Below are 72089 nucleotides of genomic sequence, written 5' to 3' on the forward strand. Positions count from 1 at the left end.
TGGCAGCTGCAATCAATCAATCAATACTGATCTGCGTTTAGGGCAGTCACCCAGGTGGCAGATTCCCTATCTGTTGATTTCCTAGCCTTTTCTCAAATGATTGCAAAGAAATTGAAAATTTATTGAACATCTCCCGTGGTAAGTTATTCCATTCCCTAACTCCCCTTCCTATAAACGAATATTTGCCCCAATTTGTTCTCTTGAATTCCAACTTTATCTTCATATTGTGGATGTTTCCTACTTTTAAAGACACCATCCAAACTTATTCATCTACTGATGTCCTCCCATGCCATCTCTCCACTGACAGCTCGGAACATACCACTTAGTCGAGCAGCTCGTCTCCTTTCTCCCAAGTCTTCCCAGCCCAAACTTTGCAACATTTTTGTAATGCTACTCTTTTGTCGGAAATCGCCCAGAACAAATCGAGCTGCTTTTCTTTGGATTTTTTCCAGTTCCTGAATCAAGTAATCCTGGTAACGGTCCCATACACTGGAACCATACTCAAGTTGAGGTCTCACCAGAGACAAATATGTTCTCTCCTTTACATCCTTACTACAACCCCTAAATACTCTCATAACCGTGTGCAGAGATCTGTACCCTTTATTTACAATCATATTTATGTGATTACCCCAATGAAGATCTTTCCTTATATTTATACCTAGGTATGATCCCCAAAGGGAACTTTCACTCCATCAACGCAGTAATTAAAACTGAGAGGATTTTCCTATTTGTGAAACTCACAACCTGACTTTCATCCCCGTTTATCATCATACCATTGCCTACTGTCCATCTCACAACATTATCGAGGTCATTTTGCAGTTCGTCACAATCTTGTAACTTATTTATTACTCTGTACAGAATAACATCATCTTCGAAAAGCCTTATCTCTGATTTCACTTCTTTACACATATCATTGATATATATAAGAAAACATAAAGGTCCAATAATACTGCCTTGAGGAATTCCCCTCTTAATTTTTACAGGGACAGATAAAGCTTCACCTACTGTAATTCTCTGTTTGTTTTCTAGAAACAGAGCCACCCATTCAGTCACTCTTTTGTTAAGTCCAATTGCACTCATTTTTGCCAGTAGTCTCCCATGATCTACCCTATCAAATGCCTTAGATAAGTCAATCACAATACAGTCCATTTGACCTCCTAAATCCAGAATATCTGCTATATCTTGCTGGAATCCTACAAGTTGGGCTTCAGTGGAATAACCTTTCCTAAACCCAAACTGCCTTCTGTCAAACCATTTATTAATTTTGCAAACATGTCATATAATCAGAAAGAATGCTTTCCCAAAGCTTACATACAATGCATGTCGAACTGACTGGCCTGTAATTTTCAGCTTACCGAGCTCGATAGCTGCAGTCGCTTAAGTGCGGCCAGTGTCCAGTATTCGGGAGATAGTAGGTTCGAACCCCACTGTCGGCAGCTCTGAAAATGGTTTTCCGTGGTTTCCCATTTTCACACCAGGCAAATGGTGGGGCTGTACCTTAATTAAGGCCACGGCTGCTTCCTTCCCACTCCTAGGCCTTTCCTATCCCATCGTCGCCGTAAGACCTACCTATGTCGGTGCGACGTAAAACAACTAGCAAAAAATTTTCAGCTTTATACCTATCACCCTTTCTTTTATATACAGGGGCTACTATAGTAACTCTCCATTCATTTGTTAAAGTTCCTTCATGCAAACAAAAATCAAACAAGTACTTCAGATATGGTACCATATCCCAATCCATTGTCTTTTAGTATATCCCCTGAAACCTTATCAATTCCAGCTGCTTTTCTAGTTTTCAACTTTTGTATCTTACTGTAAATGTCATTGCTGTCATAGGTAAATTTTAATACTTCTTTAGTATTAGTCACCTCCTCTATCTGGACATTATCCTTGTAACCAACAATCTTTACATACTGCTGACTGAATACTTCTGCCTTTTGAAGATCCTCGCATACACACTCCCCTTGTTCATTAATTATTCCTGGAATGTCCTTCTTGGAACCTGTTTCTGCCTTAAAGTACCTATACATACTCTTCCATTTTTCACTAAAATTAGTGTGGCCACCAATTATGCTTCCCATCATGTTATCCTTAGCTGACTTCTTTGCCAGATTCAATTTCCTAGTAAGTTCCTTCAATTTCTCCTTACTTCCACAGCCATTTCTAACTCTATTTCTTTCCAACCTGCACCTCCTTCTTAGTCTCTTTACTTCCCTGTTATAATATAGTGGATCTTTACCATTCCTTACCACCGTTAAAGGTACAAACATTCCTCAACAATTGCTTTAAACCCATCCCAGAGTCTGTTTACATTTTTATTTACCGTTTTCCACTGATCATAGTTGCTTATTAAAAACTTCCCCATGCCTGTTTTATCAGCCATATGGTACTGCCTAACAGTCCTAATTTTTATATCTTCCTTTCTTTCACATTTATTTTTAATTACCACAAAAACAGCTTCGACCGGGCGAGTTGGCCGTGCGTGTAGAGGCGCGCGGCTGTGAGCTTGCATCCGGGAGATAGTAGGTTCGAATCCCACTATCGGCAGCCCTGAAAATGGTTTTCCGTGGTTTCCCATTTTCACACCAGGCAAATGCTGGGGCTGTCCCTTAATTAAGGCCACGGACGCTTCCTTCCAACTCCTAGGCCTTTCCTATCCCATCGTCGCCATAAGACCTATCTGTGTCGGTGCGACGTAAAGCCCCTAGCAAAAAAAAAAAAAAAAAAAAAAAACAGCTTCGTGATCACTAATACCATCTATTACTTCGGTTTCTCTATAGAGCTCATCTGGTTTTACCAGCACCACATCCAGAATATTCTTCCCTCTAGTTAGTTCCATCACTTTCTGAATCAGGTGCCCTTCCCATATTAACTTATTTGCCATTTGTTGGTCATGCTTCCTGTCGTTCGCATTACCTTCCCAATTGACATTTGGTAAATTGAGATCACCCGCTACAATCACGTTCCTTTCCTTATCATTTCCCACATAGCTGATTATCTTATAAAATAATTCTGAGTCAGCATCTGCGCTACCCTTTCCTGGTCTGTACACTCCAAAGATATTTATTTGCCTATTATCTTTAGAAATGAGCCTTACCCCTAGAATTTCGTGCTTGTCATCTTTAACTTTTTTGTAGATTATAAATTCTTCTTTCACGAGAATGAATACTCCCCCTCCTACCTTTCCTATCCTATCTCTACAATACACCCTCCAGTTCCGTGAGAAAATTTCTGCATCCATTATATCATTTCTCAGCCATGATTCAACTCCTATTACAACATCTGGTAAGTATATATCTATTAAATTACTTAATTCTATTCCTTTCTTTACAATACTTCTACAATTGAGCACTAACAGTTTTATGTCATCCCTCCTTGATTTTCAGTTCCCTGTTCCCTTAACACCGCTGCGTAGCGCACCCTGTTTCCCGGAATGTACCTCCCTATAACCCTTCTAAACAAATTTCCTCACTTATATGTAGCACTGCGGTTAAAGTGAAGGCCATCTGAGCGCAGATCCCTATCTCCTACCCACTCATTAGGATCTAGAAATTTCACTCCCAGTTTCCCACATACCCACTCCATAGTCTCATTTAAATCCCCAATCACCTTCCAGTCAGTATCCCTCCTACACAGTATTCCACTGATAACAATCTCTGCTTCCTTAAACGTCATCCGTGCTGCATTTACCAGATCCCATACATCCCCAACTATGTTGGTCCTTATACCTGCTTGTCTTACATTGTTAGTACCAACGTCAAACACTACCACCTTCTCCTTTTCTTCCTCCTTCTCTTCTACTTTCTTCAACATCTGCCTTAACCTAATTCCTGGATAACACTCTACCCTGGTACCCTTTCCTCCACACACTTTCCCGACATGTCTAACGATGGAATCCCCCATGATCATAGCCTCAACCCTACCCACCTCATTTGATCCCCTCCCCTCCTGGTCAGTCCTATCTTTCCTGACAGCTGCAGAAGCTACTTCCTTCTCCCTTTTCTCCATCCCATGACCCTGTTCCACCTGTCTTTTCCTATCCACTACTCCAATTTCCCTTTCCTACCTCTCCCTTTCTTAAATATAGAGACAATAATTCCCTTTTCCCTATCTTCTGGGGTTTTCTTCCTGTCCATGCTGCTTTTAAGACCCTACTTAACCAATATATTCCCAAATTAACAGCAGCTCAAATTATTTCTGTACTTATTTCATCCACTCCTGGTGATTTCTCATCTTCTTTAGTGCTTCTACTGTCAGAGTTACATCATTCTTCATTTGATTTGTGTGGGTACCTGTTACACTTACTGTCGTTTCATAGGGCAGTTGCTTATTGTTTAGGAGTCCATACTGTTTCTTCTTGCCCTGATATGACTCCTCTTCCAAGTCCCCTGTAAGCTTTGCTTGGCAATTCAAAGTCAGGTGGCTTGGTGCATATGCATGGCATCTTAAGTTGTTCTGTCATAGCAGTGAACCATGTTGCTGTTTTATCTACCTTACAAACAGTTTGTCAATGCTTTGATTATATTGCGGAAGTTGATTTTTGCTACCTGGGGAGAGTGGTTACCTCGGATTGAGTAGAGGTACTTCAGTCACCTTGTCTAGTTAATGCTTATGTAACTAACTGCTTTGTCAGTACACACTGAGAATTTATTGATATAAATGTGATATAACGACGGGGAGCTTCAGGAAGTAGCAACCACCTAAATTTTTTCTGTTGTCTATTAAAAGAAAATAGATCTTCAATTTTACTGTATGTTCTTAAGATTAAGCTCAGTACATCACGTCTTCTAGGAGGTTCCTACTGAGTTGACTCCATGCGAAACACACAGGTGACAAAAAGTTAAGCCATTTCAAAGAATCGACTTTGTAAAGAAGAGTTCTATTCGGAAACAGTAGATAGAAAATCAAGTTATACAAGGTCAAAAAGAAAAAGAAATGGGCCAGGAACGAGTTCCTGTCACGAGTGGTCGCTGGGGACGAGACATGGTGTCGTCACTTCAAACCCAAGTCAAAACAAAGTCTCCAGTGGAAGCATGCAGGGTCGCCGTCTGCACAAGTGCGGAAAGGTTATTATGCTCAGCTTCTTTGACCAAAAGGGCCCTCCATCTTATGGACTTCCTGCAGCATGGGACAATGGTGAATGGGCAGCAGTAATCACAAACCTTGACCACCCTTTGCAAAGCAATGAAATCAAAACGACCAGGACAGCTCATGTGCGATATCATTCTGGTCCACGACAATGCAAGGCCCCATACAGCAAATGCAGTCAAGTAGCTCTTGCAAACATTCAAATGGGAGGTCTTCAGTCACCCTCCATACATTCCGGACCTGTCTCCCCGATTATACCATTTTTGTTCAGCTAAAGAAGGCTCTGAGAGGTAAACGAGTCACCTCAAACAGCGGTGTCAATCAGTACATTTGGAACTGGTTCACAACACAGCCCCAGGAATTTCCCTAGACAGCCATTCAGCATCTTGTGTTACAGTGGGATAAGTGCATCAACAGTGCTGGGCAGTACTTTTGAAATAATGGTACAGGTTTTCATTTTATAGCCTCCAGCTCATTTCTTTTTGAATGGCCCTCATACTAAATCAGATCACCATTTAAAACTTACACATGCAGTAAAATTCAATGTATTTAATGGAACTAGCCAAATTACATATGATAGAATTTTCTTAAATCTTCAACAGGAGGTATTAGTAACAAAGGAACAAAAAGAAGTGTACAAGTTTTCAATACACACTAACAATTTGGGAATAAAACTGTGATTTCATAAAGCCAAAGAGACTTGAGAAGTAGTGACCACCTAAATTTGTTCTGTAGAGCTTGCCTGCGGGGAGATAGTGGGTTTGAACCGCACTGTCGGCAGCCCTGAATATGGTTTTCTGTAGTTTTCCATTTTCACACCAGGCAAATGCTGGGGCTGTATCTTAATTAAGGCCATGGCTGTTTCCTTCCCACTCCTAGCCCTTTCCTATCATTGCCATAAGACTATCTGTGTCAGTACGACATAAAAGCAAATTGTAAAAAATATATATACACACATTAAAAGTCATCTTCAGTTTTACCGTATGCTCTTAAGCATAATGCATCACTTCTTCTAGGAGGTTCTTGCTAATTTATGTGGATAACCAAGTGAGTTGGCTATATCACGTAATTGTGAGCTTGCATTTGTGGATGGTGGGTTCAAAACCCTGAAGATGGTTTTCTGTAGTTTCCCATTTTATGAGAATGTATTGCAGCCAAAGGGCCATAATGGTACATATTATGACATATTCCATTTAGGAATTTAACCTATATAATAATAACATATATTCATACATAGTATTTAGGCGCCATTTATATATCACTTCTTGCTATATTCCATTATTGACAGAGCAGTTGAAGAAGTGTTGGAACAATATTAAATTTAGATCCAGACAATGCAAAATGGAGCAAAGAAAGGAAAGTACTGCAACTGGTGGAGGGCCTAGTACAAAAGATGACAAGGATGACTGTTTTCTTGCAATGGTGGAAAGTGTGGTACTTCACCTTAATCTGAAGATTCTTAGTGAGGTTGACACCGATGGTGGTTGTAAATAAAAGAATTTTATAAGTCTACGTCTCGTTCATGAATATGACCCTAAGACATCTGAAAACCCTAAAATATAAAAACTCATCAAAAAATTGAGTTTCATTTATCCCAGAAATGCTTTGTAAACCACCTTCGTGGTATTGCCTTTTGGAGCTAAGATGACCATTGCGATGTAGAACTGTACATGTAAGAAACAGTCTCCTCTCAAGAAGAAAAGGTTTCTTTTAAAAAAAAAAAAAAAAAAGATTTCAAATACATGTTTCCACATCTGTGACATCTTCAGTTTTTGAGATATAAGTCTCCCCATAAAAAGAATTCAACCCCTTTATCAGACTTTCCCCCACCCTCCACCTAAGTGGATTTTCTGCAAACAAAAAAAATTCATGTTTCTTTATTCTTTCTTTTTAAAGGAGATTCCAAGTACCAATTTTCATGTCTTTAACATATTAGGTTCTTGACATACAGGGTGGCCCACTTAAACGTTTCACCGCAGATATATCTGGAACAACAAGATATATTTAAAAATGACTTTCACAGGCATGAAGGCAGGGAAGGGGCTAATTAAAGTAAATACTATGAGCCAGTCTAAAACGTAGGAAAATAATATTTTCAACACCGACTTACGTTTTTTTAAATGGACACCCTGTATTATTTTGTAAACAATCGTTAACATGAAAAATCACATAAGTAACGGCATTTGTTTCATCACAATAGGTCAATTACATCCCGAGATATTGCAACATGAAGTTGACGCTTGAGATAAACGAAGTGGGCCACCCTGAATACTGTAGATATAGTGGTACTCATTTTAAAAATTCACCCGCTTTTTCATTTCTTCCAGAACCAAAAAGAACATACTTCTTTATTTTAAAGGAGATTCCAGAAAACCTTTTTCACATCTGTAACATCTTCAGTTTTTTAGATATAAATATCCTCATAAAAAGAATTCAACTTCTTCTACACTTCTTTCCACCCCTCTCTCCCTCAAGTGGACTTTCCAAAAACAATAAATACGTGGTTCTTTACTTTGAAAGAAGATTCCAAATACAAATGTTTACGCCTGTAACGTCTTCAGTTTTTGAGATATAAGTATCCTCATGAAAGGTATTCAACCCCGTTTTTCACCTTTTTTCACCCTCCTGAAAGGGATTTACTAAAAACAAAAAGAAAAAAAAAATATGTGTTCCTTTTGAATTTAAATACCAATTTTTATGTATATAAACTTTTAAGTTTTTGAGGTATAGATATGCCTCAAACAATTCACCCTCCCCCCTTTCATCCCTTAGTGAAGAAATATCCAAAAATTGTCCTCCTTTAATGAGCACCTACACTCTAATACAAATGTATCCCCAAAATTTCATTTCTTTATGTCCAGTAGTTTTTGCTTGGCGATGATGAATCAGTTAGTCAGGACATGTTATTTTATATAAATATACTGTAGATGTCTGAACTGTGTTATAATAGATGGCAAAAAATCAAGAAGGTTTTAGGACAGACAGAGGAGTCTGCCAAGGAAGTAAACTTTCATCGGTGCTCTTTAATGTAGTGATGGACAACATTATGAAGAAAGTTCGCGAAGGGTCAACAGCACATGATATGAAAGTCATAGCATATGCAGATAATGTGATGATATGAGAAGAAAATGAACAAAAATTGGAAGAACAACTAAATAGCTGGCAGAGGGCAATTGAAGAAACAGGCATGGAAATAAGTTTAACAAATATGAGGTAATAAAGATCAGTAGAGAAAACAGAAAAATGAAAGATGTTAGATGTAATGGAGAAATTCTTAAAGAAGTAGATGTTTTTAAATATCTAGGAAGTAAGGTAATTGGGAAAGGAAACATCAAGGATGAAATTTCAGAGAGGATAGGAAACTGCTCAAAATTTTATTATTGTGTATCAGACATAATTAGGAAGGAGATTGATTACCTACCAAAGCAAAAATCATGATATATAAATCATATTATTTGCCAATATTGACCTATGGATCAGAATGTGGACTCGGACAAAAGAAGAGCTGAATAGATTACAAGCAACAGAGATGCGAGGGATCTTGGGTAAAACAAGATAAGAAATGGAACAATACGAACACACTACAGATCAACCCCCTAAAAGAAGCTATGGGGAGAGAAACAGGCTGAAATGGTTTGGCCTCTTCAAAAGAATGGGGCAAGAAAGATTACCAAGAAGAGCTCTGGAATGAAAATATCTGGAAGAAAACCAATTGGAAGACTACAAACAAGATGGAGGGTGACATAAATCGTAGAGCTCTATGATGAGAGACAGTGATGAACAATAGACTGTGGGGAAAAAAAGAGAAGATCGGAAGAGGCTCTGTGAATGACCTGCATAAGCAGAAATGTATCGAGAAGAAGAAGAAGATTCAGGGGATATTCTTCAGGACACTAGAGACATCCAACATTCATTTTATTTTATTTTTATACAAAGTTGTGTGCAACTATTAAGTCCACAAAAGGCTATAAATGAAATGTTCAAGGAAGGTTTTTGTCCATCAGAAAATTATTTTATTTTGCATCCATCTTTTAATTTTTATTTCCATATTTGTGATTCACTGTATGAACCAATATGCAAGATGGAAAGGTATGGTACACATTTAAAATACCTGAAGATGGTATTCTGAGCATAGAAAATATTCGACTGAGCTATGTGCCTTCATGGTAAGTGTTAAAAAATTCTACATAATTTATCATCCAGAAATAAATGCCAATAAAATTTATTTACTATGATAATGGACTAGAAAAGGATACAGTACTTCAGATAAATAATTTAAATTACTTTGGAAAAACCTCATTAAATGGTACTTTTAAGAAAAATCTGTTGGCAAGATTCTTGAATAACTGTCCAAGTGCTGATTCAAGTCCAGGTTTTAGCTCCTTCAGAACATCTCTCCAATTCTCATTGAGGAATTTGTTCATGTTGTTACCTGCAAAATATTTTGTCTCTTTAGTTGGTATCAAAGGTGTGTGAAATTACAATAAATTACAATAAACAGTTTCAACATGTGAGCCCTGAAAGAAATACAAATACTAAAATTCGGACTAGTATTTTGAACCTATTTGGCGTAATATGTACAAGGCTTGGGACATAAGTCATGGCAACTATTCTTTTTTCCACATGAATGTGGGATCTACTAGACAAGTGGAAACATACAGAGAGCAAGGTGCTGTAGAGTGAAAGTTTACCAGGTGTTGGATATAAAGCGAGGAATGTTTATTCTCAGAGAGTACGGTAAACCCTCAGAGTACCGGTAGCTCCCTAGATTGCCCATAACACATTATGAACAATGCAGGAGATGTTGGATACTGGTCGCCTCACCGTGTATGAAACAGGCAGTCTCATATTTCACAACATTGGCAATGTCCTCTCGTGGCCGTGTGGTTTGGGTCACTTAGCTATCAACTTGCATTCCGAAGACTGTAGGTTCAAACCCCACTGTCGGCAACCCTGAAGATGGTTTTCTGTTGGGGCTGTACCTTAACTAAGGCCACGGTTGCTTCCTTCCCACTCCTAGCCCCCTTTTTTTTTTTTTTTTGCTAGGGGCTTTACGTCGCGCCGACACAGATAGGTCTTATGGTGACGATGGGATAGGAAAGGCCTAGGAGTTGGAAGGAAGCGGCCGTGGCCTTAATTAAGGTACAGCCCCAGCATTTGCCTGGTGTGAAAATGGGAAACCACGGAAAACCATTTTCAAGGCTGCCGATAGTGGGATTCGAGCCTACTATCTCCCGGATGCAAGCTCACAGCCGCGCGCCTCTACGCGCACGGCCAACTTGCCCGGTACTCCTAGCCCTTTCCTATCCCATTGTCACAATAACAGCTATCTTTGTCACTGCATCATCATCATCATCATCATTTCCCTTTATCCAGCTGTAGCCGGGTAGGGGCAAATATGGTTCCTCTCCACTTTCTTCGGTCTTTCCACCACTCCTCCTCCAACACTGTGTCCCAGTCCAGGTTTCTTTCTATAATGCTGCGTTGGATAGTATCCTTCCATCTCAATCGTGGTCGTCCACGGCCTCTTCTTCCTTGGATTTGCATTTCCATCACCTTTTTTGGCATTCTTTCGTCGCTCATTTGCTTTATGTGCCCAAACCATCTTAGTCGGCTCTTCTCTATTCTATCATTCATTTTTTCCACTCCAATTTCTTCCCGGATTTTCTCATTCCTTATTTTGTCTCTTCTACTCTTCTGTATCATACTCCTCAAGAACTTCATTTCGGCTGCCTGTATTCGACTCTCATCCTTCTTTGTCATTGTCCAAGTTTCTGCTCCGTAAGTTGTTATGGGTAAGTAATACATCTTGTACATAGTATCCTTTGCTTCCGTTGGCACATCTTTGTCCCATAACATGTTTCTCATGATGTCATCCATTACTATTGTAAACAGGATTGGTGATAGAACACTTCCCTGTCTCAGCCCACTAGTTATTTTGAACCAACTTGTCCTGCCAACTTGTGTTTGCACGCAACTACAACATTCCTTATACAATGCCATGATCATTTTTATTAATCCCTGTCCAATTCCTTTTTGCACCAGACTGCAATGTAAAGCAAATTGTAAAAAAGATAATATGTAATTTTGTGTGGTTATTTTCAGCCGAGTGCAGCCCTTGTAAAGCAGACTCTGGGTGGGCGGCATCTGCTACGCGTAGGTGAGTGCGTGTTACTGTTGAGGAGAATAGTGTTATGTTTGGTATGTGAGTTGCAGGGATGTTGGGGACAGCACAAATACCCAGCCCCCGAGCCATTGGAATTAACCAACGAAGGTTAAAATCCTCGACCCGGCCAGGAATCAAACCCGTGACCCTCTGAAGCGAAGGCCAGTATGCTGATCATTCAGCCAATGAGTCGGACTAAAAAGATAAAAACCTCTCCTGTCTCAAACTGCACAGAGACAGGTCTGGTAAGTGTGGGAGGAGTTTCAGTACTTCCGACCTCCAGCCTCTGCTGCATGCGCTCTGGCATTGTCATGGAGAAGATGTGGGCGTCTGTCCCTAATGGCACAACGTAACTGTCTCTGCAGGAAGGTTCTGTAGTGCATTGCTGCTACCATTGCGCCATGTGAAACAAAGTGATGTCATAAGCCACAATGACCATCAGCTTCGTGGGTGAAGAGTTTTGCCAGAAATTCTGTCTTCGAGTGATCCTGCATGTTGCCATTCTGCAGACTAGCGTTTGAGCTCTGGTTCATTCACCTCACTATTCTCTCCAGCATTCACTCACCTTCCTGCTGGTAGCATTACAGTAAATTAAAATTTTTAATTTTTAATTTACTGTAATCCCACTTCAATACAGAACCCAATGAAATTCATAACTATAAGTAACTGCTGGTAGCATACCGAGTGGTCAAAGCATATGTGTCTACTTTTGCACATCAGCGAGTGCACATTGCACCAAATGTGATGCAATTTTATGCAGATGAAGATCTTCCTGTAAAATTCTGTGGATGGTTCATTTTTCAATGCACATTTCAGCTTATAACTAAAGTTAGCATCCATCCTCTACCCACGTCCATGCACTGGGTAATTACCGCATGTGACACCTCAGTCTGGACACTTAACTGGCCTTCTAGAACCGTTGGATGCCACTGCATACTTCATGTCCATGCTGAAGCGCTGCTGCCCTTCTCACAACAGTTCAGTGCGGAAGGGTATTATTTTCCATAGCTTCTACAAGCTCTCTAAGATATTCTTTGGTACTGTGACCCTGGGAACAGCCAGTTTGATATATGCACACTGTTCAATTCTGCACAGAGCCTGACTCACTATTGCAGTTCCATCACCCTGTGCATGATACCTATCAAACGCACTGCCACCTTGTGCTGTGTCCACATACTGTGAGTGTCATGTGACCATAGTATGGTAGCACTGGGCAAATGTGAGGGGAGCAAAAGTTCCCATGGCTTATGCCACAATCCTCGTATAATGTAACATTTAGTCTCTCTTTAAAATAATCCCTCTGGTTAACACTGAGCCTTGAACTTATTATTCTGGAAAAGCAAATCATCAAGATTACATAAGCAATCATTCAATCAATCAATCAATCAATCAATCACCACTGATCTGCATTTAGGGCAGTTGCCCAGGTGGCAGATTCCCTATCTGTTATTTATTAAACATCTCCCTTAGTAAATTATTCCAATCCATAATCCTCTTCCTATAAATGAATATTTGCCCCAATTTGTCCCCTTGAATTCCAATTTTATCTTCATATTGTGATCTTTCCTACTTTTTAAAAACACTGCTCAAACTCGTTTGTCTACTAATATCACTCCACACCATTTCTCCACCGACAGCTCGGAACATACCACTTATGATACAGATGTCCATTCCCATAGGGAACTTGTACTATTTGTCCCGAGTCAAGCAGCTCTTCTCCTTTCTCCCAAATCTTCCCAGACCAAACTTTGCAACATTTTTGTAACACTACTATTGTGGCAGAAATCACCCAGAACAAATCAAGCTGCTATTTTATTTTTTATTTTTTTGGATCTTTTCCAATTCTTGAATCAAGTAATCCTGGTGAGAGGGTCCCCATACACTGGAACCATACTCTAGTTGGGGTTACCAGAGACTTATATGCCCTCTCCTTACTACAACCCTTGAATATCCTCGTGACCATGTGCAGAGATCTATATCCCTTATTTACAATCCCATTTATGTGATTACCCCAATGAAGATCTTTCCTTATATTAACACCTAGGTACTTACAATGATCCCCAAAAGGAACTTTCACCCCACCAAAACAGTAATTAAAATTGAGAGGAATTTTCTTATTTGTGAAACTCATAAACTGACTTTTAATGCCATTTATCATCATACCATTGCCTGCTGTCCATCTGCTGTCCACATTTAATACCAGTAACAATGCTGGGTTTTTGTTGTTATTGTTGTTGTGGTGGTAGTAGTAGCGGTAGTAAAGCTTTCCACCTGAATATTATTCTCTGTACACAGATGGATATACCGATACAAAATTTATAAAAATATATATTGAATAGGATATAGTTCAAAGAAACTGAAAATATGTTTTCCAACCATTACTACTTTCCAGGTATATCGTAGGCTCTGTCACTGGTAGTCTCTAGAAAGTGACTGATTTGTATACAATATATTCTAAAGGGCAGAAAGTTTCCACTTAGAAAGTAATTTAAGATGTACTGGTGTCATGGTCTTGGCTGTCGATTACAATGTCTTTCTCCCTACAAGATCACAACAATGTACTCAATGCTATGGTTATCACTCCTAGTAGCTAAACCAAGAAATCTATGTAGATAGTTTAGAAAAACAGGAGATAGAAAATTTTGCAAGGTTGACAATGTGTTCATTAGGTCAAAGTGATCATGGTGGACTATGGATTTTCCCATCTTGAAGAATTTGCCAGTCTTGGCCGAGATTAAGTCCATAGCATTCAACACAAGAATCAAGCTCACAAACAACACAGGACACTAGAGTTGGCTTAAAAAAATAAATACTGTAAAAATAAATAAGTTGTGACATTATTATGGACACAGTTTCTTACCAAGTGCAACATCACCATTGAAGAGGTTATTAAACTGCACTTCCATTGCTGCGGGTTCCATCTTGACATCAAAGTCAACCTCGTTCATGTAAACGTTTCCATTCTTTTCCAAACGTTCTCCTTGCTGAGTTAGGTGGGTCTGCAGATCCACTGTTAAACATGAGAAGTTAATATTAGTACTCTCACTTCCAGACCTGTTATTTTTTCTGAAAATTGGTTTCCTTTTATTTATAATCCAATCATTGATGAGAAAAGTACAAAATGAATGTAATGGAGCTGAATTACAGTTACCTGAGAAAAATTTTACTCAGTTACTAATTGAATCATTTGGTTCTAAAAGGGGTTCAGTCCAAAAAATCGAAAAATGAGATTAAGGCTTTTTAGAGGTCCTGAGGTAAAGTTACAGCTTTTCTCGGTAAAACAGCATCAGTTCAATGATCAGAGTCTGTGATACAGGCAGTGGTTTTACTGTAAGTAGCTCTGTTCTGTGCTGGACTGAGCCCTTTTAAGCATCAACCTATCCTGCTACTCTTCAGAAGCTTACTTATGCTGCCAAAGAGGAGTAGGACTATTTACCACAAGAGTAATTCGTTGGCTTGATTCAGAGACTGATACCCATGCCCAAGCGTAAAAATCACATCCAAAATGAAGCTTTCATTCCCCAGGACATAAATGCAGTGGAAGAGTTGTTTTCTTTTGTGTCTTTAGTCAAGATAGTAGTTTAATTTCAAAGTTGATTATGTTTATTTTGTTCAGTTCTGCTGTACAAACATGAACAAGTAGGTAAGATGGTAATAATCCCCAGTCTCAGCCTGTTTCCAGCCAGTGACCGGGTCAAGAATGGAATGAATGAAGCCCCCATCTAGCTGTAAGGATAAGAACTGTGCCGGCTGCTGATGCCTGTCCCAATCCTCTGAGACTGATTAATGATGGACAGATGAAATGAAATGATAGTGGAGTGTTGCTGGAATGAAAGATGACAGGGATAACTGGAGCATCTGGACAAAAACCTGTTCCGCTTCCAGCACAAATCTCACATGGAGTGACTGAGATCTGAACTACGGAACCCAGCAGTGAGAGGCCAGCGTGCTGCCGCCTGAGCCACAAAGGCTTACAAGATAATAACCATATAAGGTAATCAAACACAAAATATTTCAGACATTAGCAAGGCGCTGTATGTGCAGTATAATAATATAGTCTGTTTATTGATATTGGCCTTCTGTTAATAATGTAAATTATCTGAATATGAAAACTTACTGAGTGTGATTACACTTTTTCCCTTTCCTCTAATTGGCAGCAGCAACACACGACCATCCATTTCATAGTTTGCCTCCATTTTTAGTCGTGGTGTCAGTGATTCTGCATACAGATGATAGTCTGACAGGTTAGATCTGTTCAACAAAAAAAAGACTGGACTGTAGTTATAACCATCAAAATGTTTCACTGGTTAAGATAATTTAGTGGACATATTTGTAAAGATCCCTTAAAAAATTTTCCCGTCTGTTTTCTGATAACTTCATCCAAGTACAGTAAGGATAGAAGAGTACTTAAAATACCGTACAGTATTTGAGCACTAGCTCAGGCTGACCAGATTACCTACCATTTATTTTCTAACCTAGATACTATGGTACTAGTAATAAACTGAAATGCGGCAGCTGAAAACCTATGCTTCATTGGAAAAGAAAATTCATATAAAATACCCAGAAATTAATTCAGGAATGATGTAATACATTTTAATACATTTGATCTAATATAACTAATGTACTGCTAAATAAAGTTAATCTGTTCTAATACATTTAGGCAACCTTGTTTTGTATTGAATAAGTGGAACCTCTAAAAACTTTCTAATGAACTTTAAAGCTGTCAAAAAACTAATTATAACACATATAACACTATGACATACCTTTAAAAAATACACACTATTAAGCAAAGAATGACATGTTTCATTCAACAAGAACATCTTTCAGATTCTAACAAATCACTTTAAATTATGTGCATTAGGTACAATATTGTTGTTACATTGCAAGAGGATAAATTGAGGAAAATATTCATTTAAGGAAAGGCTATCTGCTACCTAGGCAACTGCCTTAAATGCAGTTCAGTAGTGACTGGAAAAAAACTTTTCGACGATTGTGAATTGGTGATGTTATGGACAAGTGAGACAAATTATGATTGTAATAGTCCTCCACTACCATCTGTCCATTCCACACTCCATGCCGTATGATGTCAGTATGTAAAAGATCTCTGGAACACATTTGGTGTTTACCCAACAAAATTAATTAAATCTCAGCCATAGATGCCCAAGAGAGATCTGGTTTATTCGGTCTGCCATCTAGTGGGCCTAGAGTAAAATGGAACGTCAAAATTGACGAGCAGACAGCTAAATGGTATCAAACTGAAATATCTGCACACAGTAGCTGAGGCCATACGATTATTATTATTATTATTATTATTATTATTATTATTATTATTGTTAATGCCTGCTTATTGTTTTAAGGGGCCTAACATCAAAGAAAGTTTTCTGTACTTATCTAAGCAGCTACTCATCACATGTTACATCCAGCAACTGCGTTTAGACTGAAGCCAGTTCACTTGCTCTGGTCATGGTTGCTATGTAGTGGGGTGAGGGGAATTCTGTAGACAAAATCTTTGTTCAGTGGTGAGAAAAGGCAAATTGCTGTTTTGTCACCTTATAATGTATTTTTGTTTATTAGGGAGTAAATATTAGTTAATGATTTTGATGTAATAAAAGTATGGAATTGAATTAGAGATTGTAAGACATTTTTAGTGATAAGATAATAACCTACTAAAACCCATCTCAAGTGCAGAGAATTTTCTACAGATAAGAATAATTTGCAAGTTGATTATGATTATTTTGTTCAGTGCTGGTGATACATACACGAACAAACATGAACATCAAAGGACGAAATATGTCCTGCTTGACATATAATTGTATATTCCTTTAATAAGTGAATACATTGTTTAGTATCTCTCAGAAATGTTGATATAAATGTAGGTGTCAGTTCGAAAGATCTGCACGAGGCCTCTCCAGTGGCCATATAACATCACAACCACCATCATCATCATCATCATCACTACACAACACATAATATCCAGTCAAGACACTGGACACAAAAACACCCACACTTTCTTAATAATCTTTGTCTCTGGGGCAATGACCAAAGATGCTGTACACAAATAAAAGAAGATCCCAATCCATTCATCACTCCATCCGTAGATTTGCATCCAAGAGCCTGGGCATTAAAACACAACACACACGTGTTCATAATACACAAATCTGTGTCTGACGTGATCAAACTTTTCTTCTTACAAAGCCTTTTCTGGCTTGGGCTAGTCTACATTTTATGTCGTCTGTATTTCTGCCTTCACTGATTAGTGTACTACCTAGGTAACAACATTCATCTGCTTGCTTTAAGACTTTACTTCCTAATATGATTTTTTTGCACACCTGATTTAATTTAATTGCACTTGTTTTAGGTTTATTGTTATATTCATCTTGGAGTCCTTATCTAAGACTGTGTCCACACCATTCAGCAATCTGCTGAATTTAAATTCTGCAGCATTTATCAAAAATAATTAGTGTTTGACCAACTTACTTTTGTACCTTGATTATGGACTCAGATATTCCATGCATTGTAACATTGTCAAATCGTAGTCCAATATTTACAGGCCCTGTGCTTTTTCCAAGATCTAGAGTAGTTATTTTCAGTGGATCCAGAGGAAGAAGTCCCAGGGTTGGATTGCCTAGAAAAAAAAAAGGAAAGAAAGACACTTCTAGTGACAAAATACTTCCATTGTACTCAGTGACATATTTAGGTAGAGGTCATATAGGCCCAGGCCTCCAGCAACAAATAGTGATGGCCCATTCCTTTAAAACATCCTTTATGTTGCTTACGCTCATAAAAGAAAGATATATTTATTTATTCATTGGAAGGAAAATGATGTTGGTGAAATTATGCTTGAGGAAGTGAAAAGGATGGTAAATAAACTCCATTGTCATAAGGCAGCAGGAATAGATTAAATTAGACCTGAAATGGTGAAGTATAGTGGGAAGGCAGGGATGAAATGGCTTCATAGAGTAGTAAAATTAGCCTGGAGTGTTGGTAAGGTACCTTCAGATTGGACAAAAGCAGTGATTGCACCTATCTATAAGCAAGGGAACAGGAAGGATTGCAACAACTATCGAGGTATCTCATTGATTAGTATACCAGGCAAAGTATTCACTGGTATCTTGGAAGGGAGGGTGCGATCAGTCGTTGAGAGGAAGCTGGATGAAAACCAGTGTGGTTTCAGACCACAGAGAGGCTGTCAGGATCAGATTTTCAGTATGCGCCAGGTAATTGAAAAATGCTACGAGAGGAATAGGCAGTTGTGTTTATGTTTTGTAGATCTAGAGAAAGCTTACGACAGGGTACCGAGGAAAAAGATGTTCGCTATACTGCGGGACTATGGAATTAAAGGCAAATTATTAAAAGCAATCGAAGGCATTTATGTTGACAATTGGGCTTCAGTGAGAATTGATGGTAGAATGAGTTCTTGGTTCAGGTACTTACAGGGGTTAGACAAGGCTGTAATCTTTCACCTTTGCTGTTCATAGTTTACATGGATCATCTGCTGTAAGGTATAAAATGGCAGGGAGGGATTCAATTAGGTGGAAATGTAGTAAGCAGTCTGGCCTATGCTGACGATTTGGTCCTAATGGCAGATTGTGCTGAAAGCCTACAGTCTAATATCTGGGAACTAGAAAATAGGTGCAATGAGTATGGTATGAAAATTAGCCTCTCGAAGACTGAATTGATGTCAGTAGGTAAGAAATTCAACAGAATTGAATGTCAGATGGGTGATACAAAGCTAGAACAGGTCGATAATTTCAAGTATTTAGGTTGTGTGTTCTCCCAGGACGGTAATATAGTAAGTGAGACTGAATCAAGGTGTCGTAAAGCTAATGCAGTGAGCTCGCAGCTGCGATCAACAGTATTCTGTAAGAAGGAAGTGAGCTCCCAGACGAAACTATCTTTACATCAGTCTGTTTTCAGACCAACTTTGCTTTACAGGAGCGAAAGCTGGGTGGACTCAGGATATCTTATTCATAAGTTAGAAGTAACGGACATGAAAGTAGCAAGAATGATTGCTGGTACAAACAGGTGGGAACAATGGCAGGAGGGTACTCTGAATGAATATGTAAAGGCTAATTTAGGAATGAACTCGATGGATGAAGCTGTACACATAAACCGGCTTCGGTGGTGGGGTCATGTGAGGCGAATGGAGGAGGATAGGTTACCTAGGAGAATAATGGACTCTGCTATGGAGGGTAAGAGAAGTAGAGGTAGACCAAGACAACGATGGTTAGACTCAGTTTCTAACGATTTAAAGATAAGAGGTATAGAACTAAATGAGGCCACAACACTAGTTGCAAATCGAGGATTGTGGCGACGTTTAGTAAATTCACAGAGGCTTGCAGACTGAACGCTGAAAGGCATAACAGTCTATAATAATAATGTATGTATGTATGGAAGTTTAAATTGCCATGTGATTAAATTCTCCATAATAAGCACACTGACACACATGCATGGAAAGTTATTTCATTGTCGTCACTAATTTGACAAGGGGGGGGGAATTTCAAGTTAGGAGAGAAGGATGGTAATTAATTTTATGTTGGTATTATTCTTACTGTCATTTAACATCAACAATAAAAATGGTTGTAGAAGCAATATTTTAAGGTTTATATATTGTGTAACTGGAATGGCACTGAACTACAAGGATGTGATAAGTATCTTTGCCATGTAAGGACATATTTCGTGAATCATAAATACTGTAAATATTACAAATTTGTGAAATTAACAGTTTATTCACGTAAATTAGCATACTCATTGTATAAGAGGGGTGGCATTTACTGTGAGCTTAGGGGGTGGGAAACATTCAAATATGCCACCGACTGTACTAGGGCATATTCCCATATTTTACCTTTACTGTTTTTTTTTTTTTTTAATAACAGGAAAATGTATCCTCATATATAACTTATTGGTGTGTATATACAGTGTGATTCAGCAGCTCCTTCCAATATCATTTGCTGTAGCCCAACTAACCTGCACATGGTTATAGGGGTGCTATTCCCCTGCAGGCGTACTGTATGATCCCAATGTTCAGTAAGCACATTTCGCACATGATTCTGAACCCTAGCGAACTGTTGCATCATCTGTTCGCAAAATCATGTAGCAACATCCTTTTACCACGTAACTATGTTAATGCGTCGTGCCTCATGACCAGGTGTAATGAAGATGGGAATCCGTGCATAAAACTAGGTAACAATGCACTAATTAACATCTTAAACATCGAACTGGATGAGCGTAGGAGTGTAGCGTAGCAGATGTGGTTACTTTACAATGGCGAAAAATGATAGTATCATCCTATTCAATACATCATATATTCCGTCATTCCGTCTAATAACGTCAATACGGAATGATTCTAATATCTTGTAATGGAGATGTGGTTAGGTGTTCACCTAGTAATCGAAGGAATGTGCCAGCGGTAGTTCAAATCCTGCATCGTTCAAATATTTTTGCAGCGGTATGATGTTTGAACGCGTAAACACAGGCCCATGTTTGCCGCATTCAAACAGTAGAATGACGCTGTTATTCATCTTGTGCCCTGCGCATACTCCGCTGGTTAGGGCCTGAATGTACTGTAATCTCTGCTTTCATTCGGCATGTTTTCCAGAGAGGAATACGTTGACATGCTCCTCATTTATGGGGAAGCAAGAAAAAACACGTGCGAGGCACTACGTCTGTACCAGGAACAGTATCCCGACAGGCGACTCCTGGCTGCTAAGATATTCCGCCGTGTTCAAAGACGCCTCAGGACAACAGGCATGATATCCAACCAGCCACCAGTCTGCCATGGGCCCGTTACATCGGGTGAAACAGAAGAGACCATTCTGGAGGCAGCTCGTAATAATCCACACGTCAGTACAAGGGCGATTGCATGACAGGTGAACACCAGCCAGCCGTCCGTCTGGCGAATACTGCATGAACATAAATTTCACCCATACCATCTTGAGCTACACCAAGAATTCCATGGGCAGGATCTCGAAGCTCGAATGGAGTTCTGTCGGTGGCTATTAGGCAGGCTGGACAATGATGCAGTATTCCTACCGCATATCTTGTTCTCGGACGAATCGCTCTTCCACAATAATGGGAATGTCGTTCGCCACAATATGCACTGTTGGAGTCCGGACAATCCTCACTGGGTGCGACAGATGGCCTGTGAAGTACAATGAGGTGTGAATGTATGTTGTGGAATCCTGGGGGATTGCCTGATTGGACCTTATTTCTTTGAGGACCATTGGACAGGCCCACACTACCTGCATTTTCTGCATCAGGAACTCCTTCTGCTGCTGGAGGATGTGCCCTTGCACGATCGTTTAACGCGATGTGGTTGCAACAGGATGGAGCTCCACCACATTCGACTTTGCCCATTCATAACCAACTGAAGGAGGAACTGCCAGGGAAATGGATAGGACAAGGAGGCCCAGTTTCTTGGCCTGCCAGATCACTAGATTTAACGCTGTTAGACTTCTTCTTGTGGAGACATTTGAAGAACATCATTTACACTCAAGCGCCGGAAATCCCCGACCAGCTCCGGCAACTCATCACGGATGCCTCCCGAGCAATTACACCTGGAATGCTTCAGCACGCAAGACGATCTATTGGACACCGGGCTCAAATGTGCATAAACCAAAACGGTCATCACATCGAGTATTTGCTACGATAAAACATTGTCAGGGCAGTTGTTTTCCTGTTATTTCCGATCTGTATATGTCCGGCCTACTAACTAATAGACCCTTCTTAGGGCGACAAATACCTTCATTCACATACAATTTGCATAAAAGCGGGTATTGAACTTACATTACGTGCGGTACGTATTAAATAAATATTTCAAAAATTTGTAATCTTCACCCCAGACTCGAACTTCCCACCTGACATGCAAGCCTGCTTCGCCACGCCTTTACCAACTACATTATGGCTCTGTACGACACACTGGGCAGCTTATAGCAAGGATTAGGTTTACTGCAGTCACAATATCAATTTAGTGATTCGCTGGTATGTCAGGTTCATATGATCTAGTAGGCACACGCATGTCTTCCAGTGTTTAATTCGAGTGTAACATTACGGCGTCCTATCATGGTGAGGCAGTAAATACCATGATATCCGGTTGTGCTGTTTGAGCATACCAGTAGGGCAGATGTTTTCAGGATGGAATGAATATTGTGGGTTGCATAAAACTACATTGGAAGCGGTGGCTGAATCATGCTGTATAGGTACGGTACAGTAAAATTTGCTCAAAGTGGAATCGCAAGGGACTAAAAACTTCTCCAAATTAGCCAAGTTTCTGCATTACATAAAACATTTTTTTTTCTTCTTTTTTTTGTTTGGCCTTAAAGCATCAACCACCACAATTACTACATACACAAAACATGATGCAGTATTCAGTATTTTCTTAATATTATTTAGAGCTTACCTGTGTCTGCCTATGCATAACGCTCATCTATCCCAATTGGTGTATGTTATACTGTAGTACACTGAGTTGCTAATTATTATAATTATTGTACATATATTATGATACACAGCATCACTATTGCAACACTGGATATACTGTATACTCCTTAAACTTGTTTCCATCACAACACTAAGCTGTCTTCCACAGATCAAACAAAGAAACTTGTTTCCTCTTCTTTCTAATCATGTCTTTCTGAATGTGTTCCTGAGCTGAGTACATTAATTCAAGAAGTGTGGAAGAGTTACATGTAATGGAAAATTGCTTTACATCACAAATGCACTGTAGGGCCTGTTCATGGGGTTGAATCATATTTTGATCCTCATCTTCTTGCACGTCTACTTCTTTCTCTGCCTCCTCCTCCTCTCTCTCATCCTTTCTCACTGTTAGAAGGCAGTAGCTGATTCAAAGTTGTTATGTATCATAAGTTCTTCATCAGTTCGAATAATTTTCTCTGCTTCATAGGGAACGTTTTGTGCTCGACACAAGTCAGATATTGCCAATACATTTTCAAGCACTTCATTCGTTCCATCGTCTGTGTTATCACCCTCTCCAAACCCCACGTTGATGAAACACTTTGTCACAGTTTATGGCTTAATTTACTTTACAGCCTGTTCAATCCAGTTCACTGCATCTAGAACTGACACAGATCATCCCACGGTTGAAGTGCTGTCGGTTGTTTCCTTATGCAAAATCAAAGATTTGCATCAAAAACCGCCTACAGTATGAATTGAATGTGAAACTGACACCCATATTCATTGGCTATAAGACACTTGTTGTATTAGGCGGGAACCAGAACAGTATCACGTTTGATAATGTTATGTTTTGGTGGCAGGTGTCATTGTTGAGGAAAAGAATAACCTTTTGTTTTTCATTTTTGCGTTTAATCCATTGAACCACTCTTTCATTAAAGTAGCCATAATCCAGGCAATGTTTTTGCTTCGCCAAACCACAGGAAGGCTATCGATTTTCAGATTCTTTAAACATCTCTTGGTTTTTCCGCCTTTCCAGTCATGAGAGGTTTTTCCAGTTGTCCCTCCATATTCCTACCAGTAAAATTTGTAAGTCTTTCCTTCGACAATTTACCCCCAACACACTTTTGTCCCTTAACGATAAAACAACTTTGTGCGTAATAACCGAAAGAAAAATTTTGCTTCCTCCACATTGAAAATGTTTCTTTGTTCATATTCTGAAATCAAACCTAGCCATTTTGATTTCCAGTCATCCACAACACTTTCATTCATGTCCTTAGATTCCCCACAAACTTGAGTCCAGACAATATTGTGCCTCTTCTAGAAACTGTCGAACTATCCCGTAGACACTCTGAACTCATAATTTCCAAGAGATCGAGCTACAGCAATTTCTTCACTTTGGAGCATCAGACCAGAAATGAGCATGTTTTTTGACCAGGCAGAGATGAACCACTCCCACAGTGATCTTCCCCTTCCTTTCCATTTGACCACTCCCTTGAATCCACTCATTCATTATTTTTTCTTTATTTTTAATCATGTCATAAATTTGCCTTCTTCCACATTTGAACTGGAATATTATTTGCCGTACCAAGAGTTTGTCCTTTTCCTTAGGTTCAATTATTTTAACTTTTTTGTTTAGCGACAATATCACATGAGATTTAGCTGTGATGATCAGTTTGTCTTCACTTTTACAAATACAGTAACCAACTGTTTGAAAGCATGCCTCCTTCCTTATCTTCATTAACGATCTATTCTGAAAATCTCATTAAAAGTCTTGGTCAACTTCCCTGTTCAGCTACTGTACTTGTTTATCATAGAAGACAGATACTAGCCTTTCCCTCACGGAAATTCCTGAAGTGGCCAGGTGAAGAAATAGAACAGCAGATGTACTGATGACAAGGATGTCCAAACACATGCCTCAGTTTGTCGAAACAATGATATTGATCATACCAACACCAGAAGAACACAAATATTGTACATAGGACTACATTAGTTCCTAATATTTTCTGCATTGTACAAGTAGATTTTAAAGAATTATTTCACTATCCATTTCCATTTCTGTGTTGAGGAGATTCCACATTATAACACAGCAAGCTTCATCGGGACCAATTCCGTGGTGGACAAGTTTTGTCTTTATTGAGGTTCCGCTTTGAGCAAGTTTTACTGTATAAACGTGCTTGCATGCATACATCTATACATTTTCATCACACCATAGCCCACCTGGTGGCCATGATTGTTAAAGCATCAAGTCTTTATGGTTTGACACTGTGTTTAGCCGGTTAGAGTTTCGTTGGTAGATTAATTTTGCCATCAGAATGTTCAGTTACAATAAACAATGTTTTATTATAAACCACCTATTCAATACATTAACATGTTATTACATTTAGAGTTTCACCATTAATACAAAGTTATAAGCAGAACATGTTTCACTCCCTTATAGAGCATCATCAGCCAATCTAGAATCTCAAAGGTTGGTTTATGTTTACAACTAATGACTTAAAAACTATTTGTACATTTTACAATCTTAAACTTATTTTACTAATATCACAGAAGGCAGAATCAATGGTAGCGTGCCTTATTAACTAGAGCTTAATAGTGGAAAAGTTGATTAAAATACATTCATTTAAAATTATGGTAGAATAAGTTTGCTCTCAAATATTTACAAACATTTTGTATGTCTAAAATCTTGAAGAATGACTTGTGATATCTCTCTGAAAAGTAACATGTTGTTGTGGAAGCACAAGCTTCTTCATAATATACCAAATACAGTTGAAGCCTTTTATTGCAGCATCGCTTTTAATGACGTGCTGGATATAACGGCAAAATCTAACGGTCCCACCTAAATCTTATACAAAAACTGTATTTAAAAAATCAGTTAGTACGACATAGCTTATTAACATGCCGTATAAAATGGCATATTTATCACATTTTCGGAGAACAACCTTTAATTGGTGGTTCCTTCAGAGTCATTATAATCAGTTTTGACTGTATTCCCTGACCAAAGACGTATAAAGACTAGCAAGTCTTGTGAAATGGAAGCTCCTTCTACCCAGTTAATTATTGAGCTATAAACCTTACTATTGTAATAAAAAAAACTTTTTGAGCTTATCCCAGACATTTCTGGGGTCGCTGGAGCCACCTAGTCTCATTTTGGTTTTGGCCGAGGTTTGAGACTGGATGCCTTTCCTGACGTCACTTGATTCTTGAGATGAAAATCTCAACCCAGAATTGACTGAGATTCGACCCTCAGCCTTCCGGGTGGGAAGCCAGCAGCTAAGCTAAACGCCCCCCTTGCTATTGTAATAAGCCTTTCTAAATATTAATTGTGGTTGTTATTTCTTTTAAATCATTATTATTGTTGTTGTTGTTGTTGTTGTCTTCATAAAGAAAATAGAAACAGAAAAGAAAGAAAAACAAGATCTTTTAGCAAATATTTTCAAAATTTAAAGCTTTTTCTGTGACAATTTGTCCAGCAGCCTAGACCCTGCTGCTTTTTCCCCTTCTACCACCCTAGTATCCCATAACAACTGCCAGATCTTAGGAACCTAAGCTGAAATGCCAATTAACTGAGTGACGTCATGGGTCAACCATGGCTAAATGGTTAGCGTGCTAGCCTTTGGCCACAGGGGTCCCGGGTTCAATTCCCGGCAGGGTCGGGAATTTGAACCATAATTGGTTAATTCCGCTGGCTCGGGGGCTGGGTGTATGTGTTGTCTTCATCACCATCATGATGCGCAGGTCGTCTTCGGGCGTCAAATCGAAAGACTTGCATCTGGCGAGCCAAATTTGTCCTCGGACACTCCTGGTACTAAAAGCCATACGCCATTTCATTTCATTTACCGTAAAGAACAGGTAAACAGACCCGAATCAATGTGGAAGTTATGGTGATTCTTGCCTATGATTGGGATGGTGTTATCACAAAGCATACCATTCTTCCAAGGCAGACTGTTAATACAGAGCACTATTTTTCATTTTTTCCAAAATGATCTGCGAGCAGTATTGAGAAGAGAATGATGATGCTTTATGTATAATCCACGCATCATTCTGTACGACAATACAAGGGCGCATGTATCAGAGTCGTGTCCGATTTGTTCAGTCACTGGGGCTGAGAAGCACTCTACCTACACCTCCACCCCTCCCCAACACACACACACATACACATTTTTCAGATTTAAGTCCCTATGACTTTGACCTAATCCTTCAATGAAGACTACTTTGCGGGATTTACTTCCGAGCAGTTGAAGACATTCTGCATACAATCGACCACTTTCCTCACGTCTACAAAGGGACTGAATGTATATGTTAGCTTTTCAGAACTGCCAGAGGATGTTTAGAACCATAAACAAATTTAAAAGATATTTATTAATTTACTTATTACTGTATTAATTGTTGTACCTGGCACTGCCTGGGCACTTGATTGAATCTTTATTTTTAGGCTTTTTATTACCTGTTAATTATGTGTGAAACAAATTTTTATAGATTTGAATATTGTGACATTGACTGATATTTTAGAAATTATTTTTTAGTTTAAAAGTTATTGTTATGGAGGCTGAACTTGGGCTTAAACGGCATGCAGAGTGCCACAATTCATCTCAGCATCCCTGAAAACTACTGATTCGACACTAATATTGGTCATTTTTTCATTTCAACCTCTCCCCTACAGATGCTAGGGATTTCTTACCACCACAGTGTTTTTCTTTTTCAGATAATAAGCGATATGTGTACCAAGTTTGGTGGAGAGCTATACTGGAACATCCACACATACATCCATAATCTTGGTCATTTTGTACATTTTCCTTTCAGCACCTTCTTACACTCCATGCGGATGGGGGCAGAACATAGACTTAGTAGACTTTTTTTTTTAAGTTTCTTTTATGTCGCTCTCACTCAGACAGGTCTTATGGTGACGATGGGACAGGAAAGGGCTAGGAGTGGAAAGGAAGCGGCCGTGGCCTTAATTAAAGTACAGCCCCGGCATTTGCCTGGTGTGAAAATGGGAAACCACAGAAAACCATTTTCAGGGCTGCCGACAGTGGGATTCGAACCCACTATCTCCCGAATACTGGATACTGACCACACTCGCAGCTATCGAGCTCAGTCAGTAGACTTAAACGGCAACCCGAGTGTTGCTATTCATCTCAGCAGTTCCAAAACCCATGGATTCAATGCTAATATTAGCCGTTTTTGATTAGTTTTATATGTTACCCCCACCCCAGCCCGTCACCAAGGATTGTTTTACATCCCACAAGATTTCTTCATGATAGTAAGTCATATGTTTACCAAGTTTTATTAAGAGCTATGCTGGAACATAGCACAAATACATCCATCATATCGGTCATTTTCTTTTTTACTTCTTCTCACCCCCATGCCAATGGGAGCTGAACTTGATCTTGAATGACATCCAGAAATTTACTATTCATTTCAGTGACCCAGAAAACTATGCATTTGACACTAATGTTGGTCGTTTTTAGTTATTTTTAAATTTCACCCCCACACTCTCAGGAGTAATAAAAACAAATCATGAAATTTTCAGCAAAATCAGTCCAGTAGTTTTTAAGTCTATAAAGTACAAACAAACAAACAAACATTCATTTGTATATACTTAGATATGTAATTAGATGTATATAATATGTAATTCAAGTGTTAAAAACTGATCAGAACTTTTAAACATGCTTTCTGGTACTTACCGTGCTTAAGTTTCTTCAGTGCATCTTGAACTGCAATTTTTAGGCACTCATCAAAATTTGCATCATTCTGATGACAAATCTTCAAGTTGGGAGCTATGAAATAAACAACAAATTATTTAATTAGGCTTTCTATTATTTTAGTGAAGAATTGATTTGCAGAATTATTCAGCCTTCAATGCCAGTTCCTTGTCAAAAAAGCCAAGCATAACAACTGAGAGGATTTATTGTGCTGACCACATGACACCTTGTAATCTGAAGGCCTTCAGGCAGAGCAGCGGTCGCTTGGTAGGCCATTGCCATTCGGCGCTGTGCGCCATGGGGTTTGGTTTCTACAACGCCAGCTAGAAAAACTAAAGGAAGATGAGGCACAGTAAACAAAAGGACAATAAGAACCAGGCTAATTTTTACTCAAGGGTGTGGGAAATTTTATTTTAATGGGGTACTGTGAAGCAGTGTTTCCTTCTATCCCAGACAATATGTTTACAAATTACCATTCTTGATATTCATTTTATTCAAAAATGTGTAAATTAAATGTGTGAAATTGCAGTACTTAGCATACCTAATGAAAATCCACAGCCTGTTTCCAGTTATATGACCGGGTCAGGAAATGGAATGAATGAAGCCCCCATCTAGCAGCGAGGATAGGAATTGCGCCAGCTGCCGAAGTCTACCACACTCCTCTGGGGCAATGATTAATCACTGGCAGATGAAATGAAATGATATTGGAGAGTGTTGCTGGAATGAATGAAGACAGGAAAAACTGGAGTACCCAGAGAAAACCCTGTCCCGTCTCCGCTTTGTCCAGCACAAATCTCACATGGAGTGACCAAGATTTGAACCACGGAACTCAGCGGTGAGAGGCCAGTGTGTTGCTGCTTGAGCCACGGAGACTTATAATTAGCATACCTATTAAAATTATTAATAAAATTTAAAAATACTAATACTTTTTTTTTTTTTTTAGAATGGTTCAGAATTGCAAATGAAAGACAGCAAGGACATCTGACAATACATATGTGAAGAAACTTGTGCAAGTAGTTAATGGATGGTACAGGATCATAATTTTATTTTCGCCTGATTGCAGGTGCACCATGGCTTGCCACCACCCTGTCACCTGTGTTACCTTTCCGAACAGTAGCAAGATGGGTAAGAGCCTTCAGAGAAGGATGTGAAAATGTGTCAATCATGCCACAGTCTGGCCATCCACCAGTAAGTGACAATGACGTGCAGACTGTGTCCGCGTTGGTGGAGATGGCCCAAAGGACACACATTCTCATGCGTCAATATAAAGCAGTAAATGGACGGGACTACCTTAGTAATGTTATTTAGCAATTTAGCGTCTTGACAAATTTTCAATAACTTGTTGCTACTGTTTTTCTTGTTTAAGATGTTGGATATTTGTTCCCTTACATGCGCACAAACAAATAGCACCTGAGGCTCACTGTTGAGCGACACAGACTAAGCACAGAGTGCATGGTGAGCCGAGAAGAGGCCCGCCAGAGGGACACAGTGTTGACGGGTGAGAGCTGCATGTGCTTGATGCCACAGTGCAATTACAAGTGGGCTTGAATAAAATGAGGATCCTGTACTCAATATGCAGCTAGATCATACCAAATTCCATATCCTACTTTACCATGGTATGTTGATTAAGACTTAAATAAATAAAGATTTGCTCCCACTTATGACAGGCACAGGTATTCTCCATTTCTCAAACTTTTGACCTTGTTAAATACCTGGAATACAGTACCTTGCTAGCACTCTATGCAAGAATTTCCCCATGTCAACTAGCAACCAAAAATGGTCTTCAAATGCCCAAACAAGAGAACATAAGAAGCAAAAATAAAATTAATTTTCCAGAACCTGGAGCATGCAGCTTGCTAAGAATGACCTCCTCTAACCATCCTAATGTTAATAAATTGTTTGACAATTTATAAAACTTCTGATGAGAGATTCAGAATTTGCAGATGGTACCAGGATGTTCAGTCTATATAAAACTAGCACAATGACTGTGCTGGATGATATAAGAAGAGTTATTGCTTCCAGAGGTTCAAATAGGGTGATCAACCGTCCCGCATTTTAAGGTATTTTCTAACTCTCCCAAGTGGGACGTCATTTGTCCTGCAATTGTTTTGTTTTCTATGTGAACAAATTTTTATGTTAGAAATAAAATTCAGGAAACTCAATCGTCAGAAGTTACCAGTGTTTCGCCCAGAGTGCGGCATGGGCTCATCAGTTGGATACCGCACCTTTTCCAAGACACTGGCCGGCTAGCACGCCGGTAGCGACACCACTGCAAGCCATACATGTGACAAGCACAATGCAGTGCCGACGTACTAGGGGAGAATTGCATCTCCACTTACTATATTGCCCTCCCGGGCTAGCATGACCAAAATATGGCTTCCGATTGAGATAGCTAGAAATAAAATTCAGGAAACTCAATCGTCAAAAGTTACCAGTGTTTCGCCCAGAGTGTGGCATTGGCTCATCAGTTGGATACCGCACCAAAGCCATATTTTGGTCAAATTTTTATGTTATTGTCATTAGTACGAATTTTCACAATATGCAACTGTCATGCCCTCTAGCTTCAACTAAACATAACATACCCAACCAACAGTATAATCTTTGAAAATACAAAGAATAATGTTATAGCATTTTTGGAGAAGTGTTCCAAATGTCCTTCCAACTTCTAAGTTACCATTAGTCAGTGGCCATTCTGTAGCATGAAGCACATCAACTTAGATGTGTTGTATTAACTGGTGTTTTTCTTTAACTTTTTGTGATTTTTGAAATGTATTCAGCATTGGATAGTGATGACTGTACTTACCAGGTGTATGCATAAGTTTTTGCCAGTTTTTGTGGTAAAGAAAATAAGTAATTTTCAAGGGAAATTAATTTTTTGTTTATTCAAAATATTGGCCATCGGCTTCTACACATTTCTCCCATCCTTCCGGTAAGTTATGAATACCATGCCGGAAAAGCTGCTTGTCTTTTACGGCAAACCATTCATCGAGCCATTTTCCAACTTCCTTGAAATTGCGGACGTGCTGCTCTGCGAGCGCGTGCCCCATTGATGCAAAGAAGTGATAGTCAGATGGCGCCAAGTCAAGGGAGTACGGGGGATGCAGAAGGATGTTCCATCCAAGCGATTTCAAGGTGTCTTTCACTGATTTTGCTGTGTGAGACGGCGCATTGTCGTGTAACAAAATCACTTTGCCATGTCTTCTGGCCCATTCCAGTTGTCTTTCAATCATTGTGTGATTTAAATTAATCATTTGTTGGCGATAGCGTTGTGCATTAACGGTTTCACCGGGCTTGAAGTGTTCATAATACACAATACCGCTCTGGTCTCACCAGACACAAAGCATGGTCTTTTTGCCGAAGTGATTTGGCCTTGGTGTTGAAGGACCAGCTTTGCCAGATGACAGCCATGATTTTCTCTGCTTCAGGTTTTCAAAATAAATCCATTTTTCGTCACCCATCACAATATGGTACAGAAATAATTTTCTTTCATGGCATTGAAGCAGCATTTCACAAGTGACTTTGCAATTTTCCATGTGCTGTTCATTCAAATCGTGTGGGAGCCATTTACCGAGTTTATTGATCTTCCCCATTGCTTGTAAATGTCTGCTGATTGTTTTTTTGACACATTTAATGCTTGTGCCAGTTGCTGTTGAGTTTGAGTTGGGTCATTATGTAGAGCGCGCACTGTCTTTCACATTGAAATCACCACGTTTAAATTGTCGAAACCATGTCTCTTATGTTCTAATCGATGGAAAGTGTTCACCATATGTTTCTACCAGCAAACAAAGACTTTCCGTAGTTTTTTCTTTTGATTAAATAAGAAAGGCAATGCAGATGTTCTTTCTCAGGCACAAACGTCGACATGATCACTCAATGATACAACACAGACACTAATATTTGGGGAACTCAACTTGTGTGTGTTTGTAGGTTAATGTCAGACGAACAAACTGATATATGTATCAAATTCATACGTTGCATACTGTTTGCTGGCACCATCTTTTAGTGAAACCAGAAAAGACGCATTCATCTGGTATACTTCGTGACAAAAATGATAGTTATCATTTAAACCGATGAAGGAAAAGGGAAAAATGAAAGCGTATGAAACCATGAATTATACGTCATTTCTTAACTCATTGGTTTCTCCATGTTCTACTGCTACTGCTGTTGAGATGCTCAATGGGATATCTAGTGTGACTGACATATTATGTAAGAAACAAATGATGACTCATTTCATGCACCACCCTGTAGTTAATAGAGCCTTCTGAACACAAAATACAAGTACAACATACCTGGGAAAGAAAATATTTTATTAATAGACTAACGGAATGACATGTTTCATTCTACAAGAACACCCTCAGATTCTATCAAATCACTTTTATATCATGCGTATAATGTATGATACTGTTTATGTTGAGTAAACTGGTCACTGATTAAGAAAATTGATATTATAAAGAAGTACGAAAGAAAATTTGAATGTTAACATTCTTTGTTTAGTGCTTTAACAAATGCAAATATGTTTTCTGAACTTATCTTAGTGCATCCCAGTTACCGCCGTCCACTCCTCTCTCCTGTAAAGCTAAAGAAATCAAGAAATCTGTGTTCCACTCTCCCATACATGATACTTATGACAGACAAATTAGAAAGATAAAACAGCAAGCAAACTGGATTACTTCTTTCCCTCTTTCAGTAGTGTAGCCAGGATTGGCTGATGGGGAGGGTTATAGTTACAAAATTATGATAGAACATAATGAAGGTGACAGTGTGTGTGTGGTGCCCCCATGCTGATACAAGTGAATCATGTCGATATTCAGACTGCAGTGCATCTTACATTAAAATACAGAACAAGAACAATATGATCAAGAGTGTTACAGTCAATGTTATATTCAGTTTACGATCCAAAATCCAACTTTCAAGGCTTCCCAGTACCCATGGATCCTCACCCCAGGTACCCATTGTTACTTCCTGTGACGTGGATCCTCCCTCCCAGGTCATCACTGGTAATACTGTACCCATGACCTACCCCTCCCCCCTCCCAACCTCTCATGACTCTCGTGAATCCACCATGGTCGCAAAGTAATGGTTTCCGGTGGATGTGGGGTGGTTTGCACTCGGGCACGAGTTACCCCACCCATTGTGTTCGGCCGATGCGTCGCGATCTGAAAAGTGTGGCAGTATCAGCACATCTGCTGTGGAAGCTCCCCTTCTGGGACGCCATGTCCTCCTACTTCCGACCCCTAATACCCTCCCCTTCAACAAAAATCACCCTAATCAGACAACCACACCCCCCTCGCCACTCAGTCCAGAACCACCTTGGTGGAACGAGTAGCCGAGATCCTGTAGCCAAGAAAGACTCCAAGTTATCCCCCATCCATTTCACTTCTAAAACCACAAAATGCCGCCTTCTAAACCTAACGCCAGATCCAGCCACAAACCTTGAAACACCAGAAACCAGAAACCGAGGCAGGTGCACAAACACTTAAATGCTGCCCATTAACAACGCTGTATTTATTCAAAATTTAACTTCCGCACACCCACATTACTAATATGTGACAGTTTATAAAAGTAGGAAAGATCACAATATGAAGATAAAGTTGGAATTCAAGAGGACAAACTGGGGCAAATATTCATTTATAGGAAGGGGAGTTAGGGATTGGAATAACTTACCAAGGGAGATATTCAATAAATTTCCAATTTCTTTGAAATTATTTAGGAAAAGGCTAGGAAAACAACAGATAGGGAGTTTGCCACCTGGGCGACTGCCCTAAATGCAGATCAGTATTGATTGATTGATTGATTGATTGATTGATTGATTGATTGATTGATTGATTGATTGATTGATTGATTGATTGATTGATTGGTTGGTTGATTGTCACTGCACAACACGTACGGTACAGCCCCGTCGCAGAACCAAAAGCAACGCAAGGGCATGGTCAGTACCTGGATGGGCAACCACACAGGACTACCCATACCGAACACAGGTAATTACTGTGCCAACCAGCGCTCAAATGGACTGATTTCCCAGTCACACACATACAGAAAACAAAATAAAAATTCTAAAACCTACTTATACTGAAAAACCTACCCATATTGATAAAAATACACAAATTACACGCACATTACAGACTGACAAAGGAGCGCGACAAGGCGCACCGGTATCGGTACCTCACACACCCCCTATCTCTCTGGAGATACGTGGTCACATACAGGTAACCAGGGAATGCTTCTTAGAAAGTAGATTCAACAGATCAGTTGGTTTTACAGTTATGTCTCTGTGAATGTTAATTTAGTTTATTATCAGTTTTCTGTTTATTCTATGGGTTCTAACCCCCAGTAATACACCCCTCCCCCCTTGGCTACATCCCTGGATCAGTCTCTCCTGAATGACAATGAACAAGAGCGAACACCTGCATGCAGGGAAAGCATCGCTGTGATTTGTAGTGAGGAATGGGGTATTATCATGAAGGCTGTAAAATGTTGTGAGGAAGGAAAAGACCAGAAAATGACTTTAGAACCTTGAAATAAAGAGTGGTGAAGTACTTGGATAAGAGCCTCACTTATTGTTGTATTCTTGATCAAGATTTTGAATAAAATGTGGGGCACAGTTAACCTATTCTATTTTAACCTACAACAACTCAGATATAAGAAGCAACCACATTACTTTCTTCACCATTCAACAATGCATGCTGTTACTTCTTTGCTACATGAAGTACTGTTTCAGGCTTTGTCACAAGCTCATGTTCTACAATAGTTGCTGGTGGTTTTTGGTCTTTGAGTGATTAGGATTTGTTGTTGATAATGCTGGATCACATTAGACAGCACCGGGGAGCCAATTGATAGTTACCCTGCTGTCCCATTGACCAGTCTGTGATGTTACAAATTGAACCAAACTTCAGCACTATGATGTGAGTAGCTCAAGTTTTCGGTTGCAGACTGTACACAATACAAGTCTCCTGCCCTTTATTTTGAAGTTGTAGGCCAGATGCATTTACAGACAATCAATTGCTGTCAGTTAATCAATCAATCAATCAATCAACCAATCATTGATTTACACTTAGGGTTGTCGCCAAGGTGGCAGACTCCCTAATAGTTGTTTACCTAGTCTTTTCTTAAATTATCTCAAAGAACTCGAAAATGTATAGAATATTTCCCTTCATACATTACTCCAATCCCTAATTCATCCTAAAAATGAATATTTGCCCCACTTTGTCCTCTTGAATTCCAACTTTATGTTGTTTTCAAAGCTCCATTCAAGCTTATTTATCTACTAATGCTGTTTCTTACCATCTCTCCAACGACAGCAGAACATACCGTTTAGTCAAGCATCTCGTCCCCTTTCTTCCAAGTCTTCCTAGCCAGGATCACCCAGAAAAAATGTGGGCTTTTTTAACCAGTTCTCATATCAAGTAATCCTGGTATGAGTCCCATACACTGGAACCATATTCTAAGTGAGGTCATACAAGCAACTTATACACCCTCTCTTTTACATCCTAACTACAACCCCTAAGTATCCTCATAACCATATGAATAATAATAATGTTATTGTTTTTGCATCCCACTACTTTTTGATGGGTTTTGGAGACACCGAGGCCACAGTTTTATCCCACAGGAGTTCTTTTATGTGCCAGTAAATCTACTGACACAAGGCTGAAGTATTTGAGCACCTTCGAATACCATCAGACTGAGCCAGGATTGAACCTGCCAAGTCTGGGTCAGAAGGCCAGCGCCTCAAACGTCTGAGCAACTCAGCCCAGCTAAAACATATGAAGATACCTATAATCTTTATATCTACAACTTGTTAATATGATTACCCCAATGAAGTTGTTTTCTTACTTAACATCCAGGTACTTAGAGTGATCCCCATAAGGTACTTTTACCCCATCAATATAGTAATTTAAATGGTGAGGCCTTTTTCTCCTGTCTTAGAGTGAATGTACGTGATCTTTCCCCATTTGAGTTGTAATTATTTTGAAATATTTATACTTTAGAGATGTGAAAAATGACGCGTGGACTCATTCAAATTCATGTATAAGAGATGGGGCTCGCTCAAAGCTTCCTACTAAAACACTCTGTTCAATGAGTGTATGAAAGAACCCAGCTCAAAAAGATGCTCAACTTCACCAAACAAATGAGTCTACTGTTGGTCACAATGAGCAGAAAGAGTCTGGGCAAAATTGAGCAGTTTGGAAACTCAGAAGTTGAAGTGCCTCAGTCGGCAATACCAAGCAGAAACAAGCAATCTCACAGTTCAATCACCCACTGTGTGCCCGAACAGCTGAGCGGACTATATCATCCACTCAGACTATGCAGCAATGAGTCTGTTCAGACTCGTTCATTTATGACTTGTTTCTGTTCGTTCTAGCTGTGGGCTTGTTCTCTGACCAAAACGAGCTGAGTAGCAGAAATTGAGAGATATAGTCTGATGGAATGAGCTCAGACTTGCTCATTGCATACCTCTAGTGTACGTGTAATTAGTCATTTTAGTTAATTAAGTTAGCTCTGTATATGTCTTCATGTTTAAAGTACTATGTTCAACCCCCTGCCCTCCTTGATATCAATTTTGCACCACCACAGTTTAAAACAACCAACCACCACTAACATCCATCTTCTCATTCAAAATAAAGACCTATTTTTCTCATATCTGCAGACACTTTGAACTCATCTAGTCATTTAATCAAATACCGGTAGCAACAAATAAATGTAATCAAACCAAGGTGATTTTATTGTCAAACCTAACACTTGGAAACTTCTCTCTAGTACACTGTATAAAGAAACAACATGTGGAAAATGAACTGAAAATTCCATTTATGAAAAATCCTTTAAGGGCTCTGAATTGTCAGAAATTTGAATTACCTGAAAAAAAAATGGTCACAATTGTTCAGTGAAGACCATCCATTGGTAGAGATAGTCTTCTTGTATTTAAAAAAAAAAAAGATTTTTGTAATGCTATGTACATTAGTGTTAAAGTATTTTTTTCGACTTCTTAACACAGAGTAAAATTAGTTTATTTAACCGATTTAAACATAATCCTTCTTTTTTTTTTTTTTTTTTTTTTTCAGTTCAATGCTTACAGCGCTACCTCTGAAAACACGGTGAATGTCCCTTATTGACCATCTGAAAATCTTGGTAAGTTTGTGGTATACGTATCTTGGACAGGTGAAATTTTGTTTACAAATCAATAAAGTTATAATATCCTCATTGTAAAATACCAGTAATCTAATTTGATTGCCTTAAATATGGTATACCAAACTTTGGGAAAACAGAAGAAAAAAAGTTTAAAATCCCACTCTCAGCCATCTATATATATTATCCCATAGTTTCTAACTTCAGCAGTTCCTAAAACGCAGACCATGGCCACCTCCTTTAAGATTCATAACCCCAGTTAGGCAGCTTACAAATTACTTTTACTGACGTCCAGCTCCATGGCTAAATGGTTAGTGTGCTAGTCTTTGGTCCAAAGAGTCCCGGGTTCGATTCATGGATGGGTCAGGGATTTTAATCTTAATTGGTTAACTCCTCTGCTTGGGGACAGAGAGGGTGTTGTCTTCAACATAAGTATTCATCACAGTTAGGGCGTCACAATCACAGACGCGTAGGTTGCCAATAGGCGTCAACAGCACTGGTTAATCACCAGTCTTTATGTATGCAGTAGCACACGGGACTGTTGTCCATGATATACCAAGTGAAACAAAAGGGGCTGCTGTTCAGCTGAAAGGTTTGCAGATTATAAGGGGTTATGTGGTCCGCACGAGGAATCCTCTCGGCCGCTATCATGGCCTTCTAGACCGGGGCCACCATCTCACCGTCAGACAGCTCCTTAATTGTAATGATGTAGGTTGAGTGGACCTCCAACCAGCCCTGAGATACAGGTAAAAATCTCTGACCTGGCCGGGAATGAAAGGCAGGTATGCTACCCCTATACTGCAAGACCAGCTGATATACCAAGTCCCCTAAATAAATTGAGAACCAGACTACTATGGTAATCAAGAATGGCACATTTACAGCTCAGGGTACTGGTACTGTGTACCATGAGATGTAAAGTCAAAGAGGTTAGCTGACTGACACAACTTAATTCTAAAGTGTAATAATAATAAACACCGGGCGAGGTGGCCATGTGGTTAGGGTCGTGCAGCTATGAGCTTGCATCCAGGAGATAGAGGGTTCAAACCCCATTGTCAGCAGCCCTGAAGATGGTTTTCCTTGGTTTCCCATTTTCACACCACGCAAATGCTGGGGCTGTACCTTAATTAAGGCCATGGGTGCTTCCTTCCCACTCCTAGCCAAGCTTCCCACTCCTAGTCAAGCTGGTATCTCTCTATGCATCAAAATGCCATATCCTCTCTCAGAATGTGCACTCACTAAGTCGGAACAAAAAGAGAGAAAGATTCTCCCCAACATACTTGGCCCAAACTATAAAAATGGGATCTACATAAGAAAATCTACAAAAGAACTCTACTCTAAGATAGAGAAAATCACGGCCACAATGCACAACCATAGGTCTTGCTTCTGCAGTAACTTACGGTGGATGGATGACTCTCGATGGACAAAACGCATTTTTAACTATTTTGACTCGAAACCAAAAACAACAATACCCTGATACCTTTAACGTCAAAAAAGGCAGAGGAAATGGGCCTACGACCAGAAGATGCGCACAAATCAGACCTGTCTCTTGGGGCTTTCTGAGATGAGAATTGGACAACTGGTGTAAAGTGGTCGGATGCAGATAAGTCGGCCATGTGGTTGGGAGCGTGCAGCTGTGAGCTTGCATCCAGGAGATAGTGGCTTCGAACCCCATTGTCGGCAGCCCTGAAGATGGTTTTCCATGGTTTCCCATTTTCGCACCAGGCAAATGCTGGGGCTGTACTTTAATTAAGGCCACGGCAGCGTCCTTCCCCCTCCTAGCCCCTTCCTATCCCATCGTCGCCATAAGATCTATCTGTGAAGTAAAACAAATTGTAAAAAAACGTGGTCGGAAACCCCGTGCTCGACACAGCAAGGTAATGAAAACCTACTGGATCAATTGAAAATTGTGTAAATGCCAGCATGTATAATGAAAGTTATCGTAGTCCCTAGTTGCCCAATTAGCGAATAATAATAATAATAATAATAATAATAATAATAATAATAATAATAATAATAATAATGCTGGGCTCAGTAGTTCAGGCAGTAGAGTGGAAGGTTTGGTCCGGCTCGGCCCGGTGGTATTTGAAAATGTTCAAGTACGCCAGCCTTGTGTTGGTACCTTTACAGACATGTAAAAGAACTGCTACAGGACAAAAACCATAAAAATAGTGAGTGGGACATAAAACCAATATAATAATAATGAACCTCATTGGCTCAAGCGGCAGCACGCCGGCTCTCACCGCTGGATTCTGTGGTTCAAATCCTGGTCCCTCCATGTGAGATTTTTTGCTGGACAAAGCGGAGGCGCGACAGATTTTTTTCCGGATACCCGGTTTTACCTGTCATCTTTTATTCCAGAAACACTCTTCAATATCATTTCATTTCATCTGTCAGTCATTAATCATTGCTCCAGAGGAGTGCGACAGGCCTCGGCAGCCGGCAAATTTCTATCCTTGCCATTTCATTCATTCCATTCCTGACCCAGTCGAATGACTGGAAACAGGCTGTGGGTTTTCAATAAGAAGAAGAGTACTCCTTGGCTGAATGGTCATTGTTAAGGCCTTCGGTTCAGAGGGTCCCGGGTTCGATTCCCGGCCGGGTCGTTGATTTTAATCATATCTGATTAATTCCTCTGGCTCGGGAACTGGGTGTTTGTGTTTGTCCCAACACTTTCCTCTTCACATACATACAACATACTACACTACAAACCACCACAGAAAACACGCAATATTGATTACATCTCTCCATACAGGATAGGCATCGGGAAGGGCATCCGGTCGTAAAACAAGACCTGATCCACATGTGCGACACAGTTCGCACGCGCGACCCCACAAGTGTGGGAAAAGTGATTGAAAAAGAATAATAATAATAATAATAATAATAATAATAATAATAATAATAATAAATATAATAATAATAATAATAATAATAATAATAATAATAATAATAATAATTACTGTACCGAGTGAGTTGACGATGTGGTTAGGGTCGCATAGCTCTAAGCTTGCATTCGAGAGATGGTGGGTTTGAATCCCACCATCGGGATGCTGGGGTCTATTCCTTAATTAAAGTCCCCAAAAACCTTCAGTGTGTTAATGTACAGTATATTTGTTTGATGTAATTCATTTGTTGTTAACTGAAAGAGATGATAGGGTTGCGAATTGTTGTCCCACAGAAGTTCTTTAACGTGCTGGAAGCCAACGACACGGAACTGTGGCGTTTGAATACCGACCTCAGTCAGAATCGATCGACGACAATCCGACTGCGCCGACTGTCAAGTTCACTTCTTAAACAGCGGTTCTTGCGTCGAGTCGAGTGGCGTATAAATAATTATAGTGTCACTGGAATAAAATTAACAGTGGAGACCGAAACGTTCGGGAAAAAATGGCCTATTCCTTTTTGAGCAGCACAAATTTCATATACCGAGATATGAACACGGGATACAAAGCTAAATGATTTAAGTCTAAAGATCTGAGCCACAGAGGGATTCTGAAGATGTTTACAGGTGTAAATAGGTATCACACTAAAGCTTCAATACTTACGAAATTTCGCTGCCTCGATCGTTGCATATAACACTGCTGCTGACAGTACTAAGACCTGGACTTTCCTCATGATATCTGATGATCGGTCCCACCTAAACTGCGGTAAACAAGGCGAGTTCTAGCCATATTTATATACATCATATTCCCTCAGGGGGAGAAGACGTGATTATCAGCAGCTTCAAGGCTATCAAAAGTTCCTTCCCAGTGTGCTTCACCTCCTCATACGCAATCAGGAAGGTAGACTAATACTCATAAAACATATAAAACATTTTTTGCTGTCTGTGATTAAGGAGTAGTTCTCAAATTTAGAGCAAAATACCGTACATTGTCCTGATCTCTTAAAAATGGTAATGATCTCTGGAGAGGTTGTGTTAATTAACTCGGTACGGTAATTACGGAAAATTTTAGTTCCCAAAAACATTCTTCTGATAATTACATCTTTCTCGCAGGTAATGATGGTCAGTGGAAAATTTCAACCTACTTGCTCAAAATCGTATTACACAACCTAATCTACGGAAATGTTTGACGCGCCTTTTTAATATCAGTTAGGAATACGTTGGATTGCACACAAGTGTATTTTGATTCAACGAATCCATGTATTCTTTATTTCTTAATCCGTTTTCCTCCAGGGTTGGTTTATCCCTCGGACTCAGCGAGGGATCTCATCTCTACCACCTCAAGGGCAGTGTTCTGGAGCGTAAAACTGTGGGTCGGGGAATACAACTCGGAAGGAGGACCAGTACTTCTCTCAGGCGGCCTCGCCTGCTACGCTGAACAGGGGCCTTGTTGGGGGATGGTAAGATTAGAAGGGGTAGACAAGGAAGAGGGAAGGAATGCCATCCCGGCATTTGCCTGGAGGAGAAGTGGGAAACCATGGAAAACCACTTCGAGGATGGCTGAGGAGGGAATCGAACCCCCGTTCACTCAGTTGACGGCAGAGTGGGCCCCGTCCTGCCATCGTACCACTTTTCGAACTTCGTGGTAGAGCCGAGAATCGAACCCGGGCTTCCGGGGGTGGCAGCTAATCACTCTAACCACTACCCCTGTCCAACTACGGGACATATTTTAATCAATCTAATGGAGAGGGGTTGGTAGAAAATATCCCCTTTCCCAGAAATTAATTACGGTATCTCTGAAAAGGTTCTGTTAATAAGTTCGGTAATTACGGGAAATTTTGGTTTCCAGAAAGATTCGCGTGGTAATTGCTTCTTTCTCGCACTGAGACCGTGATGGTCAGTGGAAAATTTCAACTTGTTTGCAAGTCAAGCATTATCTGACTCTGTAATCATTAAGAGGGGAATTAGATTAGTTAAGGCAGTATTATTGGACCTTTATGTTTTCTTACATATACATGATATGAGGAAAGAAGTGGAATCAGTGACAAGTATTTTGCTGACGATGTTATACTGTACAGAGTAATAAATACGTTACAAGATTGTGAGCAACTGCAAAATGACCTCGATAATGTTGTGAGATGGACAGCAGGCAATGGTATTTTGATACACGGGATTAAAACTCAGGTTGTGAGTTTCACTAATAGGAAAAGTCCTGTCAGTTTTAATGACTGCGTTAATGGGGTGAAAGATCCTCATGGGGATCACTTGTAAGTACCTAGGTGTTAATATAAGGAAAGATATTAATTGGGGTAAAGATATAAATGGGTTGTATATAAAGGGTTCAGATCTCTGCACATGGTCACGAGGATATTCAGGGGTTGTAGTAAGGATGTAACGGAGAGAGCATATAAGTCTCTGGTAAGACTCCAAGCGGAGTATGGCTCCAGTGTATGGAACCCTCACCAGGATTACTTGATTCGAGAACTGGAAAAAATCCAGACCAAAAAAAAGCAGCTCGATTTGCTCTAGGTGATTTCCGACAAAACAGTAGCGTTAAGAAAATGTTGCAAAGTTTGGGCTGGGAAGACTTAGGAGGCAGTAGACGAGCTGCTCGACTAAGTGGTATGTTCCGAGCTGTCAGTGTCGTGGAATAACATTAGTAGATGAATAAGTCTGAGCGGTGAATTTAAAAGTAGGAAATCACAATATGAAAACAAAGTTGGAACTCAAGAGGAGAAATTGGGACAAATAGGCTTATTCGTTTTGAGGAAGAGGAGTTACGAATTGGATTAATTTACCAGGGGATATACAGTATTCAATAAATTTCCAATTCTTTGCAATCATTAAAGGAAAGGCTAGGTAAACAACAGATGGGGAATCTCTCACCTGGGCGACTGCCCTAAATGCAAATCAGTGGTGATTGATTGATTGATTGATTGATTGATTGATTGATTGATTGATTGATTGATTGATTGATTGATTGATTGATTGATTGATTGATTGATTGATTGATTGATTGATTGATTGATTGATTGATTGATTGATTGATTGATTGATTGATTGATTCTAATAAGACGAACACGAACACCCAGTCCCCGAGCTCAAGGAATTAACCATACGCAGTCAAAATACCCGGTCCCGCTGGAAATCGAATTCAGAGTCGTGCGAATCGAAGGCCAATACGCTGAATATTCAGCCAAGGAGTCGAACTTCCATTGCCCCAGATGAGTGTGACAGGATTCGGCAGCCGGCACAATTCCTATCCTCGCCGCTAGATTTCTGACCCGGTCAAATGACTGGAAACAGGCTGTGGATTTTCATTTTCATTGTTTGTCCAACCCTTGTCCCGTTTCTCTACGGAGTCGGGTAAGAGGTGAGATGAATGACATCAGTAGACGAATATGTTTGAGTGGTGTCTTTAAAAGTAGGAAAGATCACAGTATGAAGATAAAGCTGGAATTCAAGATGACAAATTTGGGCAAATATTCGTTAATAGGAAGGAGAGTTAGGGATTGGAATAACTTACCACCGGGCGAGTTGTCCGTGCGGTTAGAGGCGCGCGGCTGTGAGCTTCCATCCGGGAGATAGTGGGTTCGAATCCCAATGTCGGCAGTCCTGAGGATGGTTTCCCGTTGTTTCCCATTTTCACACCAGGCAAATGCTAGGCCCTTACCTTAATTAACGCCATGGCCGCTTCATTCCAACACCCAGGCCTTTTCTATCCTATCGTCGCCATAAGACCTATCTTTGTCGGTGCGACGTAAACCAAACCAAACCAAACCCCATGGCACTACAGCCCTTGAAGGGCCTTGGCCTACCAAGCGACCGCTGCTCAGCCCGAAGGCCTGCAGATTACGAGGTGTCGTGTGGTCAGCACGACGAATCCTCTCGCTCGTTATTCTTGGCTTTCTAGATCGGGGCCGCTATCTCACCGTCAGATAGCTCCTCAATTCTAATCGCGTAGGCTGAGTGGACCTCGAACCAGCCCTCAGGTCCGGGTAAAAATTCCTGACCTGGCCGGGAATCAAACCCGGGGCCTCCGGGTAAGAGGCAGGCACGCAACCCCTATACCACGAGGCCGGCGGTGCGACGTAAAGCCACTAGCAAAAAAGAATAACTTACCAAGGGAGATGTTCAATAAATTTCCAATTTCTTTGCAATCGTCTAAGAAAAGGCTATGAAAACAACAGATAGAGAATCTGCCACCTGGGCGACTGCCCTAAATGCAGATCAGGATTGATTGATTGATTGATTGATTGATTGATTGATTGATTGATTGATTGATTGATTGATTGATTGATTGATTGATTGATTGAATCTGTGGTTGCGGGTTTTTATGACCAGATACCCTTCCTGACGTCAACCTCATCAGAGGAGTTAATGAGATGAAAAGAATGACGTGATATTTGATAGTTAAAAAGGAGAGGGTTAAATCCGGTCCCGGCACATAGCCTACTCCTGGCGAATAGCACCAAGGGGTCTGGTCAAGGCTTATGCCCCCATCCGACGGACGAATCTCCATCAACAACGTCATATGCCTTCACTCCATATGAGACTTCGTAGAGGTTTAGAATTTAATCCAGGCTTTTAGCACGCAATCTAGTGATTAGAAATTGAATACCACCACCTCCCCTACCCTGCCGGCCAACATTCTGATGGCGAAAACTGTTTCGACCAATGGGACTCGAACCGGCTAACCTCGGTGACAGACCGTTTAGATCTCAACGATCATTGCCACCAGGCGGGCTTGTGGATTTTCATTTTCGATGACTTCCTCATTTGAAAATTTTGTTCTCGCTACAGCCTTCGCTGCGACAGCAGTTTGTAGGAATACTTCTGCCTGGAACTGCTCGGACTGCTACACGTTGGTTTTTTAGTACCCAGGCAATTAAGCATAAAATACTTACAGGAAAATGTCCTCCTTTGTAGCTCCCGCTTAATCGTAAGCGAATTTCTACAACAAAGCACGGCACAGCAATAGAGCTATTACTAAATGTTGTTCTTAAATTCAAGGCTGCAATGGATCACACAGTATTGGCGAGGGGGTGGGGGTGGGGGCGGCACTTTGTGGAGAAAACATTACATTTGTATTCAATTTTAGCTGGCTAAAACAAGGAATTATTAAAACAAGCAATTTGTACAAGCCCTGTTGTCTTATCAGCTACTTGTTTCCTTTATTTTCTTTAATTATTAACAAAATTCTTGGCGGAAATACGCACAAAATGTCTTTCGTCGTGGTTAACCCATTTGTATAGTGCCACAGCAAGTAGTGGACAATCTGCGTCTTCTGTGAGGAAGGGAAGCAGGGGATATTTTTGCTAAGTTGATGGACACTGAGGTACGATTCACCCACTTGCCGCGCGCATTCGTTTCTCTGACAGTCTCTTTAGTGTCTGTTTGTTTCTTTTATTTTCTCAGTGTGCAGTCAAATACTAAATGAATTTTAACTGCATAATCACGCCATACTTGTGTAATTATTGTTCTTTTGGTGAAAGTTTTATTTTGTATAGCGTTGAATCAGAATCTCTAAAACTGCTATTATCACAGTTAAGTTGGCAGGCTGTCAACCTTTATCTTTCGCTCAGTGAGCATAAAAATTTACAATTTTGTAACATTTTATTTTCTGTTTTGATGTTTATAATACGACCCCCCCCCCCCCCCCCGCTACCGCAAACCCGTGGACTTTGTTGTCTGTGAAAATTTTTTTGCTCCCATATTTTTAATTTCCAGTCGCCGCTACTGGGGTCACAGATCTATGATGACAAATAAGTCATCAATAGCTCGCTACTGGCTGATCATTAAAAAATGCCTACTTAAAAACTCATAAAAATTCCTCTGGAAATTTCCCATCTCTCTGAAAAGACTCGCGGGAAAATGAAAGACTCCCTAACATTCACAGACCTAATGCCACCGAGGTCAGAAAAGAACAGCAGTTGACCAAGAGAGGTGGGATAGGACTGATGAAAGTGAGGAGCCTCACACAACTAAGTGAAAGCAATGCCAGCACTCAGGTAAGGGCCCTGAGGTCGCCAACCCACGCTCATAAGTTGAAGGCGCCCCTCTTAGCCTTAGACGACAAGGAAGGATACCGTGGAAATATTTTACAGACGACTACTCCCCCCCCCCCCTTCCCTCCTCAAGAACTCCATGACAGCCGTTAAATATTACCAACAATAAGTCTATACAGTAATTCAATGTAACTTTAATAATAAAGATTTCTGGTATGGTCAGAGTCAAAACATCCCTTCCAGAGGGTCATAAGTTCGATTCCCGGCCGGATCGCTTTTTAACTGCGCCTAGTTAACCCTACAATGCATAGTGATTCATATATGAATCGCACGATTTTCTATCTTGCTGCTTTAACCTGTTACTGTCATTTTACGGTACCCATGGTACAGCTTCAACTGTACAGCGAATCCAACACATATACCAGTAAAGTATTGGTTTTTAATATATATATATAACAGACGTCCAAACAGCCGTACAACCTTATTCCATCACTTATAAAGTGTACATTTCAGTATTCAGCCGCTGGCCTCTCCTGCAGTGTTGCCAACTCAGCGGATTTTCCGCCAAATTTGGCGGATTTTTAAATAGAACAGCGGATAAATTTTCCATTTAGCGGACAGCGGATTTTTGGCGGATTTTCACATTTCCTTTAGTGATTTTCAGCGGTAACAATATCACTTTTCATCACCAGGAATAAAACATAATACAGAACTTACTACGGCATAATAGTCTACTTATTCCCGTTGTATTGAACTTATGCTGCATATCACCACTCGTTTTCTAGACCAGCTCTGATCCACAGCCTCAGTCAGAATTTGTTACAAACGTTTCTGTACTCTTGATGGCCCGGGTTGTGTCGTGTTTGATAACGTGTCTCTTTTGAAATCAGGTCCTTTTTGGTGCGTCAATATGTCCAAAGAATAGGTTGAAAAGTAGTCAGATATTTCATAAAGGGTGGTTAAATAATTAAACTTTAAAAGATTAGTTGGTTGAGCTTCCCAGTGATTCCAAATACCGACGGTGCATCTATTGGCAGTGCAATATAAAATATGAAATGGTTTGACATTATTTCTTTCCGCACTTATCAAAAACAATGAAAACAGTAATGACTGTGAAAATAACTTTCGAAATAGATTTGAAAATTTCCGTATGTGCTTTGCTGCTGTGAACTGCCAGCATATACACTGACTGACAGAGCAAATGCAACACCAAGAAGGAGTGGTTCGAAAGGGATGAAAGTTGGGGAAAAAACAGAGACGGCACGGACGAATAATTGATGTTTATTTCAAACCGATATGCAGGTTACACAATGCGCACGGCATCGACTCAGTAGGATGTAGGACCACCGCGAGCGGCGATGCACGCAGAAACACGTCGAGGTACAGAGTCAATAAGAGTGCGGATGGTGTCCTGAGGGATGGTTCTCCATTCTCTGTCAACCATTTGCCACAGTTGGTCGTCCGTACGAGGCTGGGGCAGAGTTTGCAAACGGCGTCCAATGAGATCCCACACGTGTTCGATTGGTGAGAGATCCGGAGAGTACGCTGGCCACGGAAGCATCTGTACACCTCGTAGAGCCTGTTGGGAGATGCGAGCAGTGTGTGGGCGGGCATTATCCTGCTGAAACAGAGCATTGGGCAGCCCCTGAAGGTACGGGAGTGCCACCGGCCGCAGCACATGCTGCACGTAGCGGTGGGAATTTAACGTGCCTTGAATACGCACTAGAGGTGACGTGGAATCATACGCAATAGCGCCCCAAACCATGATGCCGCGTTGTCTAGCGGTAGGGCGCTCCACAGTTACTACCGGATTTGACCTTTCTCCACGCCGACGCCACACTCGTCTGCGGTGACTATCACTGACAGAACAGAAGCGTGACTCATCGGAGAACACGACGTTCCGCCATTCCCTCATCCAAGTCGCTCTAGCCCGGCACCATGCCAGGCGTGCACGTCTATGCTGTGGAGTCAATGGTAGTCTTCTGAGCGGACGCCGGGAGTGCAGGCTTCCTTCAACCAATCGACGGGAAATTGTTCTGGTCGATATTGGAACAGCCAGGGTGTCTTGCACATGCTGAAGAATGGCGGTTGACGTGGCGTGCGGGGCTGCCACCGCTTCGCGGCGGATGCGCCGATCCTCGCGTGCTGACGTCACTCGGGCCGCGCCTGGACCTCTCGCACGTGCCACATGTCCCTGAGCCAACCATCTTCGTCACAGGCGCTGCACCGTGGACACATCCTTATGGGTATCGGCTGCGATTTGACGAAGCGACCAACCTGCCCTTCTCAGCCCGATCACCATACCCCTCGTAAAGTCGTCTGTCTGCTGGAAATGCCTCCGTTGACGGCGGCCTGGCATTCTTAGCTATACACGTGTCCTGTGGCACACGACAACACGTTCTACAATGACTGTCGGCTGAGAAATCACGGTACGAAGTGGGCCATTCGCCAACGCCGTGTCCCATTTATCGTTCGCTACGTGCGCAGCACAGCGGCGCATTTCACATCATGAGCATTCCTCAGTGACATCAGTCTACCCTGCAATTGGCATAAAGTTCTGACCACTCCTTCTTGGTGTTGCATTTGCTCTGTCAGTCAGTGTACTTAGAAAAAGAATCGTACCATGTGGCTTCATATGAAACCACAGGACCTCAACACAGCACTTCTGCTTCAGAGCATGTAGAACTCCTGTTCTGAAACTGGTGAGTGTTGAGTTAATCTCCTTAATTAAAACGGCTGGTATATGCTATTTTGCTTCAGTTCGAAATTTAGCGAAATTTAGCGGATTTTCAACTAAAATTTAGCGGAGAAAATATTTATGGATTGGCAACACTGCTCTCCGGTGCTAGAGATACGGTTTCGGGCCGTAGCGCTGTCGGCTATGTTCGGCCATGCGTGACATCGTCACATCAAGCATGGTGCTAAACGGCGGTGAATCTTAGGTCTCCCATAACATAGCCAGTTATTGCCTGAAATAACGATCTCATATGGAAACGTGTATGCCGATAAATGTTATCAAAAGCCTAGAAAAAACTGAATGTTCAACTACGAATCCCTTAATACCTTCAACGAAAGTGAAAACAGAATTTCAGAATAGAAAACGGCTCACGACTTATTTGAGGTGGGCATCTTAGCTGAATAACCCTGCATAATCTACGAGGGTGACCAATAAATAAGTCGCAAACGTGTGTGCCTTATACCATTTGAAATTACGCGCGCAAGTTTTGTCAGCAGATGGCAGCATATGTATGCTTGTCGTACGACATCTCGCAGTAGTCCTGGGCAAAACAGTTGCGCGCAGACAAGCGTTGTATCAAATAAAGTGGAGACATTACGCGACACTCAGCGAGATATCGAGGGACAGCTATTAGAGCTCTCTCTAGCGGGTTGACCTGAGAACTACTGATTCTGTCATAAGAGCAAGTGTATTTGTGTGTAAAGTTTTTGGTGTTATTTATGCCTTTTCAGTGAGTTGACATAATTAAATAGTAGCGTGTGTCATTCCTTGATATCGCCTCTCAACATGAGGTGAAAGGTATGTGCTGTGTTTGGTTGCAGTAACTATGAAGTAGAGAAGAATACGCGGTCTTTCTTCCGTCCCCCTCGTGACAAGAAAATGTAATATTGTGTTTGCTTATATATTCTTCCGGTGACAAAGAGATTTTTATAGTGCTTCATACTCTTCTGACCTGCTCGATCCATGTTTTAACTGGCTTAAAATATAATACGCACATTTTATTGTATAGTGCAGCAGTTAACCTTCAATGCCGATGTGTTGTTTGGGTTTGATTTAGTTCAGGAAAATGCATATGCATATGAGTGTGGCTGCTTGTGTTCCAAGTTACCCCATTTGGAAAGCCGTAATGCGTTGTCAAGCACTGAACAAAATATGGCTGACTTAAGAAATGTACACATTTCGTTGAAGCAATATGATGATGCAAATTAGCTTTACCGTAATATAATAGAAAGTACCGGTATTGCTTATAGGGTAGTTTTGGATGTTTTTGAGGCTAATTTTATAGATTTTCTTTCTGTTAGTAGGCTTCATGTTAAGAGGAAAATTGTCAAGCTTTTAAATGTTAATTCATTGCATCATGTGTGTAAGGAATGTGCCGATATTTTTATTGACAAGTGTCTTAATGTGATGATAAAATGTTTTTTTAAATGAGAAAAAAGACAAATCTAACCTTAAAAGTTCAGGCAGAAATGCTAAAGCAAAATAAAGAAATGCATAAATGAAAGATCAAGCCATTTCACAGCAGTCCATTTCACATCTTGTTTATATGTCTACTGTAACTTCAGTCTTTGAATAATAACTTTTTACATAATTCTTCATTCATTTATCCAGAATTGCTTTAGCAACTTGGAAGTTAATATCTCGATAACACTTTCTTTCTAGACGTAATATATTTATCCATTTTCGTATATGCATTTCCATTGATATTTGAATTTAGTGCTACTTTTCAGGTCAAGTCACTAGGAGCGCCACCGTCGAATTGTCTCCCATTTTAACAAGGCTAGATCCGTAAGTATCACGTATTGTCTACTGTATTTGGTTGTATAAAACGGTTGAAAAATAACGTACTCCTAGCGAACAAATGAGGGAGTGCGCGGCAACGCCTCACGTCTTCCTTGTACCGGCCAGTCAATGATGTATATTGTTCTATCCAATATAAATACAAACTGATATAAATTAATTGAATTCATTGACGAATTTCACAGTCATACAGCATAACCATTGGATATATAAGGATTGCAACGCGACCAAGAATGCAGTTTCCCAACCACCATGAGCCGAGAAAATGTTTTTTTACAAAATTGATAACAGCTTTTTTTTCTTGAGAACATAATATTCTTGAATTTATAAAAAATGTATGAAACATTACATTTTATATTGTGCTAAAATTTGGATTCGATCTGATGACGTGTTTTTAGAAATAATTTCTTAAACTTGACGTATGGTTGAGGCACGTTTAAAAACGGGCATTTCCTGTGTTCCATTTGTCATAAAACATATTGAAATACAAATTTAAAATTCCAGAAGTTCGTGACTAACGTGAAATAAAACGAGGAAAATTATGGTGTAATTGGATTTTTATAAGCTTACTGGTTATATCATAAACAACTTCCAAACTTGAATGAGCATAATAGTTTGGTCAACAGTAGTAATATAACTTTTTTGTTACTAACACTTTTCTAACCTACTACTATACATTGTTACCTGTTCAGACTACTGGATTAGAGGAACTTAAAATTACCGTGTGCTTGAAAATCTTCTACCGTACATAACATAGAAATTACAAATAAATGCACCTATCTGAATATCAACATAATTTACAAATCCATAACAAAATAATCTTAAATTACTGTACCTTCTGCGATCTAGAATTGGAATAATGCTCTTAGTTCTCTTCCTTCTTTAAAATGGGGAAGTATTAAGCCTTGATTGTTCGTAAAAGGTTGATTCTCAACTCACGATCGCCTTTGGGAATGTGCCTGTCATTTCAGAGTCGGGTCTGAAGTCATGTTATGTTTTCGTATTAGTTTTAAATGTTAAATGTCACGGCATCTAAAGATCCATTAGTTCTGTATTTCATGACTGAATGGAGGCTAATTAGAATAACTAACACCATTAACTTAAAAATACTCGACTAACTGCGCCTTACAACACTCAAGCCATAGAATCTGGGGTAGCACTGTTTATTATGGCTCTCGGTGACGTCAGGCGCTTCATTCAATAGCAGGGCAGCCCTCCAGAATGGCCTATCTGACCTGTGAGTTACCCTGGAAAACCCCAGTGTCAAGAAATGCAACGATTGTGAAAGACAGTTTTGTATACGTACCGGTTGTGAAACATCAAACGCCACTTGATCAATGCTGGCGAAGAACGCAAGAGCAGAGCGCCACTGCAACTGCAACTGTTATTTTCTCGCAACGGTTTCATTCGACAGCGATTGTGTTCCGGAAACGGTTGCGTTTTATCTCTCCCAGCCCCATCTCGCAGACACTCAGTCAGTCAGAGGCTGTTTGTTAGTGCACGATGGCACATGTGTTGCATGACTGTACACGAGAAGAACAGCGTGCAGTTGCGCGCTTTTTGGTGGGCCAAAGGACTGTCCACAGAAGAAGTGCATCGCAAAATGCATCCTGTCTATGGTGAAAACTGTTTCTCACGGAAAGCTGTGTTCAATTGGATCCAGAAGTTTAACCATGGAAAGAAAAGCATCAGAGATGGGGAGCGTCCTGGTCGTCCTGCGGAGGTGTCAACTGCAACCACATTGCAGCGTGTGGATCAACTCATCCGTAATGACCGGCGTGTGACGCTTGATTTTCATCTGTTTAGGCCCCTAAAAATCATCTGGATGGCCGTCATTTTCATACAGATGATGCCGTAATCTATGAGGTTACACGTTGGCTGCGACAGTAACCAAAGGACTTCTTTGCTGCTGGCTTTCAAGGACTTGTAAAGAGATGAGATAAGTGCCTGAATATACAGGGTGAATATGTGGAAAAGTGAAATAAATGTCAGAAAGTTACTTTGATTATTTTTGCCTCAAATCAGTTTTGCGACTTATTTATTGACTCGCCCTCGTATAGGTATAAAAATGAATGTTTGTATGTATGTCTGGAATGGAGTCAAAAATTACTGGACCGATTTCTCTGAAAATTTCACAATTTCTTCTTATTACCCCTGAGAGGGTTTAGGAAGTGGTTTGAACGAAATCTGGTGGGTACTTCGGCATAGGGGGTGAGAAGGGTGAATATAAGAAAATAGGGGAAGGTAAGTAAAACGCATGACAAGTCTAATCAGTGGGTTGCCTAACCAACAGTATGTAAAGATTGTGATGTGTTTCTTAAAACTTAACTTAACTTATTTTTCTTCTTCTTCTATAAACGGTATATAAAAATGAAAAGTCCAAGTTCAGTGCCCATGGCATAGGGGGTGAGAAGGAGTGAAGAAAGAAAATGTCGGAAATGAGAGAGATTACGGGTGAATGTGTGCATATGTTTCAGCAAAGCTCTCAACCAAACTAGATACACATATAAGTTAGAATCTGGAAAAATTACTGTAGGAGCAAGAAACCCCTAACACCCTTAAAGGGGGTGAAATGTAAAAATCCAAAAAATGACCGATATCATTGGCGAGTTCATAGTCTTTGGAGTAGCTGGGATGAACCGTGACACTCTGAATGCCGTTTGAGCCGAAGTTCATTCCCAATAGGGATAGGGGTTAGTTAGAAGGGGTGAAAAGAATGTCCAAAACGACTGAGATCATGGATGTACGCGTGCATATTCCAGCATGGCTCTCAACCAATATGATACTCATATGTCATATGACTTACAGTTTGGGAAAGAAAACTGTAGGGTAAGACACCCCTACGTGTGGGGGTTGAAAGGGGGTGAAATATTAAAATAATAGAAAACGACCAATGTTAAATGTGAAAACTATGTTAATAAATATAGTTCTTGTTTTGGATTCAATTGAACGGTTTAGAAAAATTTAACACAGTTGAATTAATAAATGCGGGTGAGGCCGCGGGAACCTGCTAGTCTATCTATCTATCTATCTATCTATCTATCTATATATATATATATATATATATACCAGGTGGCTCACGGACGCCGTACTTTCTACTTATAAATGTCCCGCATGCATAAGTGATGTGTGGGGTGTCTACCAACCGATTTTAACAGGGGAGCTACTGCCAGCGGGCAGGTTACGTCAGAATATGAAGAGATAAGAAACAGAGTCACACTCGCAGCATGTTACTCAGCGCGGCCGGTCGAATGCAGCCGTTACATTCGTAAACATCGTTTTCGACCGCATAGTTCTAGGCTGGTGTATGGTACAGCCGTACTATATTTGCTGTCTGCACATCGGCAATGGCTAGTGTGATCAGCAGCGGTGAATACATAGACATTATTTTAAACTGGACAACCTGGTCGGAATGCAACAGAAGCTCCAAACAGGCCGTGGCCTTAATTAAGGTACAGACCCAGCATTTGCCTGGTGTGAAAATGGGGAACTACGGAAAACCGTCTTCAGGGCTGCCGACAGTGGGATTCGAAACCACTATCTCCCGGGTGCGAGCTCGCAGCTGCGCGGCCCTAACTCCACGGCTAGTTCAGCCGGTACAATTAAATAGAAGTACGGCATGATCATGCAATTAAAAGTTATTTAGTATTTTAATACACACTAAGGAACTAACATACACTGAAGAGGCTGCCAGACTGACGAATGCGTGCGGCATACCGGTGAATTATAACTCTGTCCACGACCTTGGCAAAAACATTATACCCCTACTACCCTTCCCCGGAGCATATGCAAAGTCTCCACTACTTGCCGTAGCGCTATACAAATCGGTTAGCCGCGACGAACGGCATTTGGTACTTATTTTCGCCAAAAATTATGTTAATAATTAAGGAAAATAAAGGAAAGAATTAGTAGATAAGACACAAAGGCTTGTACAGATAACGTTTATTTTACAAATAATTCGCTGTGAGCTTGCATCCGGGAGATCGTGGGTTCGAATCCCACTGTGGGCAGCCCTGAAGATGGTTTTCCGTGGTTACCCATTTTCACACCACGCAAATGCTGTTGCTGTACCTTAATTAAGGCCACGGCCGCTTCCTTCCAACTCCTAGGCCTTTCCTATCCCATCGTCACCATAAGACCTACTGTATCTGTGTCGGTGCGACGTAAAGCAATTAGCAACACAAATAATAATAATTCCTAGTTCCAGGTGGCTAAAATGAATATGTAATGTTTACTCCACAAAGTGGCGAGGGGCGGAGGCGACTTTCCCTTCACGCCCCACCCCCTAATCGCCGCTACTGTTTGTTAACACGCCAAAGATGCAGAAAAGGAAATTTAATCACTTATTAATTTCGCCACGTGTAGACATTCAACTCGATAAAAGAGATGATTGCATGGAACAAAAACGAATACTGTTCGGCGAAATATGTGTGTAGAAGTCGTACGTCTGTTTGGAGCTTCTGTTGCATTCCGACCAGGTTGTCCAGTTTAAAATAATGTCTATGTATTCACCGCTGCTGATCACACTAGCCATTGCCGATGTGCAGACAGCAAATATAGTACGGCTGTACCATACACCAGCCTAGAACTATGCGGTCGAAAACGATGTTTACTAATGCAAGAGGTGCATTCGACCGCCAGCGCTGAGTAACATGCTGCGAGTGTGACTGTGTTTCTTATCTCTTCATATTCTGACGTAACCTGCCCGCTGGCAGTAGTTCCCCTGTTAAAATCAGTTGGCAGACACCCCACACATCACCTATGCATGCGGGACATTTATAAGTAGAAAGTACGGCGTCCGTGAGCCACCTGGTATATATGGAATAAGAGTTCTGTCTTTACATTGCTCAGAATTTAAAAAGAATGTTATTTCTGTATCTGTCGTGTCCACTGTAAGAAGGAAGTGCACTGTCTGTCTGTCTGTCTGTCTGTCTGTCTGTCTGTCTGTCTGTCTGTCTGTCTGTCTGTCTGTCTGTCTGTCTGTCTGTCTGTCTGTCTGTCTGTCTGTCTGTCTGTCTGTCTGTCTGTCTGTCTGTACGCATATCACTGGGAAACGACTGAAGAGAATTTAATGAAAATCGGTATGTGAAGTCGGGGAATGAGTATATGCCTATACAATCTAGACCATAAATAATTTTATTCACGCTGAGTGAAATGGTAGTTTAGGGGAAGGCCTAAAAATTATTTCTCAAATATTTATATTAGTGGTCCTATCGATAAATACTACATAACTAAAGTTATATAGCACTATATTTCCGATCATTTATGTCTTATACATTTTTACCGTACCGGCTATGATAACAGATATTCATGAATTTGGGTTTTCGTTGCTAGAAGTTCATAACAGCGCCGTCACGAGAAAATGGGTAAACAGGTTTTAATGAAAATCTATCGATCGATCAATCAATCAATACTGATCTGCACTTAGGACAGTCGCCCAGGTGGCAGATTCCCTATCTGTTGTTTTCCTAGCTTTTTCTTACATGATTTCAAAGAAATTGGAAATGTATTGAACATCTCCCTTGGTAACTTATTCCAATTCCTAACTTCCCTTCCTATGTAAAGTTAGGGAATAAGGAACTACAACCTAAGCTATAAATAATTTTATAAGATGCCCTAATATCACAGAGTCGGAGAAAAACTAAATGTGAAGGCCTACAATATAGAAAACTCATAAAACTGATCAACAATAACATTCCTATAAATGAATATTTGCCCCAGTCTGTCCTCTTGAATTCCAACTTTATCTTCATATTGTGATCTTTCCTACTTTTATAAACGCCTTTCAAACTTATTCGTCTACTAATGTCATTCCACGCCATCTCTCCGCTGACAGTTCGGAACATACCACTTAGTCGAGCAGCTCTTCTTCTTTCTCTCAATTCTTCCCAACCCAAACATTGCAACATTTTTGTAACGCTACTCTTTTGTCGGAAATCACTCAGAACAAATCGAGCTGCTTTTCTTTGGATTTTTTCCAGTTCTTGAATCAGGTAATCCTGGTGAGGGTCCCATACACTGGAACCATACTCTAGTTGGGGTCTTACCAGAGACTTATATGCACTCTCCTTTACATCCTTACTACAACCCCTAAACACCCTCATAACCATGTGCAGAGATCGGTACCCTTTATTTACAATCCCATTTATGTGATTACCCCAGTGAAGATCTTTCCTTATATTAACACCTAGATACTTACAATGATCCCCAAAAGGAACTTTCACCCCATCAACGCAGTAATTAAAACTGAGAGGACTTTTCCTATTTGTGAAACTCACAACCTGACTTTTAACCCCGTTTATCAACATACCATTGCCTGCTGGTCCATCTCACAACATTTTCGAGGTCACGTTGCAGTTGCTCACAATCTTGTAACTTATTTATCACTCTATAGAGAATAACATCATCCGCAAAAAGCCTTACCTCCGATTCCACTCCTTTACTCATATCATTTATATATATATAAGAAAACTTAAAGGTCCGATAACACTGCCCTGAGGAACTCCCCTCTCAACTATTACAGGGTCAGACAAAGCTTCACCTACTCTAACTCTCTGAGATCTATTTTCTAGAAATATAGCAACCCATTCAGTCACTCTTTTGTCTAATCTAATTGCACTCATTTTTGCCAGTAGTCTCCCATGATCCACCCTATCAAATGCTTTAGACAGGTCAATCGCGATACAGTCCATTCGACCTCCAGAATCCAAGATATCTGCTATATCTTGCTGGAATCCTACAAGTTGAGCTTCAGTGGAATAACCTTTCCTAAAACCGAATTGCCTTCTGTCGAACCAGTTATTAATTTCACAAGCATGTCTAATATAATCAGAAAGAATGCCTTCCCGAAGCTTACATACAATGCATGTCAAACTTACTGGCCTGTAATTTTCAGCTTTATGTTTATCACCCTTTCCTTTATACACAGGGGCTGATCAATTCCAGCCGCTTTTCTAGTTTTCAACTTTTGTATCTTATTGTAAATGTCATTGTTATCATATGTAAATTTTATTACTTCTTTGGCCTTAGTCTCCTCCTCTATCTCGACATTATCCTTGTAACCAACAATCTTTACATACTGCTGACTGAACACTTCTGCCTTTTGAAGATCCTCACATACACACTCCCCTTGTTCAGATCTGGCCCCCTTCTAGAAACTGTCATATGGGCGCCCATGGCTAGGAGTGGGAAGGAAGAGACCGTGGCCTTAATTAAGGTATAGCCGCAGCATTTTCCTGGTGTGAAAATGGGAAACCACGAAGAATCATCTTCAGGACTGACTACAGTGGGGTTGGAACCCACTGCCCTATCTCCCGAATACTGGCCGCACTTAAGCGACTGCAGCTAACGAGGTCGGTGTTTTAAGAGGAAGTACAATTGGGAAACTATCCTCTATTATCACTAATCAGAGGAACAATTGAAGAGAGCCAACAATTGAAAATGAAGGTATTCGCCAAAGAAAGACAAGGGTAACGAAGGTCTCGCAAACTTAATACCTTCGGGGTCGGAAGAGAATAATAGTTGACCGACGGAGGTCACATAGGGCAGATGAACGCGAGGAGCCTGGCATAAGTAAGTGGAAGCAATACCGGTTACGTTCTAATGAGTCTCAGTCGGCCTCGTGAGTCTCAAAACTGATGACACCGGACAGCAGGTGCCTGCGATGACAGCAAGAAGGATGAGGTGCGCTCTTCAACCCATGTTTGTGAAAGTTCCACTCAGGAAAACATCCGCCCACACGTTGTCCCGAAAGTTCCACTCAGCAAAATATCCGGTCGCACGATGTCTCCAAAAGTTCCACTCTGCAAAATAATCGCTCAGACGTTGTCACGAAAGTTCACTCAGCAAAATATCCGCTCAGTGAAATTTCACAAGTTGTCCCGCATACTCTGCCGTCGTTTAACTGACGTTGATTACTCCCTTATCAAGTTTATGAAGGTAAGAGGTTCTGACCAGGTCGATTGACTGGAAAATGGACTGTGGATTTTCATATATTCTGATTCCCATCACACGTTTACTAGGCGTTAGACTAGCTAAATAACTGAAATATGTTTCAAAGATATAGGCGTGTTTAAAACCAGTTTATAAAAACTTCGTCATTTTTTCTTACTAGGAAGTTTTCTCAGTTTACAAAATTTACAGTACATTTAGACCAAGGATAAAGTTATACGCCGTTGGATGGAACTACGTTTCAGCGAGTTTACACCTTTTTTTTGTAAACATGAGATTGCTCTGAGACACGCTCTAACGTTGCCTGTATCTTCGTACATCTTTACTGTGTTCTCCATTCTTGCATCCACCCTTCCATATGCAGTTTTCCTTCTGTTCTCATCAAAATTTAACTGAGATATCATGTACGCGAAGGCTCGCAGAACAGTAAGTCATACGCAGGTGCACTGCAGGACCAGAATATAGGAAATCCCACGGGCAGCATTCCATTCGAGGCTTGAGCGGAAATTTCACTGAGCCCACTTTTTATAGAACCTTTTGTCCACTCTCCTTTAGAATGGGTTATCCGACGTATTGTTAACAGGACTTGTCACCTTACCACAGAGCAAATTCTCCAAGTATAACACTGATCTTGACTCAATTCTGCTTGGTGACATCGAGCAGAACACAACATGGAATTCATTACTTCCCAAAAGGGTAAAGTAATAGGTTATAGGTTTTATAAGAAGAGAGAAAAGAAGTCGGGAGAAACAGTATAATTTTGTCATACAAGACTGTCATCTGCGTGTGCCGATAAAGTTATTATAGCAAGTGATAATAGCGCATTAACTGAAAGAGCCCACCTACCTGTGTGTATCTGGTGTCCGTGGGTTTTTAACTTCCTGTTGTGTGTGCTTCGCTACACGACAGGATCACCGCTTGATGAGAGGTACGGTACCAATGAGAGCTATAGTTCTGGCTGGTGCAAACAATGGACCTTTTTACACAATTCCGACAGTCGTTATGCGGGTATCGTGGACATTTATCCAATCAAAGAAGAACAGGCCCAGCTCGTGAGTTTTGAGACTCTTACTCTTACTAATCCTCTTTTTGGAATCCGTTAATTTTGATACTCGCGAGTTTTAAAACTCATGAGTTCTGAGACGACACGGGTAATGCCAGACTAAGCTAGGACCCCGTGGGCGGCAACCCACGCTCGCAAGTTGAAAGCCCTTGGGTCCCCTTTAGTTGCCTTTTACGACAGACAGTGGATACCATGCACGTATTTTACCGTCCTTACTTACAGGGGTTTCGAACCCATGGACGTCTGAACCGAAGACCAGTAGGCTACACCGACCACTCAGCCAAGAAACCCGACACTGTAAAATTGCACCTTAATGTCATAATATTAGGAAGTTTACTACAGTGACGATCTCACGGATCAGTCGGTAATATGAATTACTGGGGAGTTAAATACTGCTATTAATTCCTCATATCTCTAATGACTAGACCTGGGGTTTCAAGGCAAATGTCTATTTTGTTCGTTAAAAAATAACATTATTTTTTTTAAATACAGTATGTTGACATTTCATGGAAAATTCCTTACATTTATAGAGTTTGATAGTGCCCTAAAATGCCTATTTGGACTGTTAGAACCTATTTTACTATTTTAGTGCATAAAATACTTGTTTGTTACATTTAAAATAAAATTCAACTTTTGTATATTTTTTTTACAATAATATAATGGATATCCCTGAATGCTAGGGGCTTTACGTCGCACCGACACAGATAGGTCTTATGGCGACGATGGGATGGGAAAGGCCTAGGAGTTGGAAGGAAGCGGCCGTGGCCTTAATTAAGGTACAGCCCCAGCATTTGCCTGGTGTGAAAATGGGAAACCACGGAAAACCATCTTCAGGGCTGCCGATAGTGGGATTCGAACCTACTATCTCCCGGATGCAAGCTCACAGCCGCACGCTTCTACGCGCACGACCAACTCGCCCGGTATATCCCTGAATGAAGAGCAGAATTGATTACATGGCAGTTCCCCACACTGACACTTCCCCACAGCCCTTAGACGCTGCTTCCTGATTAATTACTCAGAAATAATCTCGACAGACAATTCCACGCACATTCCCCACCCCCACCCCTCCAAGGCTACAGCGCGCCTCCCCCCCCCCCCACCGAAAAGCTACCTCTCGCCACCCCAAATAAAAAACATGAATAATAGATTATTACTAGTCTATGCTGTACTAATAATAATAATATATCTATACTAATAAAGCAGTTGTGTGTGTGTGTGCGTGTGCGTGTGCGTGTGAGTTTGTGTCCGGCTTATCTCGAAAACGGCTACTTATAACTGCGCCCGAACTATACTTTAAAATATGTATATAATGTTTAAACCAAAGGTATATTCTATTTACCTGATGTGAAGGAGTGCAGCGAGTTCGTCCGGGCGAATTGGCGAAGCGATTTGCTCGCCTGTAGCATCAAGGCTCGCCCCACTGACCTTTAAAGTTAACATGCTAATCTTTTGGAGTGAAGAAAGGCGCTCGGTCTAGGTACTTCATTTAATAATACGGTCTAGATCATTGATGGAGTGTAATTTCCTTGAAAATAAAATAAATGCAAAGAGTCTGATCACACTTTATCCAGGCTGTAGACTGGCAAAATAATAACAGAATTGATCATTTTGGCATGTTTAAAATCACCTTTTTCGGCTTCGTCACTTTTTTTTTTTTTTTTTTTGTATTTTTGGATTTGTCACAGAAACTTGATCTTCCCAGACAACGGTCGCCAAAGGAGACGGGGGGTGGAGAGGATTAGCTCAGAAGAACAAGGAACACGTAGAAAAAAGGGATATGCCGCCAGTGAAAGAACATTTGTTTATGTATGTGGTTTAAGTGAATAGTCTATAGTTCGTCATGCCTAAAACAAAATCATCTAAGAGTGCACATATACAATTTCCAGCGATGACTTTTGATGATAAGATTATTTTCTGCCAGTGCTGCAGTAAACAGGTATGCGCATAACACTTAAATTTCATATCAATCTAAAACTAAGGTTTTGATATTGGCTCCACTAATTAATTTTACAGACCTCGTCCAGGCGGAAATCTAGTACCGGTAGTAATTTATAAAGCTATGAGGTCTGGAACGACGTTCACCCAGCGTTGTGAGGAAGTTACAGTAAGCAGCGGTCACGGAAGAAAGGCATTACGTGTGAGGAATGTGTCATGCTGTCTACACGAGCACCCAATATCTGCAGGCCACGGGCTGGGCAGCAACCGTGATTGTAATATTTTAAGACTATTTTCTGCCTATTTACACATTTAAGGCATATTTTCTCTTTTAAAAGCCTATTTTTAGGTGCCTAAAACTATTTCTTTTTAGAGACTAAAATCCCAGGTCTACTAATGACTTATTTGTTTCCCACTAATGTAATTAATGCTAATTAAGTAGTAGCATGGAAAGTGTGATGTTGAATTTACATGTTCCCAAGGATACATGCCATTGCGGAACGGTCTGTGTTTACAAGCATCCTGACTTTAGATTCTTTCCTATTGATAACCGCAGGGCTCCGCCATATACATTACAGGATATGGAGTTTGTTTCCACAGGGTATCAAAGCAAACAGTATTCACACCAACTATTAATAACTTTAAAATTTCGTTTTATTAATATCTCGAGCTAATATTATTTTATTGCTAACTTCTTTCCTGGCCGTATTTGTGCCCACAATGGACATTCCCAAGTATCACTCAGCGTCGGCTCTTCTGATCCTTAGAGAGTACTCCCTGCGGTTGGATGTCTCCGCCACTGGAATGCCGTTTCTATTGAAGGCCTTTTCGGCTGTACGCCACCATGTTGCTCTCATTCGCCCACGTCCTCTCCTGGGTTTCTCGATTGCAAGAGCTCTCTTAACGGGAGGGTCTTCATCTCGACATTGAACGTGTCCGAACCAGCGCAAATGCCGCTCCTCCAATTTCTCACTGATAGAGATCATATTAAATGATCCTCGTATACGCTCATTGTGCACTCGGTCAAAGAAGGTGACACCCGCTGACCATCGTAGCATCCGCATTTCCGTTACATGCATTTGCTGATCATACTTCTTTTGCTTGTCCAACACTCGGTGCCGTAATGAGGGCAGGCCTAACAACAGCCTTGTATATCTTGTCTTTGAGCTTTATAGGCATCCGCATGTCAGCAAACGCCATTTGGTCCATCCAACGTTGATGCGATGCTTCACGTCATCAATCGTCGTATCGGTGTTAGTAACTGAGCCCAGGTACTTTAATTCACCCGTTAAGAACCACACTAGGTACACTAGGCAAATCTTGGGACTGTACCTTAAGACTACGGATGCTGCCTTTCCAATCCTAGCCTTTTCCCATCTTTGCATCGTCGATAACTTTCGATGTGTTAGTGCGACGTCAAACCACTAGCAAAAAAGAAAAAACTTAAATTGGCTATTTTCTACTTCCCTTCCCGGTATGCACAACTCTTGTTTCTAGCAACTATTTTCACTGTCTAATTTAGGTCGCACCGACACAAATAAGTCTTATGCCGACAATGGGATAGGTAGTGGTGAATATTGTTTTTAGAGGAAGTACGACTGGCCAACCATACTCTATTAACACTTAATCAGAAGGAAAATTTGGAAGGGGTCCGATACTTCGAAAAATGAAGATTTTGGCCAAAGAAAGACAAGGGCCATGAAGAGCGTGAAAATACGACTCCCTAGGCATCAACACATTATACCGTCGGGGTCGGCGAGTGCATATAAAAGTGAGGAGCATGGCACAAGTACTATGATCGTCTGACATGAAGTCACGTGCATCCGGGGTAAGCATAGCTGCTGCGCATGTGAAAATCTCAAGCCTTAAGGCCTGACAATAAACAACGGTTCCGGCCGCGATGATTCTTGTGACCTAAGATGCTGCGGTAAAGTTTCAAATTGGCATAGCTCATTCCACGTTAAGAAAACAGTATTGCTCTTATGGACCTACAAGGAGTGAACGCACCCCCTCTGAGACAACCATAATTCCTCGTGATTAAAGGACATTATACTGTACTTTATAACGTATTACGAAACATAGATAAAAAAGATGAGGCATTTTTGCCCACGAGTTATTTAAATAACTACATAACATTTTATTTTTCATAAATATATTCGTAGGGAGGAAGCCAATGGCAGGAACAGCCATCGCTTCGTTGCCTTCGTTCTTTTCTTTTTTTCTGTTTTGTCCTGGTACAAGCATCGTTTAGTCCCTCACCCTGTGAACCGCCAGCAGCTCACTTCTGTAGTGAAGTTATCTACAGTATTTACTTGTTGCATGTGCGTTTTTAGGTTTTAAACCAGTGCGTACGTGTTTTGTGTTGAGTGAGAGTTGGTTGTATATTGCATAGTATTTGTGTGTGTTCTATTATTTTCGTACTGTACACAAGTTGTTATTGAAGATTTTGGTGTTGTGGTGTGCAGTGATATATCGTGGCATAACTTGTGCTTGGTTTTGTTATTTAGCTGTTCTTTCTTTAATGCATTTTAATTCTACCACTCTTTTTTCATTACCTATTTTAATTTTTACTACTGTTTTTGTGAGCGATACCACAGCACATTAGTACCCCGCGTTGCCTGGGGAATTTATTAAATACATCCCTCACCCCTCGATTCCATAAAAAATATGTTTCTATTTTCTCCTCCAATTTGCCTTACACTTCAATGCTGAGTTTTTTATGTGCCGTAGTTTACCTCTGATTCTGTACAAACCAAAAATAGCCCCAGTAAACACCACGTCACGTTTAGTTAATAAAAATAATTTGCATCTTAGTTTCTTCCGCTTTTTATCCTGAACTTAAATACTGAATTTCACAAAGTTATGTGCCGCCGTTTTCCTGTGATGGTGTTGAGCGGAGCCCTTCGATATGGCAACCCTGTTGTCATAAGAGCAATACTGTTTTCTTAACATGGAATGAACTTAGGCCACGGAAACCTAGTATCGTCGTACTCGGGAAAGAATAAGAGTTGGCCAAGCGAAGTCGGATAGGACAGATGACACAGAGGAGACCGACACAAGTAAGTGGAAGCAATGCCAGATTTACCTAGCGACCCGTGCTCGCCAACCCACGTCCCCAACAGTGGTGGCGATAAGGACCCCGCAGACCCCGCGGGGCGAGGAGCCAAAGCTTGTGAAGGGCCCATGTCTTTTTCCTAATTCAGTATTTGAAGAGTGATTTTACATATTGATAAAGCTACAGCACAAAACACAGTATTATTTGTATTACAGAGGGATATTCCAGACTTAGGCCGTCATAGTGCAGAGTTTCTTTCGTCAGTAGGAGTACGGTGGTTATATCTGAAAGAATGTGAGTTTCTCAACCTGTTCTAATAAGAACCATCCCTTGCTGCCACTCACAACAATCAACAAATCTTTTGAAGTGTTTAGCTAGATCTGAGAACCCAGTAGTCAGCGAAGATGCAATGAGAAAGACATCCTCTTTATCTAAAAATTTCCCGCCTGTTTATAAATCTCGGTTGAGTTGTAAATAGCAGTACATTATTTGGTCCTAGGAACGATAATATTTCTTAATATTGTGACGGTCAGCGTGCTTTGGTTATTATAATTGGAATACACATTTCTTGAGTGTGTGTCATAAGTGTGTACCTTCGGATTTGAAAACTAAATGGTATAACTTCATTATTATTATTACTATTATTATGATTATTGCTGTTCATTGTAATAATATATAACCTTGAACTACGAAATAATCTTGTAACTTTGCTTATCAGGAAACGAGGAGCCCATTTTCAATTAATGCGGGGGGGGGGGGGGAGGGCGAGCTTCTTAGCGCCGCTACTGGTCCCTAAGTTTAGAGCACCTCGCCCCCCTTTTAGTCACCCTTTACGACTGATACGGCATACCTTAGATGTTATTTTACTACCCTCAACCACACGGGTTACACGGCCAAGAATGGAGCCGGAATAAACATGTGAAGGAGAAGGGGTTAAGGAACCGTAGGAGTGGGAAGAAAGCGGCCGTGGCCTTAATTAAGGTACAGCACCAGCATGCGCCTCGTGGGGAAAATGGGAAACCACAGAAAACCATCTTCAGGGATGCCGACAGTGGGATTCGAACCCGCTATCTCCCGGATGCGCACGGCCAACTCGCTCAGTTGGGAGCAATCAATTCTAAAGTTTGTTTAGTCTCATGTCGTGGTGATAGATGCTTAATGTACCTATGCTAATAAAAACACACACAAAATGGAGTAATGTATTTTTCCTTACAACTTTGGTATCATTTCATCCTCAGGTAAAAAAATGACCGTTTTTTCTAAGGACTCCGGTTCTGTGAAGTAATTGTAATTGTATCAAAAATAATGTTCCTAGAAGGAAACAATAATTTAATTTCATCGACTGCAAATATTCAAAGCATTTAAGCTCTTTAGACTTTTCCAATCGTGAAATTTCCGTGGTAGTTCATGCTTCCCCTAGCGCACCGTCACTGCATTGTCCTATATAGGGGGCTTGCAGTTGTGTCTCAACGGCGCACCAGTGCCGGCGTCTTGGAAATGTGTAATTATCCAACTGATGAGCCCACTGCTACACTGGGGCGAAACGCTGGTAATTTCACGATTGGAAAAGCCTAAAGAGCTCAAATGTTTGTAATTGTAACCGAGTAAAATGTTTCTCATGCAGCTGTAATTGAGCCCAATTACTTTTATTTTGTACTGTTCCCATCACTCTTAATAAGAAGTGGTTTGACAAGTTGTTTATTGTATAAAATTAATGTTCTAAAAACAGTATAAAATACTGCCCGGCTCCATGGCTAAAATGGTTAGCGTGTTGGCCTTTGGTCATAGGGGGTCTTGTGTTCGATTCCCGGCAGGCTCGGGAATTTTAACCATCATTGGTTAATTTCGCCAGCAAGTGGCTGAGTGTATGTGTCGTCTTCATCCGCATCATGACGCGCAGGTCGCCTACGGGAGTCAAATCAAAAGACCTGCACCTAGCGAGCCGAACTGTCCTTGGACACGTCAGTCACTAAAAGCTATACGCCATTTCATTTTTTTTTAGTATAAAAAACTGATTCACAGAAAACGTGTGGTGGTTTGCCAATACACCCGAGTGTCAGATTATTTCATTTGCAGTAGCGTGGAAGTTGTTCATTGGTACAAACCCATATTTTACAAGAAACTGAAGTTGATTACTAAGCGTTGGCTGTAACCAGTTTTATCTGCCCAATTGTTGGACTATTGGTATGAGTAGCAACAGCGAGTGAGCGGTGATTAGGGTACAGGGATCTGGAAGTGAAGCAGGGATGACATAAAAATGTTAGGGTTGAACTGTAAAAGTAATAGAAAGAAACGAAGAGAATTAAGTAATGTAATAGATGTATACTTACCAGATATTGTAATAGGAGTTCAAGCATGACTGCGATATGATAAAATGGATGCACAAATTTGCTCTCAGAACTGGGGTATTTATCGTAGAGACAGGATAGAAATGGTGGGAGGTGAAGTATTCATTCTGATGAAAGAGGAATTTGTAAGCTACGAAAAGTTAAAGAAGAGAAACATGAAATTCTAGGTGTAAGGCTCATCTATAAAGACAATGGGCTACTTGATGTTTTCGGAGTGTGCAGACTTGGAAACGGTGGCGCAGATGCTGATTCGGAATTATTTGATTGTAGCAGGTAATCTCAATTTACCAAAAGTAATTATGATCGGTGGAAAACGGTAAAACAAACTGTGGGATGGGTTTAAAGCAGTTGTTGGGCAATGTGAAACAGATATGCCTTTAAAAGTGGGAAGGAATAGTACAGAGCCGCAATATTATAATCGGGAAGTAAAGAGGCTAAGAAGGAGGTGCAGGTTGGAAATAAACAGAGTTTGAAATGGTTGTGGAAATACGGAGAAATTGAAGGAACTTACTAGGAAATTGAATCTAGCGAAGAAGTCAGCTAAGGATGACATGATGGCAAGCATCAAACAGCGAATATTCGTTCAGTCAGTTCGTGTCTTATATCAACTGGATTTTGTACATGATACCTTTCACATGCCTCCAAAGAAAAATCTAGGGGCATTAGCTGTAGGTTGCCTGGCAATGCAAAAGGACTCCTATACTAGTGCATTGCTCCCCAGAGTTGTGCAGATGTGCTTGTATAATAAGGCTGAAGTGCGGCGGGGCGCCATCATGCTGGAACCAAATGTTTCTGCGTATCCCGAGGGATACATCCTCCATGACAAGCGGAAACGTGTTCTGAAGGAATTCAAGATAAGCTGACTCATTTCAAACGGGAAGATGTTTACAGTAAATTTCGCCTGGAGAGTTCTGATGAACACTACTTGAAGGTTCTGTTCGGTCCTGCTGCTGAAGTAGGTACTAGTCTGGCGTTAAGCAAGGCATCATTAGCAAGCAAGGCGTGTGCAGGAAAGACAGGACAGCGACGCTTCTTTGCAGAAACCATTGGAAAAACTGGACACAACGTGCGAAGTCAAACGCCTCAGTCCCTGCACGTTTTCGGGAGACACGACGGTAGTTTCCCGTGCAGCATATCAACATCGCTAATGAACAATATAAAAAGGTCATTTCAATCAATCAATCAATCAATCAATCAATCAATCAATCAATCAATCAATCAATCAATCAATCAATCAATCGTCTGCATTTACGGCTGTCGTCTAGCTGGTCGTGCTTCGCTACGGAATTCTACATTGTATACAGCATTCTAGGTTAGGTAGTGTACACGTTGTGAGCAAGATTGTATTGAATTGCACACCGGTAGCTCTTAACTTTACCCCAGAAACACGACGGGGAAGTCACCAAACGTATTTTCTCATGTGAGGTCTGTATTAGGGAATTGTCATTGTAATAGTAGGCTCACTTGCCTACCATCAGTCACAATCAGGTTGGGGAGTTTTCATTATAATTGCAGACACTCACTCTCCACTTGCCTTTTTAGATCCTCAGAAAGACTCTCTTAATGATTTTCCCAACTGAAATGAACATAGGTCACTACAATGACGTCAGTAGGAATGGCGCGATTAAAAGCAATGCTTTCATATTAAATGCTCAATCAAATTAAAAACCACACATTTTTCACTTTTAACGAACAGTACTACGCTGCCGATCTAACAGTCCAAAGTTCCAGAGCTGGAATGACCAGGCCGCAGACAGTCGTGATCCGTGAACACTCTTCGTTTTTTATCGGCGGGGGGTTTGAATAGTGGAGAGTCCCAGGGCAAATACTATGTCCGTGTATTTATCTGTTTCCTAGGAGTATCCGATGAGTAGGAAAATCTCAATTCACTACACTGGCGGGGAAAGAACTATCTGACTTGGAGGCAAATTTTTCCTCCAAGCCAGAGGAGAAACCCCATCCTTGCTGCTAATTTCGAATAAAATGAATGTAAATTTAATAAAAGTGAAGATGAAGATTTTTTTCTTGAGAAACGGCTCTTTTCAGGGTTGAATTTTGAGTTATTTAGTGAATTGTGGTGCCAAAAATGTAGTTCTAGACCAGTTCATACTACTACTAAGAGAGCCTCTGCCTGAAGTGTGCACACTGCTCATTCAAAACAGCGCGTCAGAGTAGGGATCGAATAGCTGAAATACTATGATGAACCAGTGTGTTAGGTACCAACAGTATCAGAAAATGTATGAACCTGAGGAATGGCATGCTAAACAAGAAAGTTATCTAACTCCCCAGCTATTTTCCGCCAATATTCAGTCAGGCTGTTATACTCGGTACGCAGCAATAATCCCATCTATCGGAGTTGAGAGGCAGCATAAGAGACAAAGAACATCACAACAAACAATGGTCAATGTAATGTAATTGTTGATCAATGTTATACGCTTTCGATATTGTAGGTCTTCACATTTAATTTTCTTCCGACTCTGAAATACCACTCTTATCATAGTCGGTATGGTAAAACTGAATAAAACATAAGTGATCGGAAATTGTATTCTCTATAACTTTTGTTATGTAGTACTTTTCGATAGGACCAATAACATAAGTATTTAACAATTAAATTTTAGGCGCCTTCCCCTAACCTACCATTTCGTCCAAGGTGAATAAAATTGTTTACAGCTTAAACTGCAGTTTCTTATTCCCCGACTGTATATGACGATTTTCATTAAATTCTGTGTACACATTTTCTCGCAGCTCGGCATTGATATGGACTTAGCAATATACATACAAATTCATGAATATCTGTATTATCATAGCCGGTACAGTAACAATGTTTAAGACATAAATGATCGGAAATTTAATTCTATATAACTTTAGTTGTTTAGTATTCATCGATATGACCACTAATAATATACATATTTGAGAATTAAATTTTAGGCCTTCCTCAAAGCTACCATTTCACTCAGCGTGAATAAAATTATTTATAGCCTAGATTGTTGTGGCTCATCAGCCGACTTTGCATACCAATTTACATTAAATTCTCTTCAGCCGTCTTCTCGTGATGCGTGTACATACATATATACATACATACATACATACATACATACATACATACAGACAGACAGACAGACAGACAGACAGACAGACAGACAGACAGACAGACAGACAGACAGACAGACAGAAATTACGGAAAAGTAAAAAGTTCGTTTCCTTGTTACTGTGGACATGACCGATACAGAAATACCATTCTTTTCAAATTCGAGGCAATGCACAGAAAAAACTCTCATTTAAATACAGTATATAGATATATAGATACAGATTTTCCTTGATAAATGATTCCAGTCCCTTACCACTCGTCCTATAAATTAATATTTGGCCCAACTTGCCCTCTTGAATTCCACCGTTAGCTTCATGTTGTGATGTTTCGAACTTTTGAAAGCTCCACTCAAGCTTATTCGTCTACTAACGTCATTCCAAGCCAACTCTCCACTGTTAGCTTGAAACATACCACTTGGTCGAGCAACTCGTCTGCTTACTCCCAAGTCGTCCCAGCCCAAAGTTTGCGACAAATTCGTAACACTACTCGTTGGTCTGAAATCACGCAGAACAATTCGTGCTGCTTTTCTGTGGATCTTTCCCAGTTCTCGTATCAAGTAGTCCAGTAAATCATCCACACTGTCACCCTTTCAACTTCCCCTTGCGATGAATCATACATTAGTCTGATCAGAATTGCTAGGCGGGCAATAATTCCATTGTGGAGTTTTACCTCCCGTATGCAGTTATCAGACTGTGCCTCTTATACAGGGCTTCTGATAAGTTCACCTGGACACACATCTCACGAGAGATCCTCAAGCCTACTGCGGGGCACACACGCACAGGCTTTTCTTCTCCAAATTGGACTATAATTGCGTCCACGCATCACTTCGTCTTTTTTTTCCGGCCGGGTGGCCATCATCTATAGTTGCTACCCAGCCGACCCCCAGAAACAGAGGTTGATGCCTTGTTTGCTGTCACCATGTACACCTGCGCCATCCTAGACATTGCTCCAGCCATCTTCGAAGATGATATCTACACCGCCATCCGCTCCGCTGGCTTCCGCATACATGACGCCTACCGGCTATTGGACGGCACCAGTTCATTGCCATCTCCACTGATTCTTCTCTACATACCAACGTTGGACGACCAGCAGCGCCTCATCGACGCCGACGTATCCGTGCAAAACCGCTTCTACCCCGTGGAATCTACTCCTCCATCTATACTTGCCCAACTCTTCGCCGACCCTACCACCCTACCCGTCGTCCACACGCCGTCAACCTTAACCTCGCAACAACCCACATCGACTTCCTCTTCCCTTTCCCCTACAACAACTATGATCACCACGACTTCTGCCACGACACATTTGTCCTCCTGTCACATCCCGGCTACATTTGTCACGACTAGCCACCCATCGCCCATTATGACCTCCTGCCTTCCACTTTCTACATTTTCTACAACGGTAAACCCCCTCCCTCCTCATAGCAACATCTTGGCATCATCCGACTCAACGCCGCCATCGCCTCAATCATCGCTTCAAGACAACGTCGCAGCAGCACCAACGTCATCAACGCCCACGCAGCAATCCACATCTCCCCAGCTGTGGGATCCGTGGACTCGACCCTTCCATCTCCAGCCAGGACATCCTACAGGAACTTCACGCCGCCGGAATCCCCGCCTGTCGTGCGTTTCGCATTCAGACCAGTTCAGGACCAACATATATGGTACGTCTCCTCCTCCCGACTATCGCCGACGTCCAGCGCCTCTTTGCCACCGGAACCGCATCTATGGTCATCGATATAGAGT

At 40.7% G+C, this 72089-nt stretch overlaps 1 protein-coding gene across 1 annotated transcript; it reads right to left on the reverse strand.

The window, feature by feature from the left end:
- Positions 1-9088: 9088 nt before the first annotated feature.
- LOC136875795 (protein takeout) lies at positions 9089-41135 on the reverse strand. The gene is made up of 6 exons (XM_067149398.2): positions 41028-41135; positions 28348-28440; positions 17732-17879; positions 15372-15505; positions 14115-14264; positions 9089-9520 (listed from the first exon to the last, which is right to left on the reverse strand). Exons 1-6 carry the CDS (start codon positions 41095-41097, stop codon positions 9369-9371), a joined length of 747 nt encoding a protein of 248 aa, XP_067005499.2. The 5' UTR covers positions 41098-41135; the 3' UTR covers positions 9089-9368.
- Between the last annotated feature and the right edge of the window lie 30954 nt (positions 41136-72089).

The sequence above is a fragment of the Anabrus simplex genome, chromosome 6, assembly GCF_040414725.1.
Source record: "Anabrus simplex isolate iqAnaSimp1 chromosome 6, ASM4041472v1, whole genome shotgun sequence".
Classification (NCBI taxonomy): domain Eukaryota; kingdom Metazoa; phylum Arthropoda; class Insecta; order Orthoptera; family Tettigoniidae; genus Anabrus; species Anabrus simplex.

What these genes read in the sequence shown, in the direction of transcription:
- LOC136875795 (XM_067149398.2), bottom strand. Translation starts at nt 41,097, where the DNA reads ATGAGGAAAGTCCAGGTCTTAGTACTGTCAGCAGCAGTGTTATATGCA. An exon ending in GATCGAGGCAGCGAAATTTC is followed by an intron (nt 28,441 to 41,027) that starts GTAAGTATTGAA and finishes TTTATTTCATAG; the next exon opens with CTCCCAACTTGAAGATTTGT. An exon ending in ACTGAAGAAACTTAAGCACG is followed by an intron (nt 17,880 to 28,347) that starts GTAAGTACCAGA and finishes TTTTTTTTCTAG; the next exon opens with GCAATCCAACCCTGGGACTT.